Source organism: Magnolia sinica, chromosome 14 (genome assembly GCF_029962835.1).
Source record: "Magnolia sinica isolate HGM2019 chromosome 14, MsV1, whole genome shotgun sequence".
Taxonomy (NCBI): domain Eukaryota; kingdom Viridiplantae; phylum Streptophyta; class Magnoliopsida; order Magnoliales; family Magnoliaceae; genus Magnolia; species Magnolia sinica.
The window spans coordinates 12,582,035-12,654,123 of NC_080586.1; the positions used below are offsets into that span (position 1 = coordinate 12,582,035).

The following is a 72,089-nucleotide window of genomic DNA, read 5'->3' on the forward strand; positions in this document are numbered from 1 at the left end:
TCCCTCTTGTTCCAGTTTGAGTTCATGTAATAGACATGACTGCATCACCACAGCAAGAAAAATCCCATATTGGAAGCCGACTCAAACACAAAACCAATCATGATCTCAGGGATCTTCCCAAATGGGACTCTAAGCATTGGATGGTATAGAAGATCAGGAGGTTACTTCACCTAGAACAAGCAATGAGTTGCAATACGCACGCAAAGGTAAGAGCGGTCATGTTAAATGCCAGCACCAGGTTTCCCAGTTTCTTTCCAGCAACAATACTGATCACCTCATGATACTGAGTGCAACAAATACAGAAAAGGAGAATAAGCAGGAGAGCATTCACTAGAATAACAGCAAAACAAAACCATTGTTAGAGAAGATATTAGACAAATATCATTTAGTGATGAATCCTAAGGTGCACAAGAGAATTGGGTTTTGATCATTCAGTTCAGAAGAGAAAATAACCAAATGAGGTTTCCTAGTGATCATCAAATTGAGGCGGATCTGTAAAATTCCGGTTAGATTATGTTCAAGTCAGACTTGAAAACCATGAAATTTGCAACTCGGAGCCCAATCTCCTGAAAATTAATGCTAAGAAAGGTGGTTTATAACTCAGACATTTCACTTTATTATGCAAATTATTGCAATTCACTTCAATGGTGCATCAGTATTGAATAGAGAAAAAAAAACAGAGAATCCTTGGTGATGGTATTGAAAAGTGTCCAAAACAACATGGTTAACATTTTAAGTCTATATAGGGACAACCATATAGGTTTCTGTATTTGACATCATAAAAAGAGGGACCGATCATAGGGTTACATTCAATTATCAATACAAAAGTTACAAAAATCAGTGGAAGTATTATAAGAAAAACAAAAACACAAATCATTCTGAATTTCTTGTTGGCATTCTCTTGGCCTGCCTTTCACAAAACCCTATACTCTTTAGTCGAAAAGAAAAGAAAGGAAATCAAGTTCCAGATTGATATATAGGTGGGAGTTTTATAAATACGACAAACTATCTACGAGCCAGTGCCACATGTAGGAATTCTTCCATGCTCCAATAGACAAAAATCCAAAGTAGTATATTTAGACGTGATTGAGATACAGAGCTCCATGACTAAAAAAAGAGGTCTTCATGAATACAAACTCTTTATTCGATGGGGAGATCACCTCTGCATACACTAAACTCGCTGAGAAATCCAACCTCAAATTTCCAAAAGAGAATTTCCTAGACATATTCTCTCTTAGTCTTTACTTTGAATTCCAAAACCTACAGGTCTAGTTACAACCCAAATAAAGAGATAGAAATTCAATATTACCCAACTAAACTGCCTGCTCCTGAGATGAGCTGGTAGAGATTGTGTACTGTGTGTGAGTGAGTGTTGCCTTTCAAAAAAAAACTGCCTGCCCAAAATGTTACGAGCTAAAAGTACATTCACCAAGTAAACTTAACAAAGCCAAGTTTGGAATGTATGAGTTAATTAGGGTGTGTTTGGATGGTCAACAAAATCGAATTGTGAACATTCAGTTCAATTAAGGAGTAACAATGAAATTGTAGTGATGAGAAAGCAAACCTCAAATTACAGTTACCTTCCTTTCAAATACTATGGGATCCAATGATAGACTGTGGGTCCCACAGCCTTTTTCTGGGTGTACACAACTGTAAAGTATTATGGGTTTGTGTACAATCTGTACAGCTTTAAGAAGCTATACTTGTATATAGGCGGTATTTTTTATATATAGTATTTGAAGTCTTTTATAGATTAGTTTCTTAATTTACTCTCTTTCCCTTCTTTTATTACAACTTACCCTAAGCTAGTTATTAGTAAAGTTAGGAAGTTTGAGTTGGGGGCCAACGGGATCTAATAGTTACTTTTCATTTGGGAGTTCTTGTACAAAGAAGGCTATATATCGTCTTCATATAGTTGGTATCCTTGTGGGGAAGACTCCCCAAAACTATCATGTTCTCTATCTTCTTTGCCTCTTGCTTCTATATTGCTTTCATGTGTGGGTTGGATGAAACTCCAAGATTTCAAAGTGAAGAGGTAACTCATTCATGCTTTTAGAATTTGGGAATTTATCAAAAGGTGTGTTCTTTATGCTACTCTTGCAATGGAATTGAAGCTAGATTTATTCATAGTTTCCATCCCCATCATAATACTTGTAGATGTTTCTTGCATAGGGATTACAAAAAACAACATAACTACTCAAAACCCTCGACAAAAGGATTTCGATCCAATATGAAAGGACCAGATGCTCTATTCCCCTCTTTTTTCTTGTTTTTATTGTCGCTTTTATTTTTCCCAATTTATCATTCGCAAACTCAGACATGCGTTACAAGCAACGTTATCAAATGGCATAAGTGATCGCCTGTGACCCAAGGGGTTGTGCGCATATGCGATTGCACAGCCCCCAAAAATTTTCTTTTTGGGAAAAAAATCAGAGTAATAAAGGAAAAATGAAAAAAAAAGAAAAAGAAAAAGGAGAGAGAGAGAGAGAGAGAGAGAGAGAGAGAGAGAGAGAGAGAGAGAAAATGTAATAAAATAAGAAAAATGTTGGGCAAAAAGGGAGAGAATGAACCAAAAAAAAGGTCTAATGGTAAGAAATCTGACCATTTGGACATTATACGATCGCATACCAAGTATGCTATGGCATAGTCGCATAATTGTGGTTTATGCAGTAGCATACTTCTTCATGTGACTGCATAATGTCAAACGGTACTAAAACTGCATACGTCATTATGGCAAAATCGCATAATTGTGGTTTATGCAGTTCCTATGAAGAGTGAGCCCTGATGAGCTGTCTTGAAGACTCAAATTCCTAAGACAACTGAATATGGACCAAGGTTTCAAAACTTGGTTTTGGAGGGTGACTCATTCAGTGATGGAAATCACCATGACATGTTTGCATCACATAAAGGAATTGAAAAGTGAAAGTATGATCTGAACACTGTCTGAAACAGAACTGCTACTAGTGTGGATGATCCCCCAAATCTGGGGGTAACAGGAGAACTATCAGCTGCCCCACCTGCTCAAATCTAGCAACGACCCTCAGAAAGCTTGTCTGCGAGTTGTGAAATGGGTATCTGAGGAACTATTTATAGCTGTGTTTGGATTCACTATCAGAATGAATCACAAATTCATTACTGTCTTCAGTGTTCATAAGAGGAATTATCCCAAAATAGCAGTTGAATTCCTTTCGAGTCCAACATGGAATAGCATAATTACATTTCCAAACCTAGTCGAAGGTAAATGCATTTTGGTCATTGCTTTATTGAACTTATTATTGCAATTCAATTCACTAGTGCATCCAAACACAGAGTAAACAGAGGATTTGACGTCTGGTAGGATTATATGTATTTGGGTTAAATGGAATATCATTTGAAACCACTTAGCATCTGAAACCAGATTATAAGCAATTATTAGTCAAGTTGTACCTAACATCCACAAAAGAGGAGAAAAATAAAACATTACCTTCATGATAATCCGACATGGGAAAAAAGAGAGGGGGCGAATTCATGAATGAAACCAACCTGGAGAACGTGTCTTTCATGAATAGTGCCAGTGGCTCTTGTCCTTTGAGAAGCCTCTGCATGAAAAAGGCTGAGAAGATAGACTGTCCAGCAACCAAAGGCACCATAGAGAAACTGTGAACCCACTCCAAACCAATATCCCATTTGAGCGAATGTATATGGCAGGGTGAGGATCAAAGAGCCAACCTGATCATGGACAATCAATGCAGAGAATCTGTTATTATGAAGCATTCTTCATCATTATCAAGAGGTAGTATATGATGCTTGGTCGAGTTACAATGGCCAAGCAAACCAACGTTTTTTTTTTTTGACCTAACAACTGTATAGTGGGTGGTGCATTTTGGCAATCAAGATCACTCATCTGGTCAACCTAATCAACAATGAGCAATGTCATAATGCAGGGGTATTTTCACACCAGGCTTGAGTGGAGTCACCTATGGGATGCAGCGGCACATTCGGGGCAGGCGGTCTGTGTGATGTGGGTGGCTTGTGTGAGGTAGGCCCCACCCTTGTGAGGCAGGTGGCTCGTGTGAAGCAGGCCCATATGAAGTAGGGCCCATGAGGAGGGTTCAGCCGACATCCTAACCCATGAGACGTGGGGCTTGGGTTATGAGATAAAGGGATTGATTTGCCACTCTTTATTAGTTCGTTCTTTTTAGAGCAAGTGGCTAATTGCCCTGCATAAAAGTGGTAATGATGAGCAAGTGGTTAATTGTCCTGAATCATGCCAGTGATCCACATGCAACCAGAGGAACAATGGCCTATCAAATGGCTGTATTTATTAATGGGGAAGAAATTTGACACATGAACAATCCATGATGAGGCTCACCAGATGAATGGTACGGATCACAGAATGGTGAGTAGTGGGCTGTGGGCTCTACCTTTAAAGTTGATGATCAAGCAACCTGGTGGCCAACATGCACGGGAGAAAGTTGCCGATCATCTCTAAATTTTTTAATGGTGGAGAATTTTGGGATGTGACCCCCTTATGGCATGGCCCACTAGATGAACAGTACAGATCACCAGATTGTAGGCTGTACCTGTAGTGTCATTTTGATGGGCTGAACATTCTGCATTTTCTCCAGCATCGAAGATTCTAAACAACCCAATAAAATAACAAAAGCTCATTCCCCGATTTCCTTCTTATTTCTTTAAATTTGACCATCTCCCAACCCATTAAAAATATAAATAAATAGAAAAGAAAAAAGAAAAGAAAAAAAGACCCATCTGAACAAAAAGCTAATTCCCAACACAACAGACTAAAAAAAAAAAAACACATAAGATAATCAAAACCCCCAAAAGATCATAATCCAACATTTAAAAAAAAAAAAAAGAAAAGAAAAGAAAAGAAAAGAAGAACATTCTTCTTAATACCAAAACACTCAAACAAAGCTACTGAAACCAAGAAATGAGGGGGAAAAGAAAGAAAGAAAGAAATTGAGAAAGAAAACAAAATAAAAAGAAATACCTGAGCAGCAACTGCATTCAACCACGCATCAAAAACAGACCCACCATGCCATACCAAAGCATTCCATACATCCCTCGCCGACGATGTCGTCTTTTCCTCAACCTTTCCTTCATTTCTTGCATTCACAACACCCAAATTCCCCTTCTCTGCATTTCCATCCTCCATTTCCTCTCCTGCAATTGCTCCCAAGAACTATATTAGAATATACAACACCCAAGAAACTTTAAAAAAAATAAAAATAAAAATAAAACCAAGAAAAGATTCAAAAAATACCCAGAAAAGAACAGGACCTCTCCTTGCTTTTGAGAGAGAGAGAGAGAGAGAGAGAGAGAGAGAAGAACAGTTCTCCTGGCTTTTGAGAGAGAGTGAACAGTTCTCCTTGCTTTTGAGAGAGAGTGAGACGACAGAGAGTCACCGCCTTGAGATGAAGAAACTACTACCAGAAGTAGTAATACTGCTCCAGGAGGGGCATTTTCGGTAACAGCACTTTTCTTCTTGCAGGCTGCAGCTCAGAGAGAGAGAGAGAGAGTTGCTTGATGTAGATACGATGTTGGACAGAAACGGTAAATATTAACAAGAAAGGAGGGTAATCGTTTTCCATATATGACGAGGGAATGCAAAGATGGCGGCCTCTTCCCCAGCCCGAAGACTTGGAACGCAGGAGGAGGTGTGCACCACGCTTGCCCGATGTGCGTTTGTCACATGTTAACTTTTCGTGGTGCAGTACCATCTTTCCCGCCAACCTCCAACTTATGTAGAGCATCCATACCGTTAAAACGGTAGACCACAACATGAGTATCATCCATCATAAAAATAGACCTTCTGTCCTCATCCTATGGTCCACACAGTTGAATCAATGGACCACCTACATTGTGACTTAATGTACAGTTGTGGCCCATTTACTAAGTTGATCAGCACTGTTCTTTAGCAGAGATATCTAGATGGTGCGTCCTACCTTTTTGTTGGTACTGATTTTTTGTAGAGATGGCATTCTAGCGGTAAAGATGGTATGGCGCGACGAGATTGTGGTGCTATTGCCTGTACGTGAATGAATACGGATCCTCTGTTTCCGTCAAGCACGAAAATTGTGTTGTTGCAATCTAATTGGACGGTGTGACTGTGGAATGCTTTGAATTTGCGGGAGGGGATTGCGTACTGAGTAACTCAGTACGCTGCGTACTGAGTAATCTCTGTGGGGCCCACCGTCATTCATGCATTGTATCAACTCCGTCCATCTGTTTTATCATATGAATTTATTGATTTAAGACAAAGATTAGGCATATCCAAATCTCAAGTAGACCACACTACCCGAAATGGCTTGAATTTAAGTCTACCGTTGAAAAGTTGTTGGGGGCCATAGAAGTTTTACATCAAGCTGATATTTGTGATTTCCCTTCATCCATGTCCGTATGATCTTATGATAAGTTTGGATTCACCCATGTCCGTTTGATCTTATGATAAGTTTGAATGAAAAAAAGATTTCAACGGTGGAAATCAATACTTTTATTATTTCCTGTGTTAGGGCCTACTTGAGCTTTTTTTATAATTTAATTTTGAGTTTAACCCTAAAAATGATATGGAAAAACGGATGGACGGCGTGGATAAACCACGTAAATTGACAGTGGGCCTAACAGAGTTTACTCAGTACGATAAGAGCGTACTAAGTAGCTCATACGTAATCCGATTTCTGAATTTGCGTCGCTGACTGAGACGGACCAATCACTATGCAGCGAACGAGGATAAAAGCAGGAAAGCCGTGACAGTCGTGGCTGGACGCGGATTTCCTGCGAAAGGAAGTTCCTGCGCAAGTATGCTGGGTGGGGCCCACTGCAATATATGATAGAAATTCATTCCGTCCATCGGTTTTGAGAGCTCATTTTAAGACGTGGGACCAAAAATTAGGTGGATAAAAAACTCATGTGGGTCACACCAGAGGGAAAATTGGGGAAAGAAATTCCCACCGTTGAAACCTTCTTGGACTCCATCTTAATGTTTATACACTATCCAAACCGTTTATAATGTCATTTCGAATGAGATGAAGTGAAAACACCAAAATTATAGCCTTATATAGAACTTTTATGGCCAAAGGAATGATTCAACGATTTTCACTGAAGACCCCATGTTTCCCCTCGTGTGGCCCATATAAGTGTTATATACACCCATTATTTGGTTTCACGTCTAAATTGAGCTCTGAAAACGTATGGACGGGGTGGATTTTACACAAACATCTCGGTGGGTCCCACCCATAATTCTTGCGCAGGAACTTCCTGCGAAAGGCTTTTCGCAGGAAATCCGCGTCCGTCGTGGCTTTGGCAAACAGTGGATCCGGACTCATTAGGTGTAGAGCTGGGCATCGGACCGAGTCGGATCGGATTCGGTCCAACCCGACCCTAATCGAAGTCTGCCTAGCTTGACCCGAACTCGAACAGATCCGGTACCGGATTTGAGTCATCTAACTCAAACAGATCCGAATCCCCAGTAGTCTGAACCAATCCGATTCCGACTCGGTCAGAAAAACTGAGTCGGATCCGATTGGGCGAGGTTCGATCGTCCATTTTTTCAATGGTGTGGAAATTTAGCGTCAACCACTCAAATGATCTGAAAAAACTGATGGACGGTGTGGATAAACTAAAAAAAGATTTAAAACGGTCCCACGTAGTTTACCAAATGGAATAAAAAATCTCACCGCAAAAGCTTCCTGAAGAAGCTTTACTTCATGACGGCAAGCAGATTGCCTAGTCTGTACAGTAAGCGTACTGAGTAAACTCAGTGGGCCCTAGTGACATTCATGCATTGTATCCACTCCGTCTATCTCTTTTGAAACGTAATTTGAGGGCATTATCCCAAAGTACAAACCTCAAATGGACCACACCACCAGAAACAGTGTGAATTGAACATCGACCATTGAAAAATTCTTGGGGACAATATAGGGTTTAGATCAAGCTGATATATGTGTTTTCCCTTCATCCATGTCTTTGTGATCTTATGAACAGGTCGGATGACAAATAAACATCATTGAGGGCCTTAAAAAATTTCCAACGGTTGAAATCAATACTTCCACTTTTTCTAGTGGTATGGTCCACTTGAGCTTTGTATATACATCAATTTTGGGTTGAACCCATAAAATAATCTGGAAAAACGAATGGACGGCGTGGATGAACTACATGCATTCGCGGTGGGCCCAACCGAGTTTACTCAGTACGATAAGAGCGTACGAGTAACTCAGTACGCAAGTACTGCCTATGTTCTTAGCTCACGCCAGCTATATAATAGCTTTGGGTACGTGTTGTGCGAAGACGAGCACTGATGGTCATTGAGCTCCGTGTTGTACGAACGGTTCAAAGGAGATCAAAGTTACATGGCCCCACAGTGATGTATTTATTATATCTATACCGTTCATCTATTTTTAGAGATCATTTTAGGGCATTATCCAAAAAAATGAATCAGATCCAAAGATCATCTGGACCACACCATAAATAGCAGCAGAGATGATGATTTTCACCGTTAAACAATTTGTAGGCCCACCATAATATTTATTTTCCATCCAATCTATTCATAAGGTCACAAAGACCTGAATGAAGTGGAAAAACAAATTTCATGTTGATCCAGAACTTATGTGAACCCAACAAGGGTTTCAGTGGTAGACGTTCAAACCCCTGCGGCTTTCCGTAGTGTGGTCCACTTAATAGTTCATCTATCTTATTTTTGTCTTAAGCCTTAATAAAATATTGCCAAATGGATGGACGGTTTGGATATAACACATACCTCGTGATTAGACCCACAGAACTCGTCTCTGAATCTGACCGTCACGCTTATAAACACCGTATGCAAATCTTCTTCTTCTTCGACCAATCCCTGCTGCGTCGTTCTTTCTCTCTCTCTTCCGTAAACAACTATCCACCGTATAGCAGTGTATATCTCTTCGACAGAGAATTCTCTGAAACTCAACTGCAGAAAAAAAGGTATTTAATCTACCGTAGGATATGTAAGTAGTTTTTTTCTTGCCTTAATCTTCAACAGAAAGGGAGAGAGAGAGATAAACAGAGATAAAGCGAGATAGAGAAAGATAGAGTTTGGGGGTCAAGTGTATATTGAGCGGGTTTTTTTTGGCGCCAAATGAAAAGCCAAAGATACGGAGATATTTTGTAAAATAGAGGGCTATTGACATTCCGGGTCGGGTCGGATCATTTCGGTCCGGATTTTCGGATCGGTTCTGTCCGGATACACCACTATCCGAATTCGACCCGAAAAATGATCGGATCTGGATGGACATACTCGATCAGGGCCGATCTAGGCCGTCGGTTCTGTTCGGAACGGTACCGAGTCGGGTCGGATTGGGTCGGATCCACCGGATCGGGTCCAATATGCCCACCTCTAATTAGGTGAATGGAAACGGATTGGCTACTCCCCCTGCCACCGGCCCCGTGGCTGATGGTCGGTGCTTGTGGGCCCCAAAATGATGTATGTATTTCATCCATTCCATTCATACATTTTTATAGATCATTTTAGGGGTTCATAAAAAAAATTAGATGGATATAAATCTCAGGTAGACCACACCACAGGAAAACAATAGTGATTGGATATCCACCATTAAAATCCTCCTAATGCCCACTGTACTGTTTATTTGACATCCAATCTGTTGATTAGGTTATACAGGCCCAAATGAAGGGAAAAAAACAAATATCAGCTTGATCCAAAACTTTTATGGCCCCTAAAAGATTTTTAATCGCCGACACTCATTCAACACTGTTTCATGTAATGTGGTCCACTTGAGATTTGGATATTTCTAGTTTTTGGTCTCAAATAATAAAATGATATGGAAAAAAAATATGGACGGCATGGATGAAATACATACATCACGGTGGGGCCGACAGAGCACCGACCACCAGCCATTGGCTGGTGGCAGGGGGAGTAGCCAATCCGTTTCCTAGGGAAATAGTCTGACGTCACACTTCAAGAGCGGATTGTGAGTAAACTCTGTGGGGCCCACATGGATGAATTTGTTACTATCCACACCGTCCATAAGTTTTTAAATATCATTTTATAGCATGATACCAAAATCTAAGCATATATAAATCTTAAGTGGACCACACCACATGAAACAGTAAAGATAATGACTTCTATCAAACTTTCTTAGGGCTCACAGTGATGATGATTTGTCATCCAACCTATTCGGGTCACACAGACATGGATGAAATAAAAACAAATATCATCTTCACCCAAAACTTCTGCAGCACCCAAGAAGTATTCAACGGTGGGCATTCAATTCACACTGTTTCCTGTGGTGTGGTCCACTTGATCTTTGGATATGCTATAATTTTGTGATCTTGCCCTAAAATGATATGATAAAATGGATGGACGACGTGGATAAGACACACACATAACTAAAGTGGGCCCACACAGTTTACTATAGTGTTCTGAGTTCGTAGGCAATCCGCTTCCAAAGTACACGTACAGCGAAGGCATCGATCCAATCCGCACCATTGAAATCGTGGTCGTCATGGGTGATGGATTATAGAAAGAAAGCTACACTTATTAGGGATTATATTGACTGTCCGATTGGAGGACATTATTAAATGGACGGTAAGAAAGAAAGTTATCTACAAGACAAGTTCTGCATGGAAAGAAACGGATCTTTTAAATTTCCTATCTGGATTTGCTAAAACAGGAATGTGAGAGCTAACCCAAGTACTGGGACACGGCTATGATGATGATTCTACGGTGGGCCTCTCGATTTTGAAGGCTTGATCTGGGCCATGTGTATACTCCCCCTGACACCAGCCAGGTGGCTGATGGTCGGTGCCCTGTGGGCCCCATCATGATGTTTGTGTTTCATCCATTCCGTTCATACATTTTTAAAGATCATTTTAGGATTACCTCTAAATATGAGATGGATATAAATCTCAGGTGGACCACACCATAGGAAAACAATAGTGACTGGATATCCACCATTAAAATCCTCTTAAGGCCCACTGTACTTTTTATTTGACATCCAATCTGTTGATTAGGTCATATATACCCAGATGAAGGGAAAAAACAAAGATCAGCTTGATCCAAAACTTTTATGGCCCCCAAAATTTTTTTAATGGTCAACGTTCATTCAACATTGTTTCCTGTAATGTGGTCCAATATAGATTTTTATATAACTCATTTTGGTCTCATCCTATAAAAAGATCTAGAAAAATAGATAGACGGCATGGATGAAGTACATACATCTTGGTGGGGGCCCACAGAGCACCGACCATCAGCCATTGGCTGGTGGCAGGGGGAGTAGCCAATCCGTTTCCGCGTAGTGTAGTACGCAGCACCGACGGTAATACAGTGTGCTAATGGAAAAGCTGTGTGGACCCTACCATGATGAATGTATTTCATCCATGCCATCCATCAATTTTTTCTGATCATTTTAGGGCATGATTCCCAAAATGAGGAAGATCAAACCGCAGGAAGCGGTGGTAATTGAACTCCCACCATTAAAAACTTGGTGGGGCCTGCTGCAATGTTTATTTTCCATCCAATCTGTTCATTAGGTTAAAAAGACTTGGATGAAAAGAAATCACTATTATCAGGTTAATTTAAAACTTTTGTAGGGCCCAAGAAGTTTTTAATGGTGGGCGTGTAATCACCACTATTTCATATGGTGTGGCCCATTTAGGATTTAGATCTGCCTCATTTTTTGGATCAAGGCCTAAAATGATCTGGAAAAATGGATGGACGGTGTTGATGAAACAAATATATCATGATGAGACCCACAGAGCTTTTCCAGTAGTAGGCAGACCGCGACCTACATTTCAACTTCATCCCCTCCTCACCAGGAGTCGGAATTCAAAAATTAGACCTCCGTTTACGGTTTATTAGTGAAACTATCCGGAAGACTGTCAGTCATAGTGCTCCTAGTTGCATTGGTATAGATGGAAAGTAGGATCGGCCCATCTGATCCGTCCATTAGATGAAGAACATATATAATAATATATATTTTAAAAATTAAATCAATCAGATAATTCAATTCATTTGGATGATGGAAAAATAATTAATAGTCATGATCACTTATAAAAACTTAGTTGTAATTAATAATGTGCGGGGCACATATTCTATTAAAGCTTACTGTAGATTGCTTTTATTCCCAAAGAGTGACTTCCGTTAAATCAGGATAAATATCCATCCTTGCCTTGAAAAATGGAGGGCTATAAAAGAATAGTCAAAGAACAGGTGGAAAGTTGGAGTCAGATCAATGATTTTTTTTTGCTGGTTTGGATATCACATGAGTAGTAAATTTTTATAAATTTTTTAAAAGTACCTAATTAATATAAAATTGACATTCCAAGACATTCTTCAAAATGATTTTTAAAAAGTCACTTCATCATTTATATAAAGTTGACTTTTGGGCCATTGGCCTAACTTAAGATGATTTGACGTACTTTAGATAAGTACAAAATAAAAATCATGGTGGGCCCACCCCAGTCACCTACCCATTTGCGTGATGGAAAGTAGTGGAACGATGAAAAGTAGTGGAACGATGATTATTTTGACTAGTGAGGCAGCTTCTAGAAAATCTTCTTTCAGAATGTGGAAAATGTAAATTTCATGATAGTTAGGCAGTTTTTGTAAAATTACTTTTGATCTTTGAGTTCGAGACTGCGCCGAACGTTTATCTCTCTATCCATGCTAAAAGTTTAGCTAGGGTACATCTCAAAGTATTAGCATACGGTACATCGTGACTTTATCTATAAGTTTGGGCCATCTTCCAATAATCCAGACCGTTTATATGATGGATATTACTTTGTATGGTGGATAACAACAAAATAAATAATCTTAATTGGATCATTTAAAGCGTTTGGTTATATGGTTCTTTAGCTTTGAATATAGACGGCTAATATCAATTTGGTTCTTTAGCTTCGAATATAGACGGCTAATATCACCTTCTCATAATCAAGTGATTAAGACATTCAATCTGAGATTTTGTCACCCACATAAAAGGGGGAGCAGTATCAGATAAACGGTCGGAGTCATTGAAAAGGGCCCAAAACCAGAACTCCTACGTTAGTTTTGGGCCATTTAGAAAATGATGGTTACTCATTTCCCTTAACACGTGGCACTGATATACAGAAATTACGTGTCCCACCGTCGAAACACTGATAAAATCGTATCCATCCAATTAATTACTATTAAATGGATGGTGAGCAGTAAAATCCAAATTCATATGGTTAATATTATATTTTCAGTAGAATTTTTAGGTTACCTCCATCCACATTTCATTAGAAATTTGGACGGTATGGATTGCTATACAACCATCCTAAGTGTATGTATGATGAGTCACAACCATTTTTCAAATGGTGGACAACTAACATAGGAGTCTCACCGAGCAACGTACAACGCTCGGGCTGTCAGCGGTTTTCTGTTTGTATAGTGGGTCTATAGTTCAATGATCAAAACCGTTGATATGATGGACCTCGACCTCGATTATGCAATCAAAAGCCCCCAGCTTAGAAGATCCTATGTATAGAAAATTTGGCTTCATTGATTTAATGTGAACCATATCTTTATTTTCTTTCTTAAATTCTATTTATTGGGCCACCTAAAAGGTTAGGATTTTCCATCCGTGAGAGTTTTATTCTTTGGACCACCCTTAGTGGGGCCCAATAATCCTAGCGGTTTGGATTACTAAACAATGGGTCTACTTGTACCAAACTTTCATCCGAGCATTGTACAATAACCCTCATCAGTGCACTTCGAGCTGGGCACGAGATGAGTCGACTAGTCGTCAGACTCGCCTCAACTTGAATCGATTGGCTGAGTCAATCCAAACTGCCTAAACTACAATAAATCCGGACTCAAACCAAGTCAAATCCGAGTTACCAGTAACTTAATTCGACTTGACCCAAAATCTGACTTGTTCGTACTCGACTCGACATGAAACCCAACTTGACTCAGATTTGGCTATATATATATATATATATATATATATATATAAAGAGAGAGAGAGAGTAATGCTCACACACTAGTTGGACATTGCATTTTCGTTCAACCAACCTAACCGTGCATTTAATGAAAAAAATTTCACTGACCATAAGGTATGCCACCCCAAGTTAGATGGTCTCAAATTTTATTATCATCGTTAGTTCAGGTGGACCACATGATTGGAAACAGTGTACATGGAAAGGTTCACTCTCTAAACTATTTCTCTTAGTGTGGCTCACTTGAATGATATATGGTTCAAATTAGCTCATGAAAAGAGTAGGTTGTTAATAAAACAGTTGAACGGTCCAGGTTTACCATGCATATGTGCTCGTAGTTTCTTAGTTTTGGCACATGACTTCTCCTTAATAAGTCTTAACTGATGAATGGCTTAGATTTTTGACATGTGTGCCACTTTACATAACTATGACAGGCATTCTAAAATCCCTTGGTGTAATTGTATGTAGTGTATAAAAGATGAAAATATCTCATTAAGTGCATAGCTAGTTGGTGGAAAATGTAATGTCCAACTAGTTGTGTGTGTGGTATATATGTGTGTGTGTGTGTGTGTGTGTTGGGGGGGACATCAACACACACAGTGATGTGTGTGGGACATCAACACCCTGCCTTTGATGGGTACTCTTTAGGTTATTGGATATCGCAAAAATGGGCCATACTATCTAAAAACATATGAAGACATGCCTAAAACATATAAAAGCACTTGATGGAGCCCACTGGAGTTTTGGATGTGTCTGAAACTTGGTCTGACCCCTCATCCAAGTGGGACACACACAATGGAATGTACAATGAACATAAGAAGGCTCACCTACGAAATGGATGTCAAATCGTCTTCATATATTCCATATATACCATGACCCGATATGATCACAACCATTCAATTAAGGGCCTGCAAAACAGACGGTGAGACTAATTTTATTCCTAATGTCTAGTTTCCATAACCTCACTTATATATGGCTGGGATAATCTAGCCATGGTTAATTTTTGAGTTATGTACAGTTTAGATGGCACGATAACATGGGTTGCGACAGGTTAGGTCAGCACGAGGGTCAACTGGCTCAAACTAAGGTCGGTCTCGAGAAAGAAAAATTGACCCATTTGAGTAAATGAGTCGGGTAGGGGTTGACCCGCCCATATAGGTTATCAATGGGTTGGGCTAAATGATGCGACCTGACCTGACCCAAAAGATAAAACAAAGTGAAGATTAATTATTTCTGTGCCAAACCGTAGTTGTAATATTCCATTGTCAAACATGAGTTGGTCAACTCAAATACAATTAAATGGGTTGGGTTGAGCATGGGAAATAATGAATTTTAAGTGGGTCAGGTTTGAACTACAATCTTGGCCCGTTTAGAAAATGGGTTGGCTTGGACTGACCGTGAACTGGTCCAACCCGATCCATTGCCACATGCACATGATAGCCTCACATCCAATATTAACTGTTAATCATATGTGGGCCCACTTGGGTCCCATAATTTAAATGTTAATGAGGTAGGGATCATGGCCCCACTTTCGAACATAAAAGAAAATCTATTTACTTCCAGGAAATATTAGCGTTATAAAATAAATAAAACATCCAGTGAGAGGTTGTCTCACCTATTTCCATTACTCTATTTATTTATTTATTATTATTTTTGAGGATGTCTCACCTATTTCCGTATTCACATTCTTTTAAATGGGAAGCCCCCAGAACTTGTTCAAATTTTCAACTTGAATACTACTCTTACAGCTTTGATTTCCGCACTTCCAGCTTCGCTATGGTTCCTAGATGAACCTCATCAGGGCCATCAGCGATCCTCAGGGTCCGTGCCGTGGCCCAGAGGTGTGCTAGAACAGTGTCGGATGATAAACCGGCAGCACCATGGACTTGCATTGCTCTATCAAGCACTCTCAATGCCATGTTTGGAGCTGCAACCTGCAGGGGTAATGCAACATTACAGCCTAATCTGCTCACAAGTCATTTTTTAAACTAGAATTATAGCATCCTGATGCATAAGTGCATGGTTTTTTTACACACCCAGTCCATACAAATGGGTCCCACCATTTGATGGTTCAAAGCACTAATATAATGGGCTCCGCTGTGTATGAGGATGCCCCAAAATCTTTCAGATCAGATGATCTTACCCTTCCATCCCATGACCTTTTTCTCAAAGCATTGCTTTATACTTTTCTTAACCGTCTATTTGTAGGCCACAGATCTTCCAATGAGGAGATTTTGCAGCATTCATGGAGGGGTCCATTAAAACAACTGGTCTCCACCAAACCATGGACCCAGCTTGTATGGACTGAGGGTGCATCATGACATAACATGCCAACATATCAGACAGCATAAACGAAGAGAAAATTCCATGCTTGCCCAACTTTCAGAATTTCCAACAGTCAGTTTACCTTGGCCATTGCGATGGTTCCCCGGGCTTTCTTATTTCCAAGCCGATCGAGCTGGTCTGCTGCTTCAAGGACTAACAGCCTCGTCATCTCCAATTCCACTCGACACTGAAAAACATATAATTAAAGCCGTTGCTGTACATTCAATATGATCAGGTCTTGAAATTGATGGCCATTGGACACTGTTTAACTGTTTTTCGGTTTTGAGACTATCAAAATACAAAGAGAGCATCATATAAAAGCAAATGCATGTTTTCATCATTTGTTCTTGTGAAATGAATAATGATAGAGCCTATTTTCCCCTTTGAAAATAACTTGGTTTTTCTTCCTCAGACATTATATATATGGATTATTAATGAGGACATCACGTCACGTACACCCTTACCTACGTATCAGAAGCTCTATGGCTAGCGAGTACCCGTGATCGTGCTGAAGACCCCATGTGCATGTGCAGGTATCTGAAAGACCTAACACTAGGAAGATGCACATAGGGTGCTTTATGGAGTGATCCAGACCGTTGGATCAGAGGAACGCGACGATCGGGCCATTGATCGTTGATCGTCCACATCATTTTTAGACTTTTTCATATTTTAGGATTTAGTTTTTAATTATTTTATATTTGGACACATTATGAGTGTTTTAGTTGATTTTATTTATACTATGGCTACCTTTGTTAAAGTTCACAAGAGGGGTATTTTTGTAATTTTTGAAACTTCTTAGATCTATAAAAAGAGAGGGGCATGTGACCTTTCTCCCATTGAATTTTTGTGATTAAAAAAAAAAAAAAAAAAATCTTGCTGTCTTCTCCCATCTTCATGCGATTTGAAGATACTTTCATGTGATTTAGAAGGAAAATTGATGTGAAGCTAATCTTCATCAACGGAGGTGCGTGGTATCCATCTATCCCCACACCATCTTATCTTTTTTTCCCCATCCAGGTATTTTATTCAGATTCTTAATTCTCTCATCCCAAATCTTCGTCTTCTCATAAACCCAACTTTCCCATACCCATCTACAATTCAAATCCTAATCGACCTAAACCCATCCTCTCACACCACACATGTGCCCGTATGGCCACACGTGTGAATCCCACCTACATCTTTTGATTTCCCACCATCATTATATTAAAACCTCTTTCTTCCTTCCCTAAAACCAAACCCTAAACCTAAATTTCCTAATTTTCTTACTTTCCCAAATTACCCAAATCTCAATTTTCACTCTAGGTTGTATTAGGTTTCCTATTTTAAAATAGACTATACCCTATGCTAATTAGATGTCCCTATATCCATTAGATCTTAGTTATTTATTTATTTAATAATCTTGTATCACGATGTTGGTAGCTTAGGTCAGGATTATGCATGATTTTTTTCTGATTTTCATGATATTTGTGATGCATATAGCAACATTTGTGTTTTTTTGTTAAATATCTTAATTCGGTCATTTGATCTCACATGTTACTTAGTTCATGCATCGGTCCTACATCAATTATGTTTCTCAACTACATTTCAATTCATTCTAATGTGTTCAAGATACATTTCTAGAATGTCATACGAGGGCCCAATTTGGATCAGCATGTGTTCTTGTTCTTCCGGTATTTGTATATAATAAGATTCCTGGGAATCAAATTGTACAACCAATTCACTGGCTAAGGAGAGGGTCCATAGATGTTCTCTCTATATAGGGTTCTCCTTTCCACTACCTTGATAGGTCCCATCGACGTTTCCCCTTTTGGGTTTTTCAGCAAAAATCATTGTTCCCTGATTGGAAAAACGAACATGAAAGGATGATCCCTTGAATGAGAGTCTCAGATCTTGAAAATTGAACTTAAACCCGGATGATACCACAAGCTACTATAATTAGAGGCTGAGTTCCTTGTTTTGATGCAAACAGGGAACTGCCATGTTAGTCACCTAAATTGTACATGTGGGGGTCATGGTTGATTTATCCAAACCATTGATCTGATGGATCCCATCACGGATAAACCATGCCCAGAAAATCTCTTTATTTGATCAACTCTTTAAAATTTCCATTGTTAGCAGGTAAATTCACAATTAAGAAGAAATGCACAAAAAGTCCACATTCAAAAGAGAAAGACAATTTTGATGGTTAGGATCTTCCAATTTGGGATTTTCTTTTTGTCATGGTTCATCCATGATGGGGGACATCAAATCAATGGCTTGGATAAACCAATTGTGGGCCCCACATGTACAGGTTAGGTACCAAACAGGGAAGTCCCCTGTTTGTTCCTAGGCAACTTGGATTCATATCATATGATAAAGGAGTTTATATATATAAATTAAAAAACCCTTGTTGTTTTGCTATACAACGAAAACACCCTGAACGTACCCCTACTTTCTGCATATTTGTGCAAACTTCCCCATGTGGTTAAATTCCATCAATGGATAGCATCACAACTAGTAAAAGAAGTTACTTTTTTTTTTTTTTTTAAATTACTATAAATGACAATTTTTTCCTTTACTTTAAAAAAAAAAAAAAACTATAAATGACTTTTTTCCCCACTAGTCATTTAACATGCGTTAAATTATACATGATTTGTTAATCATTTGAAATGACCATTTTGCCAACTTTGGTAGATCCAATAGGTGCACATGAGATCTAATCACTCATGTGATGGGCCACACTTCATCTAGTGGGCCCCACTTTATAGTTTGTATCTTCTACAATGGATTCAGCCATCCAATCTTCATATTCTTTACAGTTGAATTTAGATGGTAGGAGTTCCCATGGCCCATCCACAGTGGGTGTATCAGTTTGACGGTCTAGATCACTAAGATAAGGGGTCCACAGAGTGGAATAAGCAAACCTCTTATTTTAAAGTAGGGGTAGCATTGACTTCTTACATACAACCCAACCAAGGTTAATAAAAAACCTAATGGTAAGGAACGTTACAAAAGGTTGGGGTTTAAAAAAAAAAAAAAATCAAACAAATAAATATGTACATATTTACTTATGCATGTACTGTTATTATATGCACCAAGGTTAGTAAAAAACCTAATGGTAAGGAACGTTACAAAAGGTAGCGGGTTATTATTAAAAAAAAAAAAAAAAAAAAAAAACTCAAACAAATAAATATGCACGTATGTACTCATGCATGTACTGATATTATATGCATTCCATTAGTATGCCCATAATTGCATGAAGCGTTAAGCGAAGCAGCAATAAATTTGGGTAGCAAAGAGGGGAATTGTCTATTTCAAAATGTTAATAAATGCAAGAAAACCAGGAAATGAGAGCAGGAGTTCGAGTCCGAAGCACAATTCGAAGCGGAGGTACCACCTGGTTAGAGGGACTGTTGATGCGGACATTAGTGGTGCACCCTTTAGAGTATACCCAAGGAGGCGTCATCGACAGAGTATCGGAGCGGAGTTGATGTGGATGGACGTTAGATCCATCGGACCCATTTTCTGAAGCGCGACGAGTGCAGGAGCGGCATGACCGCACCCTGACCATAGATTCATGAGTCAGATTTCATACCCTATCACACGGGTGTTTTAGTTTTAGACTTTTTTGTTTTTTGTTCTTGTTTCGGGGGCTTTATTGTACTTTATTTTTTCCGTCTTTTTGTTATTTTTCTTGTTTTAAGGGGCTTTAGTACACTTTTAATTTTTCCATAGCTGATATATACATTATGAGAAACCTAATTTGGATTATTATTGAATGAATAGAAATTTGTATTTTTTCCTTCTTCTTTATTCAAGAGATTAGGGTTTCAGAATTGGCCCTTGAGGATTCCACCCCGATTTCAGGTTTCGTTCTTTTTAGATCTTTGATATGCAAGAAAAGGTAAGAATCATCCTCCTTTTCTTTTGACAAGAAAAGGACCTGTACTTTCTTCATCTCGAACCCTTCATTCTTCACCCATTTCGTTCCTCTTTGAATATCCCTTCTATAGTTTGAACAGAAAAGAGGGATGGTTAGTCAGTAGAATCAGATCTAACCTTGACCGTGGACTGACTTATGCTAGATCTGGGATATCCTCATATCCCTAGGTTCTCCTTTTTTATTGTTTACGCGATTTTATACTAAAGGGCATGATCCTGACAGTATGACTTCATATTTATGTTGAAATTTACCTAATCCCTTTGATTGAAAACGGTTAGTTGATTTGTGTATTTATTTGAACATTCTTTAACCTGATTATACATGCATCTAAGATTAGGTCATCATATGTCCCTGCATCAATTGTGCAACTATTTCATATAATATTGTAGATGCTAAAATGAAAGTCCATAGGATTCCAGTTCTTGTGCAAATATACACAAGGTAAGGATCCAATAAGCTGAATTACAAAACATGATAATTATTGGAGGGTGGGTGTTATCTTGGGAGCAGTGTTATGGCATTCATTAAATGGTCTAGCAAATGGGACCCTCATTTACTGCCTTGCTTAATGGAATGGTCCCAACAAGGGGTGACGCTGCATGTCCAGCAATTTCACATTTCGACTTTTCAATATTAAACACACAAATGACTCAACCAACTGATTATGAACTCCATTATAAAAGAAAAAAATAAAAATAAAAAATCCTAGAACACAATGCCACACATACCTTCGCAAGATCAGATAAAAACGATCCTTGCTCTGCAATCAACTTTCCAAACACTTTCCTACTAAGAGCCCTCTGCACCATCATCTGCATGCCACGTTCTGCCGCACCAATCAGTCTCATGCAATGGTGTAACCGTCCAGGGCCCAGCCTTCCCTACACATTCAAATGGCAGGGTAAGAGGAAGTAAGAATGAGCTTTATCTATCTCTCTTTAACACATTGAATAAAGCTTGCCTGTGCAATTTCAAACCCACGGCCTTCTCCCAGCAAAATATTTTCCGCTGGCACACGCACATTTTCGAATGATACTTCCGCATGCCCATGAGGTGCATCATCAAAACCAAACACCAACAAAGGTCTCTTTATACATACACCAGGGGTTCTGACATCTACCAAAATCATGGATTGCTGCTTATGTATGGCAGCAGTGAAATCTGTTTTTCCCTGCATAGTAGTTCGTTCATCATTCCATAAATGAAGATAAAATAATAAATAAGTAAACAATGCATCATTTCCATTGTTTTAAAGTCCCATATATGTCCATAGAACTCACCATGACTATCAAAAGTCTGCACCTGGGATCCATTGCTCCACTCGTCCACCACTTGTTTCCGTTGATGATATATGAATCCCCTTGTCTGTATCAAATTTCCACAATAAAGCTACAATGAGTGCAAGCTTCGATTTAAGAGATATCAACTCTCAAGCTTATCTACCATATATTATGATCCAATGCGAAACTGTTGTTTTGAAAACCATTTCAGTTCCCTAAGATGTGCACGCATGGCTGCATGCATACCCACGAATGTACGTGCACATCAGGGCCGCAACTATGGCTGGTCTTGGGTTGGGCGGGGATGAGTTAGGTTTGCATTTGGTACATGCAGGATTGTTGTACACCGATCTAAATTCGGGTCAGTGTAAGGTTGAGTCGTAACCTGATCCAACCTACCCAACCAAGCTCTGGTCTATTTCGAGTTATGGGTCATCTATGGTGGGGATCTTCATATTGATGGTCTGGATCAAGTTTAATTACAAAATCTCAAAGTCAGGTTGGGACGTGTTTGGGTGGGCGATAAGACAATGGGTGAGGTTTGGGTTCAGAATCGGTTTGGGTAAAGCTCTGGTTTACAACAGAGCTTTTTGGGTCAGGTTTTGGTTCATCCAACCTGAGCCAAGCTGACCCAAGTTGCATCCCTAATGCACATGCATCTCAGAGGACACACATATGATGTGTCCTTCTAAATGAGGCCACGTGTATTAATGACTTGATATGCACATTGACTCACTGCATGCACTACCTTTTGATTGCACACTCTATATTGGTTGCATCAGAAGATGCAACTTTTGGTTCTGTCATTGCAAATCCAGACCGGGTCTTTCCCTCAAGCAAAGGAATGAGCCATTCCTTTTGTTGCTCCTTAGTTCCATACCGCAATAATACCTGCATTAAAAGCAAGAAGCTATTGACTCTGCCAGCCCAACTATTTTGAATCAAACTCAATGCATGAATGATGGAAGAATAGTTTTTTGATGGAATCACAAAGAAAGTGATGGATGTCAGCAGCAATAAATAAAATGATCGAACCATGGTAATCTTTCAATGACTTAAAGAACAAATGCACCTGCGCAATGTAGGATATATTAACTGAGAGGTTTGCTAAACACACGTGGGTATAATGCAGCCAGTCTACATGCAACTACATGTGTCGACATAGCACATAGGTAGAAGATCCAGGGCATCCATCTGCTGGGTCCCATCGCGTAAATTCTCTGCTCTCAAAATCAGACTGGTCCATTTGTTATGCAGGCAATATTGTTAGATAGCAATGGACAGTTGGAAGCACTTGCCAAGTTTTTCAGCCATCCATTTGTTTCATAAGCTGTAGCCTACCTGATCGATGGACTGTCCTGATTTTTTGGACAAGGGAATAAACATGCTGGAACCCAACTGACGGACAATATGGGTCTTGCACATGTGTTCCACATCAGCACACGTGGTGGCATGTACATTGGCTGCCATATAGATGTGCATAGACTTGTTAAACCTCATTAACTGATTAAGAAAATGAAAAAAAGGATGATTGATTGACCCTGGTACTGTATTTCAAAACATTTACATTGATCCGATCATCTATTTAGATATTCTAGTAATTTATTTCACCCAATGCAGTGCATATGCATTTCCAGAAGACAAACGTACAAAAAAGGATCTGCATTCTCATAAAAAATACTGTCAGAAAGTATCTAATCGACTTTGGGAACATAGAATACTATTTTCCAGCATGGACCAGGAAAACATACTACAAAACCTTGCAATTATCCATCATAGACCTGACCTTAGAGTATCAAAATTCTCACAAGCTACGTCGATGTCTGACTCTGTAAGGGTCCTCACTCTTAATGTAACAAATAATGCTAGCTTATATTTGGGAACTATAACTTGTCAGAGAGGTTAACTTATTAGATAAGAGTTGGCTCTCTAAAACCATAATTAGCAACTTGAGATAAACAGGAAACAGTGTCTTTAGGGGGCGTTTGGCGCATGGTATTAGATGGGATTAGGTGGGATGGAATTGCATTTGCTCCCGTGCCAATTCCACTCCATGTTTGGGAAGAATGGAAAAGCTTGGAATTAGATTAGATGGAATTGCACTGGGTCTCGTGCCAATGCCACTCAATGTTAGCAAGTTGTGTAGGTCCCACCATGATGTGTGGGCTATATCCACACCGTCCACCCATTTTTCGAGATCATTTTAGAGCATGGGCCAAAAAATCAGGTGGATCTAAAGCTCAAGTGGACCCCACCATAGAAAGCAGCGGGGATTGAATACCCACCATTGAAAACTTATTTAGGGCCACATAAGTTTTGGATATGCCTCATTTTTAGGCCCATGCCATAAAATGAGGTTACAAAACAGATGATCAGTTTGGATATAAGACATGTTATTCTCAATAGTTTCAAATGATGGTGAGTATATCCATTCAATGTACCACCGTGTTACAAATATAGCATGGAATTAAGCTTATCCCATGGTACCAAGGGACAACCCCTGCCATATGTAATAATTACGTTTTTTTAATTCCATCCCACCTAATCCTTCCCAATACCATGCGCCAAACACCCCCTAGGGATTTTAGCATTCGTATTTAGATTAAATATGGATATAGGAGAATATGGAGAACAAAAGAGAGGAAGGTAGGGGGTGAGGCTATATGTACGACGTATAGTATCTGTTTTTATGAAGGATTTTTAAATACTTGTGCCGGGGAGTATTGCTCTAGCAACAGGAAAGTAATTCTCAAAAAGAGAGAGAGAGAGAGTCAGTGACACTCAATCGGTGACAGTGATGCTAACTGTACATGAGAGTACATATTGAAGATGTGCAAATTTAGGTAGATGTTTCTCTCGTTAGTGCTCACATCGGACCATAGCATTTTCTTGGAGTTGATGTGGGAGATTGGAACACGTAATACTTCTTCCTCAGTTCCTAATAAGTTTTCCACCAGATAGTTTGTAAGACAGCAACCTTACCTAAGTTCCATCATCATCCAAGATACAAGTCAAAGGATCTAAAAAAGGCACAGGGAAGGCCCAAAAGGACATGGATGGAGGCGGTAAGAAAAGACTCGATGACCTATGGTCTAACTGAAGTTATGGCGCTTGAAAGAGTGCAATGGCCTAACAGGATTCATGTAGCCGACCCCAGTTAGTTAGGATAAGGCTTAGATGATGATGATGAACTACGCCCAATATAGTTTGGTCATTGGGATATTCATATCAGCACAAGGTTCAATCCATTACAGCAAGTACTGGTGTAGATTGGAAAGAGAAATTTGATGTCAGAGGGACCGTCACAAGCTAGAGGGTTCAGTGGTTGTATGTAACTTGTAAGGTAATTATGAAAATTGAATCTAAGAATAAAGAATACTTTCTTTATCATTAGTAAATAAAAGATGGGCTTCATATTTGTTTAGAGTATAGAAGCTTTACAAGTTTCTTGAAATTAAAACTAGCATATACAGTGTAACCAAAAGTGGTCTAATTATACTTAAGTGGAAAAATTAATTATGAGTGCATAAAGTCAAATATATTAACAGTGGAAAAAAAGGAGACATCCATTAATCTCCTAGATGAGATTATTGAACACAACTGAAAGGACCACTCATGCTAAGGTTGTTTTGTGGTCTGGTTATTTTTGGAAGTGGGAGATCTAGCATTGAATGCAGCACACTGATTTTCTGATATGGTACACTACACTTAAATGGACATGTGGCACAATGCCCCAGACTTTTCATCAGGTGGGTCAATTGTGGATGGACCACTATCCATCACATTCACATGCACAGTTTGGAAGTCTGCTTGGTAAACCTTCTCATGTTCAGTGCTCACAGTTGCCGATATTCTTCCCTGCAGTATGCTTGCAGGTCACCAACTGGACAGTAAACGTCGACTCATAAGTGCTTTAAAAATAAAATAAAATAAAAATAACATAAAATTTATTGTGGCCAACCCACGGTGGAATTCACCGCGAATGGCTGGATCATGAACTGTTGTGCCATGTGCGCAGTTTGGGTTCAGTGCATCCTTGGCATTAAAAAAAGGTATGTAATGGCCGTAAAGACTGTTAGATAATGGTAACGGTGGGACCCTTACCCGGTTTGGAGCTGTAACTCCTGTTCTAAAAAAAAAAAGACCTGTAATCTCATACAGATCTGTAACGGTCCAATATAGAGGTGATACATTTTCTTTCTTTCAAAAAAATATAACTGTTACAGTATCATAACGGCCATAAGGCCAGCCATCATGGCGACCAGAACCATTATTGAATACCTTGAGTCAGATAAGGAAGTTGGCGAGTACTTCTCAGGTTTGGTGTCTCCTTTTGAGGCAATAAGAGAACCTTACTCCCACATGAAAAGCTCATACTATTTGTCTACCCTTAATGGTACGTACAATGAGAGTGATGAACATTTATGTTCGGGTACAAGGATTTATTTCCTTCGATCCTACCAGAAGATGCAAAAATTTTATATAAAATTAACACCAGCACATAAGAAAACTCTCATGAGATGTATTTGTAAATAAGAAAACCCAACAAAAATATCTGCAGGATGGGTGTTACATATGTGACGGGAAAATGTAAGAATACATCATGTTAGGATATATTGGCCTTGAATCAGGATATTCTTACCTAATGTTAAAAAGGAGAGGATATTCTTACCTCCATATTTCCAGTGTCGGGCGCACCACAGTTAAACACCTGCGGAGCCCAAACTGAGCGCCCCATAATCTCACAAAGATATCCATATTCAAGGTTTGAAAGACCTGCACCCAGTAAATTATTGTTCCCATTCCCATGAGAAGCATGGTCTGTCCTGTCAAAAAGTAGCTCTCTTGCTCTAGCAGCACTATCCAACTGCAAATTGAGCAATAACAGCACACATCATGTAGTTGATTTGCGGGAAAAAAAAAAAAGAAAAGAAAAAGAAAGAAAAGAAAAGGAAAGGAAAGGAAAAAAGAAAGAAAAGAATCCAGAAAATACCAGAAAGTATGAAGCATTTAGAGTATGTTTGGGCATTCCTAGTTCGTAAGGCACTACCTGCTAAATCATGGCTGAGCAAGGAGTCTCCAATACTAATCTCAACCACAATTTGGGGCTGAAAAAGCAGGAAAATGTGGTCCACTTAATGTGAGCTCCATTTTTGGGACCCCCAAACACCAAGCGTATTAAGTACAATTCCAAAGCACGCCATGATAATTTGGTGGTGCCCAGAAGTTACCTTACTTTCTGAGGAAAAATTTAAGCATCCCCTATCCTATTTCAAGTGACTAGTGAGATTCATAAAGGATGACTGTCGTCTAGAAGGAAATTGCTTACAGGTATCCACAAGTTCCATAATCCTTCCTTCTTTGCCATTTCTTTTAACTTTTCCTCCTCTGGATGAACTGTCCAACGCATGCTGGATTGTGCTAGTTTGTAGAACTCATTTTCCATGGGGTATATGTGATCTTCCATGAACTTCAACAGTCTATTTCTCAATCCAAGAACCTGTGGACTAGGAACAAATTTTCCACTTTCTTTTTTAAGGGCTTGACTTTCCCTCTCCTTTTCAAATTGTTTTGGATAGTCTCCTGCAATCAAATGACCTGAACAGATTAAATTGAAAATAATTATTCTTTTTTGACGATGATTCATATCAGAATGCAGATACATGACTGGCAAAATTAAGTACAAAAGAAATTATTGTAATGTCATGAGTCTAGTATTTTTATTTTCCAGTAGGCATCATAGCCATCAAATTTCAAACATGTTTCTTCAATTCAAAAGACTCAAATTGCATAAAACAGTACTTTGTTGATTTTCTATTCCGCAAGGATTTTCATTTAAGAGTTTGATGTTGCTGAACATTCTTTTATAGAAATAACTGCAATTTATTAAGAACAATAAGGCAATAGCTTTACTGAAGGGAAAAGAAGGAACCAATTAAGAGTGACTGATGCGCCACTCCTTTCCTGGAAAGGGAATCAGCTACCTCATTTGCATCGATCAATATGTGAGGGGGAGAAAAACAATTCTCAACTGAGGTGACAAGGCTTTGATCGCTGAAATAAAAATCTAGCTTCCAATGACCCATCTCCGTGGAAGATATATGATGGCATTGTGGCCCCTCCAATAATAGTGGCCCCCAAAAACTGGTTTGATACAATGAGAAGGCCCTCCCTGCATGTGACAGCCTCCACAACATTAGAACAACATTCTCCACAAGGTCCGGAAAATGTGATCAAAATGCTACCTCTATTCTGTCTAATTTTTTTCCATTCTGGATGGATCAAGATTTCCGATAGAGCACCCTCAAAGTTGAGTTTCAACCACCCAGCAGGAGGGGGCTTCTGCCTCTCTTCAGTTAGGATCTTCTTTGCCCAACCACTAATCGTGACCCTCCAGTCTTGAAAGAAGTCAGACATGGAGACTGCTCTGAACTCAGGTCTCATGAAAGCCCGATCAGTAACCATTGCCACAATTTCTTTTGATAGCTTCCACCATTGAAAATTGTTTTCAAAAGTCCTATTTGTTTCTTTCCACAAACCCAAAATAAATAAAGGTAAATGGCACTATTTTCCATAAGTTTTCCTGTGTCTGGGAAAGGCCTAGCTGACCAACCTCTAATCTAATCAATCAGGATCCACCAAGGTTCATTTAACTCCAAAAAAGCTCAAAGAAGTGATTCCACACTTTCTAGTCAAGCAACTATGGATGAAGAAATGATCAAAACTTTCTCTTTTTGAGGATTATGATAAAAACTTTCTTCATCTTCCCATCATAAGAAGCCAATTTTCATATATATTGGATTAAATCATAGGCAGTTTAGGAAAACCATAACCACTACATCATCAGGACTCAGTACCAAGTCTCCCCTCTGGTAGGGGAACTAATGAGCTGGATGCCCCAACATATGAAGCCAATCTTAAGAAAAGCATGATGCCATTTCTGCAATTTATCAAGAGTGAAGATCTTGTTAGCCATATAGCCATAGCATCTTTTTAGTCAAGACTCTAACCAGTACATCATCAGGACCTGAAACTGAGTATCCCCTCTTTAACAGGAACACACTAACCATCTCATGTAATGAGCTGGATGTCTCATCATAAGAAACAACACTAAGAAACGTTTAAATCTCCCTCAAGTTATCAAGAGTCAAGATCTTGTTAGCCTTAGCCATCCACAAGGAAGCCCTGCTTAGAGGAACAAAGTTCCCCCAAATTATTTGCATAGGAAGCACCATCATCACTCGAAAAAAGAAAAAGGAAAAAAAAAAAACACTAAAAAAAAGCCATGGTTGGGAAATTACTGTTCAGATTCCACTTATATATTGCATCCTCCTTGCTATCATCAACACACACCTTGTTCAACAATCTCTTGAAAATCTATCTAATTAATAAGTAAACCAGATTAAGTTCATGATTTCCCCCCTTTTCCCACACCTCTGTCCTCCCACAAGAAGTTTTGTTGGATGCGCTAGATCTTCTTAGCTGCAAACTATCGGTATCTTGAAAAGGGAGGGGAAGTAAACCACAAGATTTGCCAAGGCCAATTTAATTATGATAAAGAAAAAAGGCTCCTTTTACGAGCTGTCAACCTTTTTCTCCATCTTAACAATTGATCCTAGAAAGAAGATGCCCTAGGATTATCTGCTAAAAGGGAGCCCAAGATAGTAACTGATAACACAACCCTTTTGCAACCAATCCACATCACTACACAAAGAATATACAACCCCACCAAACCACTTTTGTTCACGTTTACCCTGGGATTGGAAACTGCCACAAAACATCTTAATGCATTTTGAAGAAATTTGATTTGGGTTAAGGAGGCTTCACATGTAATAATGAACGTCATCCACAAGTTGTAGGTGTGAGATAAACACTTCCGGATTTCCAACCGGGAAAGCCATAAGAAGATTAAGATCCAACACCTGACTAAAGGCTAGGAATTTCTGGTACAATGGAGAAGCAAAATGGGGATACATGATCACCTTGTCTCAACCTTCTCGAACTTTTGAAAAAGCTTGTTGGAGGGCTATTTACATGGATGGAGACGGTCGAAATACACACCTTAATCCACTCTATCCATTTGTTTTTTTTAAACCACCCCTGAGAACCAGCTGACTAACTCTTTCGGAGTTTAAGATTCATTACCCAGCTAAGCAAAAGGCCAGGACTTTCGACTACAATAGAGAAGCAGAATGGGGTACACAATCACCTTGTCTCAACTCTCTCAAACTATTGAAGAAGCTTGTTCGAGAGCGATTCACAGGAATGGAGAAAGACTCCGTTCAAATACACTCCTTAATCCACCTTATCCATTTGTTCTTGAAGTCCATTCTAGACAAGGCATAAGAGAGGCATCCTCAATGCACATGATCATATGCTATTTCCATATCAACTTTGCAAATAGCAACATCCTTGTCATGCTTGATTCTCTTGCATATATGTTCTTGTTATCCAGAAAAATACCATCCAGAATTTGCATTCTTTGATAAATGTTGCTTGTAACAGAGAAATGATGCAACTCATAACCCTCCTTAATATGGGGAGAGAGTTTTGGCTGAAAGCTCGTACACCCCACTTGCCAAGCTGATAGGTGAAAGTCATTTCTTTCAATATCTCTTTCAATTTTCTGGGTTAAGGTCATAGAGGCGGTAATTAAACTTGTACTGAGCCTCAATATCTCATGGAAATTCCGCATAAAACTCACAACAGCCTCTTGAATGACCTCCCAACAACCTTGAAAGAAAGCCATAGTAAACCATCCCACTCGGAGTCTTATCCATCTCCATCTGCCCCACCTCCTGCAAACTTATTCCTCTGAAGAATCTTTCTAGTCACTGTGTCATCTTGACAGGAAGCCACCTAAACAAATTGTAGTACTAGCCATGCTTATACTATGAGAAGATGAAAAGGAAGGCATAATTGACTATTGAGAGCAGTGAACTGTTGCAAATCAGAAATCAAGAGCTTTGTCCTAAGACCTGACTAGAATTTCGGGTACACAATGGGCAGAGGACACTTTTCAAGCTGAAGGCACAGTAGTAAATGATGCTAGGATTCTAGTTTAATTAATGGGTTAAGCTAACCTGTGCACTGGGCACTAATTTCCTTGTCACATGTGCTGCACTCAAATTCAAAACAGCAGAGAGGTCCATGATCTGGATTGCTATTTGAGTGCATCTCACTGTGGATGGAATGCAATAAAAATCTCACCAAGTAGACAATCTTAACGACACAATCCGTGATCTGAAATGGAAATAGGAAAAAATACCTGCAGCATTTAGCAAAAATGTTCAATTGGACAGGTAGAATCATCCAATCTATGCAGGCAGTGGTCCCATCCATAGTGGGATCCATCTGATGAACAACTAAGATCATGGATTTTTGCCACATGCCCCCAGTTTGAGACTTTGAGTGCAGTGCACTATATAAAGAAATTGGTGCACTGTTCTATGGTTAGAGTTCCTTGATAAATAATTGCTAACTCCATGGATAGACACAGCTGCAGTTTTGGGTAAACTTTCGTAAAATCAAATGACCCATGTAGATAAACAAGAGCTTGGTTTTTGCGTATAAAAATAGCTGGCACAATGCTATGACAATGATGATGATGGTGGTGGTGGTGATGTTGAATTGTTAAGCATTGACCTCGCTATGGATATGCTATGTGCCCCCTTAGGAATCCTTATCAAGGTCTAAAGTATCATCCAAAACTGAAAGTACAAACCAGTTTTGTGCAAAAATGATATGGCTGCATTGGCCAGATATAGGTTGATAGAAATCGGTTTTGGTCTTAACCAATGAAGTACACTGAACTGATTTTCAATCTTTGATCCTAATTAAAGAGTGCGAAACAATTCCATTTTCCAGCATACAAGGAAAATATGTTTTCCTGATTCTTTGTGGTACAGTAAATGATATGGCACAGGAAGAGATGGTGTCATTTTCCATTTTGAGCTTTCGACACAATTTCTTCTTCAGAATGATATCAGCAACTTCATTATTCACATATCCAATTTCTTTCAAAGCTCAGCAAAAAACATCTCAAACAAACAAACAAAAATGATGATCTCTTAAAAAATATTTATTGAAGTCACCGTTTCAATGTACCAAATGGAGGCAGGACAGGAAGTACAGATGTTCGATTGACAAGTGCCCATGTTCCATTTCGAAAATTTTCTTCTTCAGAATGATGTCAGGGACGTCATTATTCACATATCCAATTTGTTTCAAAGCTCAACAGAAACATCTCAAACAAACAAATATATAAATAAATATATATATATATATCCTCCGAAAAATATTTATTAAAATCACCGTCATCAATGTACCAAAAGGAGGCTGGAAGGAAGTACAGATGTTCGATTGATAAATGCCCATGTTCCATTTCGACACAATTTCTTCTTCAGAAAGATGTCAGGGACTTCATTATTCACATATGTAATTCTTTCAAAGCTCAACAAAACCATCTATTTTTTTTTATAATATTTAAAAATTATTTATTAAAATTCACCATCATTAACGTACTGAATGGAGGCTGGTCAGGAAGTACAGATGTTCGATTGATAAATGCCCATGCTGAGTCTATCAAGACATTAGCCATCTTCCCTGTGTGCTGGGAACCTTTACCCCCTGAAGCATTGCCCTGAATTTTGGTGCAATAGAAATTAATGTCTAGACTGCTTATAGTAGTAATCTTATACAAATATTTAAAAAAGGGGGGGCATGCACAAACTCTCCATTTCCTCACATGAACACCAATGAATGACATACCATAGTCCATCTGTCATACACCCCTGCAAAAATAGATGCCCCACGAAAAATGGAAAAAGCAACATAGAACTTCCAATCTGCTACAGGCCATGGCTTTTCCTACATTTCAATGGTTCCACAAAAAGACAAGTCACTATAGATGTTTAGCAGACCATTAACAAAAACAATAATTGTAAAGGAGCTTATCAAAAGGATAAGGAATAAACATCCAATCAGACCCATCAAAATAATGCTTACCGCAGCAGAGCAGTAGTCCGCCAGGTATTCTGCTAGTGAAGGGATCCCTTCAGGAATGCCACTAAATTCCAATCCGTCAGATGCTTGAGCATCAACTAACTTCACATCCACAATGTACGGCTGCCAGCAAATGAAACAGCGATCAACTTTGATCCATTACTTCTTGATCGTTAGCTCTAGTAGCAAGTAGATAAAATAACAAAATGGATTGAGTTCCATTTCAAGCACTGAAATGTGATTTCAGAAGAACAGAAGCAAACAGGCAGCTAATATTGAAAGGTTAAACAGTACCATGCAGCTGTATGCAACATCACACATTTGGTTTCCAAGAGTTGACAACTCCCAATCAAGAATACCAATCACTCGATCCTGCAACAAGAAAGAGTAGCATTTTAGTTTTTGACATTCACAACTCCACATCACTAGTATCTGTTTTGACATGTATTATTTTTGTGATGCATTTCCTTCTTTCCTTTTCTTTTCTTTTATTTGGTAGGTAAACTGGGTTCCAACCCTAGACCTCAATGTTGTAGAGTTCCTTCCAGTGAACAACTCGCTCAAACCATTGTGCATTTTATATAGTACAAGTCATTTGAAGGGGAGCTATTTTCTTCTGCAACTTTTACATCATCCAGAATAATCAGACTTCATGCGGTTCATTCTCACACTCCCAAGAATTTAAAAGCACCATTTGAAAGATAGTGCGTCCCACCAAGCAACTGGTGTGATTAAACATATGCAGCATTCCAGTCATCACCGATATTATTGATAATATCTATATTGCCAGGCTGGCGACACAGATACCACTGGAAATGCCGATTTTTCGCTAATGTATCAATACCATGTCGAATTGTAAAAAAATCACCACTCGCTTTATAGAATCTCCCTTACATCGATTGTATCAATGATATTATCGGTAATACATCTCGGGAAGGGGGAAAAGTGCATAAATATTGTGAAAATCAGAAAAAAAAACTCAGAAAATAGGATTTATTTATTATTATTATTATTATTTATTGGTATTTGGTTGGGGAGTGAATTTTGACCACTTCTCTTCATTTTTTGTGAATTCCTTCATTTTGGGGAAAAGTTTAGGAAGGGGGAAAACATGCGTAAATACTACGAAATTTATTTTTATTTTTTTTAAAAAAGGAAACTTTTTTTATGAAATTTTTTTTGGGGCTGTTGTTTTGTTTGTGGAGCCACCTCGGCACCTTTTTAAATGAAAGTTCCTGTCAAATAATAATTTTAAATAGGTTTATTTTATTTTAGTTTTTTTTTAAAAAAATTCTTTTGAGGATCTAGTTGGGTGGATTTCGTCCTCCTATTCAATTTCGTGAATCAAATTCTCCATTACGGGGAAAATCACGAAGGGAAAACATGCATAAATACTGTGAAATAAAAAGAAATGTAAATTTATTTTGAGTGGATTTTGACTGCTCTTCAATTTTTGGAATTTTTTTTTAATTATTTAAAATTTCAAAAATGCAAGAGAGAGAGAGAGAGAGAGAGAGAGAGAGAGAGAGAGAGAGAGAACTGTCTTAAAAAAATGACACTCTTTCAAAAAAATTAAAAAAAAAAACTTATTAATTTTTCTATTCATGGATGAACATTGATGAGTAATGAGTTGCATTTTTAATAAAAAGTTATTTCGGAATTTTAAAAATTATAAAAATAAATACATCTGTTTACTTTGCAATAATATTTAAGTTATTTCATAATTATGTATGCATGTGGATGGATGTATGATATATGTATGTATGGATTGGTGCACTAATGGATGGATGAGGATGTGTTATCGATGGATGGATGGATGGATGTATAATGCATGTATGGAAGTATCATGCATGAATGAATTGATAGGTGTTTATGAATGCATGCAAGTATATATGTATGTGTGCATGGATGGATGGATGATGGATGACGTATGTATATATTTATGGATAATTTTTTGTTACTATTGCACTGGTTTTTTTTTTTTTAAAAAAAAAAAAAAATATGACAGCACATGGTTTAAGCCCCTTTTAAATAGAAATTATGTATGATTCTTTTTTGCATTTTTATTCCTAAATATGTAAACACGTGTCTTTTAGCATCTCCTGAAGTTTCACTAAAAAATTCCACTTTTCTCCCCATGCTTACCCAATGTTTCCCTTGGTCAGCGATACATTTCCAGGTATCGGCAATATCAATACATGTTTCTGTATCCCCAGTTGACAATACATGTAACTATACCAATACTAAGAACAATGAACATAAGGTCTTTTCTTTTTTTTCTTTTTTTCTTTTTTGCTTTTTGTGAAGAGGCAAAATAGATGGAAGCATGGAGAGGTTGATCATGAACTTCTGAAATGCAGAAAAACTTCTCTCATTTAAACCCTGAAACTTATAAGCTAGTCTATTTTATAAAATAATGGATCATTTTGACCTTACACATTTAAGAAAATATCATCATCATCATAGCCATGTCCCAGATATTCGGGGTCGGATTTACAAATCCTGTTTCCAATTATTTGGCAAAAGATCAACCCTCCTCAAAGTGGGCTGGGAACTGGCAGGTGGATTTGAGAAAATATAAACATATGAAAAATAAAAAGGATGGGCACATCTTAATGTTGGAAAAAAAAAAAAAAAAGAACAAGAAAAAAATATTCTTTTGGATGATTAAACTAATTATTTACTGATGAGCTACATGCAGTTGCAATGGTTAAAAACGATATCTGAAGTACCATACCTCAAAGGGATGGAAAACAAGATTATCAAGCCGATAGTCACCATGAACAAGACCAGTTCCAGAAAGCCCTGGAGAATCTCCAAGAGGAACATGTTGCCTTAGCCAGTCAGCCAAATCTAGCATCCTTGGATTCCGCTCAGGCTTACCCTCACCAGTTGATGCTAGATATTGTTTTGCCCACCTCTCTACCTAACAGAGACAAGATTCACTATCAGTTTCTTTTAAAAAGCTTTGCCATCAGCAAATGTCCTCCATTCCTCATTCATAGGCATAAAATTCACCAATTCTCAAAGAATAGGACCTGATGAGTGTCAGGAAGAAAGAAACAATCAGTTTGTCTCAGCAGAAAAGATGACATGAGTAATATAAAGAACAGAATGCATCCGGACAGCTATGATACCAAGATACTTTAAAAAATGGTCTCCTTAATTGAGCTGTATCCTGGTACCATCACCAGCTGGAGACTCCTGATTGAACTGTTCGTCTCCAATGGACTGGGGGATATAGCTGTAATAGAAGAGTTGATACTAGTCCTCAAACCTTTGACCTTTGACCTTTGGCCTTTGCAGTCAACAATGCATGATGGCACCGCTAAGACAAAGTGAGAGGCAGTGTTCGAATCATCTCTGATAGTATCGAAATTATCTTTATCTCCAGCTCAGTGATACCGATAACACTGGTAGCGATACCGATAACGCTGGTAGTATCAGAAATTCCAGGTTTTAGCAATGTATCACCAACCTATCAATATCACTAATGTAATCGTCAATATTTTCAACTACGTAAATTCTAGGCGTCGCTTGTATTGCCAATGCATCAATATCGCCAATAATTTTTACTATGTAAATTCTAGGCAATACTTGTATCATAAGTGTATCGACAATATTTCAATAATATCGCCAACGTATTGATATCATAAAATAATAATAATAATAATAATAATTCATGGGCACATGGTTGTATGTAGTGTTCAATTTGTCATTGATAATATTGATAATATCTCGATATTATCGATATCGCAACATGCGAGATATTGAGACAACAATCTTTCATTTCCTTTCCAATTGTTGATGGTTTCTTGGTGAAATATCATGTGTTGTTGATATTTTGCAATATCGATAGATGTTTGGATGGAAAGTTGGATGGTTAAATAAGCCGGAGGGGATGGTTAGACTGATTTCTTACAACAGCACATGCTTTTAAGGCCCTATTAAATGGAAACTTGTTATGTATGCATTCTTTTTGTAATTTTTTTATTTATAAATATGCTAATATGTACATTTTAACATCTCCTGAAGTTTCGCTGAAAATTCCACTGTTTTTCCTATGTTTCCCCGCATTTTCGGTTATCGGCGATATTATCGGCAATATCGATATTGTTTCCATATCCCTAGCCAGCGAAACTTGTAGCGATACCAATACTTCGAACATTGGTGAGAGGTTGGTAAACCTCAATGAATTCTGAACTATTATTAAGTTCAATAAATGAACTCCCAGAACTGATTATCATAAACTGAAAATCTTCTAGAAATATCTATCAAAATTTGTGTGCCCCTTGATAATAATCAAACTATCATCATGTCAAAACTAAACAAATTTCTAGAGAGGGAAATAAATACTGATCTAACATGACAGCTGATCACCACACAAACAAAAGCATGTGACAGATAAAAGGACACATGCACAAGATAACATTTACGCTGACATAAAATGCTGATCTGTTAGTGATAGATGGCTGTACACAAGATATGCACAAGGTACTGGGCATGCTGAGTTATAGAGAACAGAAGATTCAAGTACATAAACACAGGTGAAGAGAGTTACACGCTAAGAGAAATATAATTCTGTTCATATCAATCAAACTATCATGTTATGTTGTATACTATTCCCATCAGAAACTTGTTAGTTATAAAGAATACCAAATATTATTATCAATTATGGCATTATTGACTAAAAGGGAATACTAGAGAAAAAGAAGAAAAGGAAAAGAAACATTAAAATATAACATAGGTTACTCAATGGGGTGTTGATTACCCACAACTAATGAAAGCTATCAACTCCATCCTTAGCCAAATTATGCACCAGCAGGCAATTTAATAAGAGCTTAACCCTGAAGGAACTGAGAAAATTTACTCACCTGCCTCTTGCAGTAGTTGCCGCGCCTCCCAAATTTCCCTAACCCAATTGAGTCCACATCAACGCTATGTAAAGACGCTAATGTTTTGGCAGTTGCATAATATATAGACTTCCTTTGGTTAGGATTCATTCCCTGCTCACGTAAACATGACAGGTACTGCTAAGATTAGGATGACACAAATTGAAGAAATGTGCAATCAGAATAATCGCATCTGCTATAAGCTAAAAGGATAACCACATCATCATCATAGCCTTCTCCCAGCTATTTGGGGCCAACTTTCACGAATGATTGGCAGAAATTCAGCAACTGGCTGGCTGCCTGATAATAGGATCCCTATTGATACCTTAAAACTATTGATGATGAAATCAAAGCTAAACCAAACATTAGGAAAATATGATCCCTATCACAACTTACTTAAAATTAAACTTTTCTCCTATCAGAGCAACATAACATTACCGCACGAGTGAAAGTACAAGCAACGTACATGATGCCCTTTTACAGTGAAAAATGATAACTAAGAAGCTCCTCAGCTTAAAGATCGCTACACCAAACTAGTCAAGTGAGACATCTTACTGGCAGCTCGGGATCTAAAAATATCCGTCCGTCCAAATACTCCATGATGTAAAATGCAGTTCCAATCACATTGACGTCGGTACACAGGCAAAAAACCTTAGGAACAGGAACCTGCGTATGAACGCCCAAGGCCTTGAGAACCTGTGATATCAAAATGTTCAAAACTCTTAGAAAAAAATGGCAGCTTCCAAGCTCAGTTTGACAAACAAAACAGGCTAAAAGGTAACTGAGAGAACAAAAATTCGATTACTGATGTGCATGCAGATTAAAAAATCATTTAGTAATTTACAGGCGAATACTGATCTTGTGAAGACATGCAAGATGCATTTGAATGCACAAGTGAACTGAATTGTGAACAATCAGTTTAATCAAGAGGATATGAAAAGAGTTTCAACACGAGGTCACAGGTTCGAGCATCCCTTATGGTGCGAGTGTGTGGGGCGTGAGTGCTTGTGTGTGTTTGAAAATTAAAAAAATAATAATAATTTTAAATTAAAAAAAAAAAAAAAAGAAAAAGAAAAAAAAGAGAGAGGATATGACAAGATTTAATGAGCCCTCATATTGCGATTACATTTCTTTAAAGTACAACTAGGAAGTAACACAATTTCAATTTGGAGCCCAGATCCTCATTATGGATGCTAAGGAAGGAAATTGCAATCTGATTATTGTTGTCATCAAGGAAATTTGGCCAGCCCAAGATAGTGCGACTGAAAATCCAGCAGCATATTCTTTTGGAATTTGCGAGAAGTTCGGCCAGTCTAAGGTGCTCTTGCTCGGGTGGTAGACTCTCGGGAGTTTCAACACCCGGTCAAGGGTTCGAGTATCCATAGGTGGTGAAAGCCCACTACGTCGTGAGTGTGTGGGGGTGTGTTATAAAAAATAAAAATAAATAAATAAATAAAAAGTTCGGCTAGCCGAAGTGTTAGTTGGCTAGCCCAAGCTTTGCCTAGGCCAACCAAAGGTTACGCAGTTTGTGCGCGGACTGCATAAATTTGAGACGGTTTCTGGACTATTCCAAGTCGGTGCGAAAGTAAGATTTCCTAATTTATAAATAGGAGTTCCTAGGGCCATTCTAAAATAGGTTAAGGCTTTCTAAAGGTATTCTAAGAGTTTCTAGAAGGGGTTCTAGGGTTTCAAAGGGTGTAGCAAGGGTGAGATTCGAGGTTGTTCGAATCGGTAAGTCCTTTCTCTTTGTAATTTATGCTTTCATAGTGGATTTTTGCCCCTTTGTGCCGTGGTTTTTTCTCGAAAGGGTTTTCCACGTTAAATCTTTGTGTTCTCTTGTGTTTGCTTGGTGCTATTAGATTGCTATCCTAGATCCATATCTGTGTGATTCCGCAGTGTAAATCCCAACAAGTGGTATCAAAGCAATCGTTGGGGCACAGATCTGAATCTAAGGGATAAGCAATAATGGTAAGCACTAGGTATGATATTGAGAAGTACTCAGGGAAAAATAACTTTTAGTTATGGAAGATCAAGATGATCAGTTCCTTAATCAAGCAAGGCGAAGATAGTGCTCTTGAGGAGTGAAAGTCTACTATGACTGATGATGATTGGAATACTTTTGATAAGAAAGCCCTATCCTCGATCCGTTTATGTCTCACAGATAAGGTTCTCTATAATGTCATGAGGGAGAAAACTGCAGCTAAGTTATGGGCGAAGTTAGAGGATGTCTACGCGAAAAAATCTTCTGAAAATCGCCTACACTTAAAGCGTCAGTGATATAACTTCAAAATAACAGAGGGTAGAGATTTGGAGGCTCACATCAGCAACTTTAATAAATTGGTTTGCAAATTGTTGGATATGGAAGAAGTGATGAAAGATGAAGAATAAGCATGTATGTTGTTGAATTCTCTTCCGGTGTTATATAAGTCATTTAAGGACACAATGTGCACCACAAATAAAACCCTGAGTGTCGATACCGTTATCTTAGCCCTTCAAGGAAAGACCATGAGAAAGCTTAACGACGACATGGGGACATCTTCTGATGCACTGTTTATGAGGGACAAAAATTCTTAACAAGGTACAAGATCTTCAAGTTCTAAATCCAAATCCAAGGGCAAGGGCAAAGGTAAGATAAAGTGCTGAAACTGTGGGATGAAAGGACATGTGAAGAAGGATTGTACAAATCCTAAATCTAAGAGAGAAGAATCTGAGGCTTCGTACAGGGAGGCCAACGCTGCCACGTCAGATGAATCGAGTGGATGTGATGGTGATGTTTTGTCTGTGTCTACGATCAGATATTTTTACGATGATCATAAGGACGAGTGGATGCTAGACACAGGGGCTTCTTTTCACATGACTCCTCATCGGAGTTGGTTCACTAGTTACAGAGAGTGCGATGGTAGACAGGTGTTTATGGGCAATGACATTGCCTGTAATGTTGTAATTGTTGATACGGTGCGCATCAAGATGTTTGATGGGACAGAGTGTACCCTGACTGATGTAAGGCACATTCCTGATTTGAAGAAGAATCTGATTTCTCTTGGTGTACTTGTGGCAATAGGCTACAAGTTCACAGGTATTAATGGTGCTTTTAAAGTATCTAAGGGGGTACGGGAAATCATGAAAGCGCAATGACTTGGTAATTGTTACAGGTTGATTGGGAGCACTTCAAAAGGTGGAGCTGCAGTGGCTGTAGTGGATTCCACCTCTGCACGTGTGGCATGCTGGGCATGGCCACATGAGCGGGCAGGGCATGAAGGTTGTGATGCGCAGACAGAGATACGGAGCAGGTGAAGCAATCACCTGTGAGAAAAATCATATAGCATGATCGCAAGATATCGGTGAGGTACATGGACAACTCCAATATCGCATATGCTCTCGCTGCAGATGAGGGGGATCTGTCTTCTATTCAGATGGCTCTAGGTGAGTCTGGTGCTGAGAAGTAGAAGGTGACTATGGACGATGTGATGGATTCGTTGTACCAGATCGACACATGGGAGTTGGTGGAGCTTCCAGTGGGCTAGATAGTGGTTGAATGCAGGTGAATCTTCAGGAGGATACAACATAAATACAGAACGAGGTTGGTAGTGAAGGGTTATGCTTGGAGAAAAGGGATTTGCTTCTCAGAGATATTCGTGCCGATGGTATAACAAGTGTCTATTAGATCCGTGATTGGCATTGGTTAGCCAATGCGATCTCGAGCTGGAAAGGATGGATATGGAGTCTGCACTTCTATATGGGAAATTGGAAAAACAGATTTACATGAAGCAACCAGAGCGGTTCGAAGTCAAAGGAGCTGAGAAAAAGAGTTTGCAGGAGGTCATGGTACGACTTGTCGCCGAGACAGTGGTATAAAATTTGATTCCTTCATGGTGAGTCAGGAATTGTATGTTGATGACATGTACATCGCCAATCATGACATGTCTGAAATCAATATACTAAAGACTTGGTTAAGTGGGACATTCAAGATGAAGGATCGGGGGGCTGCAAAGAAGGTTCTTGGCGATGATATTTATAGAGACTGGAAGAGAAGCAGGTTTTGGTAATCACATGTAGAATACCTTGTGTAGGTATTGATCAAGTATGTGATGGACCAGGCAAAGCCGGTGAGCGTTCCATATGCGTCTCTCCTCAAATATTCCTCAGGACATGTCCCAAAACAGATGAGGAAAAGCAGGATATGTCTCATGAGCCTTATTCGAATGCAGTTGGCAATGCATGCCATGGTCTGTATTAGACTAGTTATTTCATAGGCTATTGGTGTTGTGAGCAAATACCCCAGCAAGCAATATTGGGTGACAGTGAGATGGTAAGAAGACTACGTCTTATCTTTTGAAGAAGACAGGAACAAAGTTGGAAGGGTATGTGGATTCAGATTACGCAGGCAGTGTGGATTCCAGGAAGTCGACTTCAGATTACTCGTTTGTACTAGCAGGTGAAGCAATTAGTTGGATGTCCATGTTATTTGATAGGTGCAAGAGGAAGGAGGCGTAACATTGGAGAAGATTCACACCAGCGTGAATCCGGAAGATATGATCATCAAGGTCGTTCCAACAGAGAAGTTCAAGTTCTGTGCGACTTCTCTAAGCTTGGCGATGATGTAAAAGGAAGACGAAGTGTGCATCAGAAGCATTGATAGAGTTATGATGCAAGACATAGATAAGAGAATGGGTTAAGAAGCTACACGTTTGAAGATTGAAAACATAGTGGAGGTTGTTGTTGATAGATGTCTTAAATCTGTCAAAAAAGCTTAATGTCATCAAGGAAATTCGGCCAGCCCAAGATAGTTCGACTAAAAATCCATCAGCATATTCTTTTGAAATTTGCGGGAAGTTTGGCCAGCCTACGGTCAAGTTCGGCTAGCCGAAGTGTCGGTCGGCTAGCCCAAGCTCTGCTTAGGCCAGCTGAAAGTTACACAGTTTGTGCGCGGATTGCTTAAATTTGAAGCAGTTTCCGGATTATTTCAAGTCGGTGCAAAAGTAAGATTTCCTTATCTATAAATAGGAGTTCCTAGGGCCATTCTAAAACAGGTTAAGGCTTTCTAAAGGTATTCTAAGGGTTTCTAGAAGGGGTTCTAGGGTTTCAAAGGGTGTAGCAAGGGTGAGATTCGAGGTTGTTCGAATTGGGTAAGTCCTTTCTCTTTGTAATTTATGCTTTCATAGTGGATTTCTGTCGCTTTGTGCCGTGGTTTTTTCCCGAAAGGGTTTTCCACGTTAAATCTTTGTGTTCTCTTGTGTTTGCTTGTTGCTATTGGATTGTTATCCTAAATCCATATCTGTGTGATTCCGCAGTGCAAATCCCAACAATTATTTCCACATTATGAGAGCTAGTAATCACAATTCATTTTGATAGTGCATCCAAACATACCCTCAATTACACTTCTGACTGCAAAACTATTTTTCACCTATTGAACGAAAAATGTTGAAAAAATATTTTGATCACGTGATACCAAGTTTAGGGCCCATGAACAAAAATCAAGTTTTTGAGTATTGGTATCAGCTTCCAGGCTGATACATACAGCCTTTGTAATGGCTGGACTTCTTCCTTGGTCAGAAAAAAATCGCCAAAAGAAGAAAAAAAATCAATTAAAAGAAAGGGAGTAGACCAAATATGTAGTTATTTTTGGTTTTTGACATGTATTTGATGGTGTAACGGGCCATTCGTTGGTAAGATGTTGTTTGTCAGGCTACCTGTTTAAAGTAGAGTACCAACCAGTCGACTGACACTAAAATTCTAATTTGTAATGTTCTAACATCAATACATAGTAATTCCAGAAATGAATCATGATGACACAAACCACAATAACAACTCACAAGCATAATATATGATAAACAGATAAATTAAACGGCCCAAACTTTGTGAAATCTGTGGGTTTCATCCCATTAATGCTAATGATATATCTAATTTACATGAAACAAATTCCCTGAAGAAATCATAAGAAAAATAAAAAACTGGACAAGAAGTGCCAGCCTGATTTGGGTACTTGAATGAATGAAAAAGTGCCCAAAATTTGTGGAATCCTTGGGTTTCATCCCACTGGTGCATATCTCTATTTTATATGCACCATTTCCCTCAAGAAGCTTTAAGAAAGAATTAAAAATTTTGGATGAAAAGTGACAGCCAGAAAATGACCTAAAATTTGTTAAATCCGTGTGATTCACCCCACAATTTCTTTTTTTTATGCTAGATCAACAATTTCTCTCAACAAATTAGAGGGGAAAAAAAATCTGATGAATGGTAACATAGGTTACGATTCATCTCCCTAAGAGCCTTGATTTGTGAAAATCAAGTAAATAGGTCCCAATCGAACACAAATCAAGCATGATTTGGTTGATTGGGCCCAATTACATTTGAATTTAACAAAAAAAAAAAAGGAAAATGATTTTAAAAAATCTAAGGAAAAATGTGGTGGTTTAACGAATTTTCAATTTTCCCCAAAACGGGGTGAAAATGCTTCAAGCCTTCAATTCACAATCAAATCCTCACTTTCAAGATCTAAATAGGCAGCAAGGTGGTTGAATCTAACACCCAACAACTCACTTTTTATTTTTTATTTTTTTGTGTTGAGAAAAGAGGTGATAAGTGGAAAAGATGAGAAGAAATGGGGTCTTATCATGCTATTTATGAACAGTAATGGTGGCCATGATGGAAAGCCTCATGGTTGTTATGTCAGGGATGTAAAGGCCGTTATGGCCCTGTAATGGTTGAAATTCTTTTGAAGAAAAAAAGATTTTTTATTATTTATTATTATTATTATTTTTAAAAAAAAAAAAAAAAAAGGTATCGGCCCATAACTTCCATATGGCTGTTAGAGGCCAATTACAGACCATCTTTTTTTTTTCTTTTTTTTTCAAATTGGGTGTTACGGCCCTGTATCCTGTAACAGTTGCCACCATTACCATTATGCAACAGCTGTTGCAGTCAAACGTAACCGTTTTTTAATAGCATAGGTATTATAAGCATAATGTTGACACATTGTTACGCACTGAGCATAAAGATATCGATACACCAGATACAGGCTGTTACGGCCCTTTTTTTAACACCCACCGGTTCAACCCCCATAACATGTAATGGGAGTGACCTATATGGTTAGGTAACAGTGGATACAGCTGTAACATAATTGATTTTCCAAACCTTGCCAAAAATTGAGACGCAAACAGGGGAAGATATTTTCCAGTGTTCTCTGATTGGCCCTGTACAGTGTATCCCACAGAAAATAAATCCACATGGCCATTGCCCTTTCACTTGCTTCAGAGTAGGCCCCACTGCACAGGATCAATCAGCACCCAATCAGGACTCTTTTGATTGGGTGTTGTTGCCTGCAGAGTGATCCATCTGATGGAGGGCTGGTCATCTCATGCTTGGGGCAATCCCACTCGTTGGATGTGGAAGATGGTGGGCCCCACAACTTTGTGGTCCTTTGGGAGAAGCATACAAAGAGAAGCTCAAATTGGATTGATGTTGAAATACATATTCAGAGTCGCTGTCAGTTGGGCCAAGGTACATGTCAGTTTCAGGGGTATATCCGATACCATCCCAACACAAATTGGGAGGACGTGATTAACTTGCAGAATAGTGTTGCTACGAATTGGATCAGATGGAAACCTCCCCCAGGTGGTTTCTTCAAAACAAAATATCGACTGGAATGGTTTGATGTTAGTTTCATTTTCTAGCCCAATCGGAAGATGGGATTCCAATAACACAGCGGCTGTGACCTTACTTCAAGCAGTAAAAAAAAAAAAAAAAGTGAGTGCATTGAATTTAGTCCCAGCAATAGTATAGAGAGACTCCAAAAATGCGAACATGTGGAACAAGTCTGGAAACTGGCCGTGGAGAGAGTAGTAGACCTGGTGGACGAGATGGATTTGCAGAAACAAAATATCAAGTTTGCCCATGTCAAGAGAGAAGCTAATGAGATAGTGGATGAGGGGGTCAAATTAGGTGCTTATCAAGATGCATCCTAATTATTATTTTTTTGAAAGATAACGGTTCTATTTTAGATGAGAAAGGATTACAAAAGCAGGGAGAGTCAGCCCGCTGAGGTAGCAGGAGGACTACTTGCCTGAAAAAGAAAAATTACACCCCTTAAGAAAAACACCATTAGAGGCCCATTCTACTATCAGATAAATCACCCTCTTAAGAAGGGACTCCGCCGAGTTAGAGGTATCCCTGAAGCACCTCCCATTCCTTTCTTCCCATTCGGACCACCAGACAGCTAGAAGAGCCATTCTCCAAATCTCTTTTCTGTTGTTGCCTACTTCAGCACCTTGCCAGGCATTGAGCGGCCGATCAATAGATTCTGGAAAGGACCAATACAAGCCAAAAGGGACAGAATTGCTGACCAGATATGATTGACGAGCGGGCAATGAATGAACAGGTGGTCTACAGATTCTTCGTTTGCCGTACAGCACAGGCAGACATTTGAGATTGGCATACCCCTTTTTCTCAAGTTGTCAACTGTCAGGACCTTCTTCATACCAATCCGAAGGCCGCAATCTTTGGAGGAACTTTAGTTTTCCACAATCACTCTTTTAAGTTCTCAAAGTTGGTGGAGGATTCGCTGCCAATAGAAGAGTATAAGGACGTTACCGAAAACGTGTTGGATTTGTCTAGTTTCCATACTAGGGTGTCCTCGCTATTCTGATCTGGCTGGCAAATATTTACGCGGCTAAGGAGAGCCAAATATTCTTCAATCTCCCAGTCCTGGAGGTCTCTTCTGCACATAAGATTCCAAATGATTTCATCCCCCTCAACTGAATAACAGTCCGCAACTTTGATGGATCGCTAAGGACATGCATCCTAATTATTGACAGGAAATCAGAGTAAAGGTCCCTACTGACCAATGGCTGCCTGCTTGGCTAGTTTTATTGGTGTGTCATGTGTTTCTACTATCGAATCCAGTGATTTGTGTTTTATTGTTCAGGACTAGAGCTTTGCTCCTTTGGACTTTTTTGTTTTATTTTTTTTTTTTTCATTTTTATCAATAATATATCAAAATGTGTCCATCGATTTTATTTTTTTTCTTACACATAACTCCCTTCATGATTCCCATATAGACACTTTGAAAACAATACATTCACAGAAAAAATGCTAAATCACATACAAATCTCAAAGAGGATCAATGGAGATATATAGCATATAAGCATGGTGCCTGGACTGTTCAAAGTTCAACTGGTGGCCCAGCAACACGGATGGGCCACGCTAAAAATCAAACCTTTAAATTATCATTACCATTCAATTAGAGTTCTAAGGAGGAAAGGATGGTTCCAAAGCTCGCATTCAATGGGAAGCTATGATTGCCCAATACTCATGAGCTTTGTACCAATGTTTTAAAACTGGACAGGGGGTCAACTTGTTTTAAATTTAGTCTGGTCCAAACTGGTCAAACTACCAGTCAGACCTGGTCGACCAATGATGCCATGTCAATTGAGCTAGACTCCTACATCATGTTTGCACCATTTACAAAATATTAGTGATTTTACAACAACACACATGGCATAGTTGTAGAGCAATTCGGACCATCCGAATTGTTATGCACAACCCAAAAAAATTCACGAAGAAGATATCAACCAACTGATTCTTCTCTTTGAATTTGAACAACTGACTATTTTATTTTTAACCATGCATTTGAAGCCATTAATTGGATGGTTAGCATTTTTTTACCAGTGTGATTTAGAAATACGCTCAATCTACAATGGGGCCTATGAGTTGGATAGTATGGTTAGCAGTACATTAATGCCACATGTGAGGAGATGAGTCACTGCCATTTCTAAAATGGTGCCAGACAAACATACGAGTCTAGCCAATTTATGGTATCTCACGCAAGGTCCCTTCTTCTACATTCACTGTAGATGATACAGAAGAGCCAGAAAAATGGGAGTATCAGTCAGGACTGTTCATCTATCTGGACATTGCATATGTTAAATGATTAAATATACATGCAAATCAAGTGATCTATCCCCCTTGAAAAGTCGCCTTCAAAGCAATGGTAGTGAAAAAACTGTTAAAAATGGTCAATATTAAATGACTTACAGAGAAGAAAAGTGACTTCCTGATCTTTAGATTGGTGCGATAATCGAAATATGGACCATCCATGATGAGTCTGATGCAGACATCAGTGGTGCACCCTTTAGAGTGTACCAAAGGAAGAGGCATCACCGACAGAGTACCGGAGCGGAGGAGTTGATGTGGATGGACGTTGGGTTCATCGAACCCATTTTCTAACGCGTTATGAGTGCAAGAGCAGCATAACCACAACCTGACTATAGATCTACGAGACGGATTTCACACCCTATCACACGGGTGTTTTAGTTTTAGGAGTTTTTGTTCTATTTTCTTGTTTCATGGGCTTTATTGCATTTTCTTTATTTTTTCATCTTTTTGTTATTTTTATTGCTTTCAGGGGTTTTAGTGCACTTTTTACTTTTTCCATAGTTTATATATACATTGTGAGAAACCTTATTTTCATTATTATTGAATGAATAGAAATTCGTATCTTTCTTCCTCTTTATTCAAGAGATTAGCGTTTCAGGATTGGCCCTTGGGTGTTGAGGATTTTACCCCAATTTCAGGTTTCCTTCTTTATAGATCTTCGGGGTGCAGGAAGAGGTAAAAATCATCCTCCTTTTCTTTTGACGACAAAAGGACCTGTACTTTCTTCATCTCGAACATTTCATTCTTCACCCCTTTCGTTTCTCTTTGGATACCCCATTTCTAGTTTGAACGGAAAAGAGGGATGATTAGTCAGTATAATCAGATCCAAACTTGATCGTGGATTGACTTATGCTAGATCTGGGATATCCTCATATCCCTAAGTCCTTCATTTTTACTATTTATGTGATTTTATGCTAAGGGGCACGATCTTGACAGAATGACCTCATCTTTGTGTTGAGATTTACCTAATCCCTTTGATTGGAAAGGGATAATTAATTGGTGTATTTATTTGAACATTCTTTAACCTGATTATACATGCATCTAGGGTTAGGTCATCACATGTCCCTACATCAAATTTGGTATTAGAAAAGGTTTAGCGTAGGTCAGTCTATTGTCAATCTGTCTTTGTAGTGAAAATTTTCTGTAGAAACCCTTTACCCAAAATTTTAAAAATCGTTTAGGTTTCAGGCGCTCCGCCCCGAACCTCGGGCAGGGGCGTGCCGCCCCGTGCACCCTTGGCGAGTTAACCATGCAGCTCGACCCGCGTGACTGGCTCTGCAAAGGGGACATATTTTATTGAGTTTAGTTAGCCCATTTTCCTAGGTTTTGTTGAGTCCCCATATAGATCTAGGCTATATAGGGTAGTTTTATTGCATTGGTTTCATCATTTTTATCCTTTCTCGCACATAGATATAGGACCATTCACTTGTCATTCCTGGTGTATGCCTACGCTCACTGGTCGTGGATTCGGTCTCCATTACACCATGGACTCCGATCAATTTGCCAAGGTTATGGAGGGCCTAACTAAGAGAATGGATCAACAATTTCGAACCTTGAGGGATGGTATCGCACAGTAGTTTGTGCATCAGGATGGTAAGTTCACGCGTCTAAAGGAGAGAGTTGTTCGTCCAGAGGCTGGAATTCCGACCGCCATTGTAGGTGGAGCCCAGGCGACCCCCAACACCGGGATTGTCGATCAATCCCAAGTTATGGGCCCTGATCCGCCTAGAGATGGTTTAGGGAAATGTGGAGCGTCGCCGTGAGCGATATAGAGAGGGGTCAGTTCTCTTTTGGATTGAGATGAAAGAGTCGTTGTGAGAGAAGTATGTTTCCCCTTCTTATAGGGAGAGGCTGTTGGATTAATGACACATTTTGCACCAAGGATCTATGACGGTAACAGAATACATCACCAAGTTCGATGAATATATGATGAGGTGCAATGTAAATGAGAACCCTGTTATGATTCTCTCCCGTTTCCGTATAGGCTTCAGGACTGAGCTTCAGCGGGAGCTCACGCTTCACGTGGTCACCAATTTGAAACATGCTTACCAGGTGGTGCAGGAACTGGAGCACTGTGTGCACAAATCCAATGTGAGGGGGATTGATTTTCGACCTACTATGCCTAGAGTAGCTCCGCAGGGTGCGAGACCCCAGGTCGGAATTCAACCCAGAGCTTAACTTGGTATTCAGACAGTCAATGGAAATCGAAGTAATAATATGACCGGACCAAGTACTAGGCCCATGATGCCAAGGCAGTGCTACCGCTGTGGTGGCATGCGTCACATCACTGCCAAGTGTTCAAATAAGTGTGGACGTATTGTCTTTGTTTCCGAACACCCCCACAGAAGAAGAAGTGGCAGATAAAGTTGATGGTGACCAGAATGATGAGGAGATCATTATCCCCTCCCTTAACCCGGTTAGTGATGCAGAGGACGATACCGTGGAGACTATCCCACTTGCAGTGGTGAGGTGTGCCTTAACCCAGATGAAGGAAAGAGAAGATTGGCGCAGAACCACCATTTCCACACTTACACCACGTGCGGAGAAAAGAGTTGCAAAGTGATCATAGACAGTGGGAGCTGTGAGAATATAGCTTCCCCAGTTACTTTGAGTCGCATGGGGTTGAAGCCAGTCCCTCACCCCAACCCATACAGAGTTTCTTAGGTGAATGCAACATCCCTCCCTGTGACCCAGCGATGCCTTGTTCCGATTGAGTTTGGACCATACAAGGATAAGTTGTAGTGTGATGTGGTCACGATGGACGTTGGTCATATCATCTTGGGAAGGCCATGGCTATATGACAAAGATGTCACAATATTCGGGAGTACGAATAATTGTGTATTTAAGCATGAAGGAAATAAGCTTGTCTTGAGCCCGCTCCTTCCCAAATCGTCAACAAGAGCGAAAGATGTTGCGTCCCTAGGCAGTCCTAAGAGTCAAAGGGCGCCTTAGTCGAAGTCTCTCCACATCATAGATGTTAAGGAGTTTAAGAGAGAGACCAAGGCGGGGACTATGGTGTACAGCCTACTGGCTAGGAAAAGTACACCTGAGGTTGCTATAGGGATAACCCAGGAGGCTTGTCCAGTTCTACAGGAGTTTCGGGATGTCTTCCTTGAGGACCTTCCAGACGAGCTTCCATCGATGCGAGACATTCAGCATATGATAGATCTCATCCCAGTGGCAACCCTACCAAACCTCCCTCACTACAAAATAAACCCCACCGAGCATGATGAGTTGAAGAGGCAAGTGGATGAATTGCTTTAAAAGGGATTCATTCGTGAGAGTCTGAGCCCGTGCGCCGTGCCCGCGCTTCTTATGCCCAAGAAAGATGGCACATGAGGCATGTACGTGGATAGTAGAGCCATAAACAACATCACCGTCAAGTATCGGTTTCCCATCCCGAGGCTTGATGACATGCTTGACATAATGGCCACCTCTACTATCTTTTCAAAAATTGACCTCAAGAGTACTTATCACCAAATTCGTGTTCTCCTGAGAGATGAATGGAAAACTGCCTTCAAGACGAAGGACGGGTTGTACGAGTGGCTAGTTATACCCTTTGGGTTAACCAATGCCCCAAGTACGTTTATGAGGGTGATGACCCAGGGGCTTCGACCCTTTATGGGCAAGTTTTTAGTTGTGTACTTCGATGATATCCTCATTTATAGTACGTCCCCTAGCCAGCACATTGAACACTTGAGGCAGGTCTGTAACACCTTACGCACAAAAAAGCTCTATGCGAACCTCAAGAAGTGTTCCTTCTTGACCTCCCATGTTATCTTCCTAGGGTTCGTGGTATTGTCAGAGGGTATGTCTGCAGACCTTGAGAAAGTCAAGACCATTGTCAATTGGCCTGAGCCGCGTATTATACACGACGTGCGAAGCTTTCACGGCTTAGCTGTGTTCTATCGGCGGTTCATTCGTAGATTTAGCTCAATTATGGCTCCCATCACAGATTGCATACGAAAAGGGGGGTTTCAATGGACTAAAGCCGCGGCACGGGCTTTTTCAGAAATTAAGAAGAAGATAACGGAACTGTCAGTCATGCGTCTACTTGACTATACCAAAGCATTTGAGGTAGTATGTGATGCGTCAGGAATTGCCATAGGCGGAGTGTTAAGCCAAGAGGAACATCCTGTGGCCTTTTTCAGTGAGAAGCTGAACGAGGCTAAACAACGCTACTCCACTTATGACAAGGAGTTCTATGCGGTTGTGCAATCATTGTGCCATTGTCGGCATTATTTATTACCGCAAGAATTCGTCTTGTTCTGTGATCATGAAGCCTTGAAATATTTGAGCTCTCAAAAGAAGTTGAGCCATAGGCATGCCAAGTGGGCACAATTTTTTCAAGAGTACACGTTTGTACTTAAGCACAAGGCCGGAAAAGAGAATAAGGTTGCTGACGTGCTTAGCCGTCGAATCATGACGTTGTAGTCTATGAGTATTGAAGTTACAGGCTTTGAGCAACTCAAGGGTGAGTACTCAAACTGTCTTGATTTTGGAATCATTAATGCATCATTGTCTAGTGACCCGCCCTCGAGGAGTGTCGATTTCGTCCTTACAGATGGATATCTTTTTAGAGGGGACAAGATCTGTATCTCATGCACATTCCTCCGTGATTTTCTAGTTTGGGAGCTGCATGCTGGAGGGATGGCAGGTCACTTTAGTCGAGATAAAACAGTTGCCCTTGTGTCTGATCATTTCTATTGGCTTAATCTCTAGCGAGATGTGGCTAAAATTGTAGGGCAGTGTCGAACATGTTAACTGGCGAAGCAAAAGAAGCAAATTATAGGTTTATATACTCATTTGACAGCTCCACATGCCCCATGGCAAGATGTCAGTATGGACTTCGTGCTTGGGCTTCCCAAGACTATTCATAAGCATGACTCCATACTCGTGGTTGTTGATCGATTTTCTAATATGGCCCATTTCCTACCCTGTTATAAGACCTCAGATGCCTCCCACGTTACTAAGTTATTCTTTCAAGAGGTTATGCGACTCCATGGAGTACCTAGATCCATCGTATTTGACAGAGATACTAGGTCCACTAGTTATTTTTGGAAAACTCTCTGGCATCTTTTGGGTACAAGGCTCCAGTTTTCTTCAGCATCTCATCCCCAGTCAGATGGTCAAACAGAGGTAGTGAACTGTAGCCTAGGGAATTTGTTAAGTTGTCGGGAATTTGTTAAGTTGTCTGGTCAGAGACTACCACAGGACCTGGGATATTGTTCTTCCCACAGCAGAGTTCACGTATAATTCTTCGGTGAACAGGTCCACAGGAATGAGCCCGTTTGAAATTATTTCAGGTCTTAGACTCCGAGCCCCCATAGATTTGATCCCCATGGCTACCCTACAATCTCCTTTAGAGTTAGGAGAGTTATTCGCCCAGCATATACATGCATTGCATAGTGAGATCAAAAGGAAGATTAATTTAAGTAATGAACATTATAAACTTTCTGCTAACACCCATAAGAGATTTAGAGAATTTCAACTTGGAGATGACGTCATGGTTCGTATTAGGTCTGATCGATTTCTACCTAGATCCGTGAAGAAGCTTCATGCCCGTAGCATAGGCCCACATAAAATTGTAAAAAGGTTGGGGTCTAATGCTTACATTGTTGATATCCTTGCTACCATGGGCATCGGTTCCACATTTAATATAGAAGATCTAGTTCCCTTTCACGAGCCATTACCTCTATCAACCGGTTCCCTTGTTTCTTCCCAGACCCCTCCTATATATGGACCTTGGCCACAGCCTGATTTTCCTGTACCCATCTTACCTTCTCTTCCACCTGCACCAAGAAGAGACTAGATAGAGGAAAATTTGGACTCCGAGGCGGTTTCCACTCGCTCCAGGGGTTTCTAGAAATTCCTAGTCAAATAGAGGAACAGGCCCATTACAGATAACTCTTGGATCACAGAGGCAGAGCTGCAGCGCATCGACTCCAATTTGCTCGAGAGATATAGGAGTTCACTTTCACTAGTGGCAAATTCTTCCAACCCGGGGAGAATTGATGCGGACATCAATGGTGCACCCTTTAGAGTGTACCAGAGTAGGAGGTGTCGTCGACAGAATACCGGAGCGAATGAGTTGATGTGGATGGACGTTGGGTCCATCGGACCCATTTTCTAACGCGCTATAAGTGCAAGAGCGACATGACTGCACCCTGACCATAGATCCATGAGTCGGATTTCACACCCTACCACGTGGGTGTTTTAGTTTTAGGCATTTTTGTTCTTTTTTTTTTGTTTCAAGAGCTTTATTGTACTTTCTTTATTTTTGCATCGTTTTTGTTATTTTTCTTGTTTTCAGGAGCTTTAGTGCACTTTTTACTTTTTCCATGGCTTATATATACGTTGTAAGAAACCCTGTTTTCATTATTATTGAATGAATAAATTTTGTATCTTTCTTCCTCTTTATTGAAGATATTAAGGTTTCAGGATTGGCCCTTGGGTGTTGAGGATTCTACCTCAATTTCAGGTTTCCTTCTTTCTAGATCTTCGAGGTGTAGGAAAAGGTAAGAATCATCCTCCTTTTCTTTTGACGATAAAAGGACCTGCACTTTCTTCATCTCGTACCCTTTATTCTTCATCCCTTTCGTTCCTCTCTGGATACCTGATTTCTAGTTTGAATGGAAAAGAGGGATGATTAGTCAGTATAATCAGATCCAAACTTGATCGTGGATTGACTTATGCTAAATCTGGGATATCCTCATATCCCTAAGTCCTCCATTTTTACTATTTATGTGATTTTATGCTAAAGGGCACGATCTTGACAGAATGACCCCATCTTTGTGTTGAGATTTACCTAATCCATTTGATTGGAAACAGTTAGTTAATTGGTGTATTTATTTGAACATTCTTTAACCTGATTATACATGCATCTAGGGTTAGGTCATCACATGTGCCTGCATCAGAGTCCCCTTAGATGGACTATCCCAATTGAAGTGTTGTCTGTAACAGCCCTAAATTTCGGTACACTCTAAAATCATAATTAATGGTTATAAATTTAATTTTTTGAATGCGAAAAAATAAGTCACTTGGTTGGTAGAAACACTATTAGTTGAGAGAGAAAACGAGGGATTGACTCATGCTGCCGAAGGATGTATCTGGAAAGGGCTTTCTCTTTAAAAGCATTTGGGATAGAACTCTCTCTTGTAGAAAACCCAAAAGAGAGAAAACCCTAGAGAGAGAGAGAGAGAGAGAGTTTTGGGAGTTTAGATATAGTAGGTCCCTAATTTTTGTTTTTTAATTTTTTTATTATATTACTTTTATTTTTACCCGATCTATGCGATGGATGGTGTGGATAGACCACATGGTCATTGCATTGGTCCATAGAGAAATCTTAGGAAGAGATTACTTGGAATCCAGGTTTGGGTTGCAGTCATTTCTTGTAGAAATCGGTATGGTCTTATTTAAGGGCCTTAAATTTGATTTATACGGAACATTTAATCCTGAGGGCCAAACGATACAATGTTCCTAATTTCTAGATCAATCTGACCATAGGTTGGATTCCATCAATCAAATCTAACTGTAGATATTATTTTACACCTTCAATTTTAAGATGATGATTGAAAGGATCGGATTTGATCCTCACCATGCATGCATAATCTGAGACAGATTTAACTTAATATTTAGAAAGTGTGGGTGGATCTAACCATTTGATGGGCCATCGTACATAACATGCTTAGATCTAAAAGTTAAGATCATGGATGGTTTGGATCTAAACAATCTATGGACCCATCCCTAATACGGGATTTTAGGAGTCAATGTATGGTTCAGATTTTTCCCCTATGATCAATGGATCATTTAAAACAAGAAAAATAAGGAAACACAAAGTTGTGAGATTCAGATCGTCCAGACTATGTCCAGCGGTGTCTGATCGATCGATTGAAGGTGGCCCAAAAGTATCCAACAACCAAAGTCTGAAATCCGAATAGATATCGACCGATCGACAGGGTAGTTCGATCGATCGAAGGGGATAAAAAGTGTACAGAGAGTTGAGTTGAAAATTCAAATTAATCTCTATCGATCGAAGTGGATTTCGATTGAACCTCAATCGATCGATGACAACGTCGATCGACCTTGATTAACCGACAGTTCGCTGGAAATTTTTATTTAAATTGGAAATTTGATATTTCAATTATAACATATGAAATGATCATAATCCTTAATTATCTTGAGACATTGGAATGGTCAGAGCACTTTAGTAAATCAAGTAGACCTCACATGGAAAGATAACTATCTACATATATTGTGGGTGAGATCTTAAGAGATTTCAAATCTTACGGTTGGATTCTCTGTGTGTGCGGCCTTGAGTTAGGATTTGATCTACCCAAGGTGAATTGATCGTAAAGGTCTAGATAAATGTAAACAATGAACTAATTGAGCTATGTAATTAGATAGTTGTCAATTGATGGAAAATGGGGTGACATCTCAAAATTCACATAACCAAGATTGAGGTGAGTGATCCCAACATGTTTCCTCTCTAAGTGTGGATGGTGGATGTTAATGAGAATCTAGATTAGAGATGGTACTATGCCTCTAATCAAACCAGAGGACTCACTGATTTAAGTACACTCCGTGTGCGAGTCATGTGCCGTAACTCAGGTCTAAGGGTGCACACTCTATATCCGCATTTTGGGGCATGACACTGTTCGTTCATTTCAATACTCAATTCATTTTTAAAAACATATACAACTCTGCAGTGACAAACACCAAGGCTGCATTTGGATACGCAAGCGAGTTGCATTGTGAGTATTCTTCTCCTTAGTCAAGAGGACATTGTGAAGAGAAAATCAACTATCCAAACGTCTCCCGTTCATAACGAGAAAGCAGCCCTTAAATTGCAGTTACATTCCGTCCAGCTCGGACCTGAAAATACCCAAATAGCAATTTGGAGCTCAGAAAGCTAACGAAGTAGCAATTCAGCCACTTTCACTTCCTCATACTAACAATTGCAATCCAATCGAATAATGCATCCAAACGCACCCTTATAGCACATAAATTGCAATCCCAACACTACATAGAAATTGCATCAAAATCCACTCCACCTGAAATTCCCTTTCGACGGCGTGCGCGGATTCTAACAACTTCCCGGAAGGCTTCTTCCTCAAGACGTAGCGGCTGACGGACGCGCCTTCGGAATCACCGACTTCGATTAGAAACGTTGGATTCGATTGCCCATGCCCGAACTGAATATATTATTATTTTTACATTATAAAAGAAGAGATATCTGGAATTACAAAACAAAAAAAAAGAAGGGAGGATTGAACTGAAGGAATCTGACCTGAGAGACTGTGAATTTGGAAGGAGAGGAAGGGAATCCTTCGACGTTTGCTCGTGCATAGCGGATCAGAGACCCCTCATCGAATTGGCGTGAGGGTTGTACGGATGACAGAAGATCGGATGTACGGATCGCCATGGAGAGAGAGAGAGAGAGAGAGAAGGTCCAACTGGTTATACGATATCTTCGGACGGCAAATATATTTGGGGAGTTGTGTGAGGGGACGCGGATTGGGGACTACCCCAGCCTGTCCCGAGCACGGTACAGGGCCCACCGTGATGTATGGGTTTATCCACACTGTCCATCATTTTTATATAATTCCGAAATTACGCAGATCCAACTCTCCAGTGGACAACACTTCAAGAAGCACTTGTGATCATGACACCCAAAGTTGAAACCTTTTTGGGGCCCACCGTGATATTTATTTGCCATCCAACCTGTTTATCAGGTCACGAAGACTTAGATGGAGGAAAACACAAATTTCAACTTAATCCAAAACTTCTGTGTACCCTGGGAAGTTTTCAAACGGTAGGAGTTTAATCCCCACTGCTTTTGTTTTCTCTTGTGTGGTGCAGATGAGCTTTGTATCATCCTCAAAATTTGTCTCATTCCTTCAAAATACATCAAAAAATGGATGGACGGTGTGGATATAATAAATACATCATGATGGGCCCACAAAACTTTGCCACGTAAGCACCTCCTATTGCCGTACCTCGCAGCTATTTTGGAGTACAGAGATTTGGCAGCTCAGCTCTAGGATTAATATTACGATGTGAATTCTTCTAGCCACGTCAACAAGCCAAACAGTACCTAACTCATATTAAACTGATTCGTAGACCATTGGATTCTTTCATTCTTAACCGTTTAATCAAATCTCCACCAATCTAATGGTTAGATAATCAAATAACCTTAGTTTTTGGTTCATGATATATCTAAAGGGACTCATGATTTGGACAGTTAAATATGCCACCAATGCAATTTTTAATAAATTTGGTAGTGCCTGCGTACCCTGCCAGATTGTTACACTTCTTCTCATGTACTTTATGAGGCACGGCACATGTTTGTACCATACACGTGTAGGAATATGCGTCTGATGATCCGGACCCGGCATCTCGTAGCCTCCGCCGTTGATATGCACATTAACCAAAGTTTCTTTGATAATATCATAGCCATCTAATAATTAACATTTCTCCCTCAATGTGAGCCGTTGATACATTTTGTCGTTAAGTGTAAAATTTTGCACTACCGATTCAACGGTTACGATCTTTTAACTGTGTCAATTTTTTGGACTATGGCCCAGGGCATGAGGAAGGAGCGGTTTAGATCTTGTACACGTATTCTAAGATGGCACCAACCTCGCAGAACCTCAAAGGCACGGGATACTTTCGTACGGTCCAAAGCGGATAAACTCAAGTGGATGTCTGGGGAGAGCGGCTTAGGTGCGCCACCGGCCTCACCCAAGATGGTACGGCCCTTACCATGAGCCCACCTTGATATATATATTTTATATCCATACCGGTTATCTGCTTTTATAAATCATTTTACAGCATGGAGTCAAACGTAAAGAAGATCTAAATCTCCGGTGGATAATACTATAGAAAACAGTGGTGATTGAATGCGCTACCATTAAAAAAGGCAAACGTAAGATTTCTTAAATTTTTTAATTACCATCCAATCCGTTGATAAAGTCACGTGAACCAGGACAAGGAATAAAAGGAATAAGAGCTTGATCCAAAACTTTTATAGCTTATTAATGGTTAATCATTACTGCATTTTGTGGTCCACCTTAAAATTGGATTTGCTTAATTTTTGGGCCACGTAGTAAAATAATCCTGAAAAAAAAAAAGAAAAAGATAGACGGCATGGATATAAAATAAATACATCAAGGTGGGCCCCATAGTAATGGTGCACCATCTTGGGTGACGCCCGGACCGTACCTAATTCGCTACCGGATCTTCGCCTCGAGAAGTGCGAAGCGGATTGCCTGGGTGTCCTATCCGATAGAGATGGACGCGGATAGCGTCTTACACGGAAGCGGATTGGCTGGTGTAACTCACACTAGATATATAGCTGCACTATTTACGTCAGTAGGTTCCGTGGGTGTGATCATGAGGTATATATTATATCCAAACCGTCCATACATTTGGCGACCTCATATTAAGGCTTGAGACAAAAAATAAGATAGATCTAACTATCAAGTGGACCACACTGCAAAAAGCAGTGGGGATTGAACGCTTACCATTGAAGCTCTTTTTAGGATCATAAAAGTTTTGGATCAACATAAAATTTGTTTTTCCTCTTCATTCAGGTCTTTGTGACCTTAAAAACAGATTGGATGGAAAATAAACATTATGGTGGGCCCTACGAATTGTTTAATGGTGAAAATCATTGTATGTGTTTCTATTTGTAGTGTGTTCCTTACGAATTGTTTAACCGTGAAAATCATTGTCTGTGTTTCTGGGGTGTCCCAGATGATTTTTCGATATGATTTATTTTTTGAATAATACTCTAAAATGATCTCTAAAAATAGATCAAAGGTGTAAATATAATAAATACATCACTGTAGGGCTATGTACCTTTGAAATCCTTCGAACCGTTGTACAACTCGGAGCTCGAGGAGGGTTCGTGCTCATCTTTGCCAGACACGCATCTACAGCAGCGGTATAGCTGGTGTGCGGTACACTAGCCAATCCGCTTCCGTCTTACCCCGCCTGGCTCTAGCCTCGAACAGGCGGTACCATACGTGTGATTTATCTGTTTATTCGGGCTGTCCCTCCCTTCCCTCCTGTTATCAAAGGAGGGGAGTGCTTGGCAATATGGAATTAGATGGTATTAAGTCGGATGGAATCCTTTTTTTTTTCTTCTACCAAATGCGTTTGTCAATAGATTGCCTATTAATGCCATGGGAATGACCTATTCACTAGAGTGTTTGGATAATGTATGATGTAGGGCTTAAATACATGTTTTGATTCAACTAGCATTTGGTTGTACATGAAAAACAACTACCAATCTCGAAAATCATGTTTGAAATTTTATAGTGAGAAGGTGGGGCCCACCTTGATATTTGTGAGTAATTCACTCCGTCCATCAATTTTGTGAGATCATTTTAAAACGTGCTACCAAAAATCAAACATATCCAAAACTCAAGTGGGTCGTACGAGAGGAAAGAGTGGGGAAAGAATACCGTCGAAACCTTCCTGAGCTCCACCTTGATGTTTATATATCATCCCAACCGTTTATAAGTTCATTCTTGCCGAGATGAACTGACAACAAAGAAAACTTTATCTTGATACAAAACTTCTGTGGCCATATGAAAGTTTTAATGGTGGTCACTCAACCCCCACTGTTTTCTTGTCTAACCCACTTGTGTTTTAAATCTACCTCATTTTTGGTCACTTATCTTAAAATGATCTCGTAAAACAGATGGATGGGATGGATTCCTCACAAATATCAAGGTGGGTCCCACCTCCATTCCCAGTGTAAGAACTTCCTAACTCATACTTTTAGAAGGAAATTCATGTAGTAAATCCTAATTGAATTGTGAAAAGCCCTTCCTAACCCTCCCTACTCCATGCACAGGATCACGTGATTGGAAACTTATGATGAATCAAACAAGATGATTTTTCAAACTAAGAGATTTAAAGTTTCATCCCACTTAATACCATCTAACTCCATGCACCAAACACCCCCTAAGTCTATAAAAATGGGGTAAATTTAAAGCTCAAATAGACCACACCAAATAATAAGTTTCAGATACATTAGATGCAGGGAGTCATCCGTGATGTGGCACACTTTTTAGTGTTTGATCTATTTCATTCTTATGCTCATGTCTTAAAATGATTCGAGAAAAGGTATAGATGGCGTGGATATATATATATATATATATATATATATATATATATATATATATATATATATATATATATATATATATATATATATATAAGGGAAAAGGTACTATATGCTCGACCTTACTGTAGCATTCTGTAAGGTCGAGCGCTGTCAGCGTGCTGGGTGTTGGATGTGGATTTTTGAAACCAATGGTTAAGATATGAGCGTGGATTGAAGGAAGAAAACCGATTTTCCCAGTTATTGAGAAGTTGAGAACATACACAACTGTTTAAAAAGGTGTTTTATCCTAGCCGTCCAGCCTTTTTCTTTCCATAAACTTCTTGTAACACCCCGGGTTTTCAGGGGCCATGTCGGAACTCGGCTCCCGAATTCCCAGGTGTCATGGGTGCCCTAATGAGCTTCAGATTTTAATTACATTTAGATGATCTCATAAACAATGGAGAGTTTAGCAAGGCATGAAGCATAAGTAAACCATAAAGCAGTATTAAGTGCTATTAAATACAAAAATATCTGAACTATAAATCCAAAATCATCTAAATAAGGAACTAGTCCCACTCATACATGACCCAAAGTGACTAGAGCCCTAGCCCATGCTCCGTGGTAGCCCGAACTCAAACTAGAAGGATCCGCCGATAGTCTGGGAGTAGGGAAGTTTTTCTTCTCTATCCATGCTCACCTCGCTCGGCTCGTCGAGCACCGCCTCACTTGCATCTAGAAAATGATCTGGTTGGTGTTTTAAAACACCGTCCCAGTGTGGGAGTGAGCAGCTAATTCAGTGGTTACTATTAACTTTAAGTTACAACAAACATCAATTATATATTGAATTTAATGAAAGACATACATTCACAAATCCCTAACTAGTCTTGTTAATGCATATGCGTGTATTATGATATAATGTATGCCCTCACAACAACACTCACTGGAGTGACTTCGTCTAACGATTGCGCACGACCTTAACCTGAGTTTTGAATGCGGCTGAAACTTGGTCTGAACCCTCATCCAAGTGGGACACACATAATGGATGGGCTGGATTTGCAAACCACATCTCGATGGGCCCAAAAAATGATTATGAATGTTTTAATGGTGTACGACCCCTCTCAACTTCTGTATGTGGTGTGGCCCACACAAGTCACGGATTGACTTGATTTTTGAGACATAGGCCCACGATGGAATGATGCATTTGACTGATGGGGTAGATTTTCGACACGCATCACGATGGGGCCCACACAACTCAACCTCATAGGACATTATCATGAGCTCGAGCGCATAGTATCTTTTCCCATATATATATATATATCTCGGTGGGGGAAATGTCCGTTAATGACTAAATCCGCGATCCATAGATATATCCCTGGAGACCGGAAAGCAAGCTTGAAAGGAGGCGTATTGCCTATTCATCAGGTTTCCCATATATAGTATTAGAATGTCAATCTAAAAATGAAACAGATTCAAAACTTAAGTGTGATGCACAACAGAGCAATAGGAGGATTGGACGTCCACCATTGAAACATTCATGAAACTAAATGTATTTTGAATCAGGCTAACATTTTTACATCACGGTGGGCCCTAGAGAGAGGTTTCAACTGGGGAGCGGATTGCTTGTGACCATGACAGGAGCTTTGTGGGGCCATAGAGATGTCTGTGACAAATTTACTCTGTACAGTTGCTATGAAAGACAATGGTACGACAGGATTCTAAAAACCAGGCAGATCCAAAACTCATGTGGGTCATATCACCCAAACAGTGGGGATTGAACCCCGGGCTGTGAGAGAAGTCTTGTAGCGGGATGATATTTGTTCCTACAGTTTACTTGAATAGTAATAATTCTATGAATGGTTTAGATGGCATTAAAACTCATGGTCAGCTTTAGGAAGATTTCAACGGTGGATGTTACTGTTCTCACTGTTTTGTTGGTGTGGCCCAACTGAGTTTTGAATCAGCCTGATTTTCAAAATCACATCCTTTTGTGATCTTTCAAAGCAAATGGACCGAGTGGATTTGTCATGGACATGTCTATGAACACCACACAGCTGGGGCACTGTGCTGAAGGATGGCCTCACACACAAACCTATATTCTGTAACCCATCCCAAACGTTCATGTGGTGTGGCCCATTGTGGCGCTAGCTGAGCCTTTTTTTTTCCCTTAGCACCTAATCGAGGATAGAAGCTGATGAGCAGAGTGGATTTTGCAATACGTGGGCCTGGTGTTTCACACGAACAGGTGTTGCAGAGCGCACGTGGGGGTGAGGTTGCTTCAAAACATCCCTACGTATTGCAAGAAGATACGCTGGTCTTTCTCAGCGATCCAAATCGTTTACGTGATGGAATCTCATTGCAGAGGAGATGTAGTGTAATAGGACACCTACTCACTCTTGCCATTGGATTTATGTCTTTTAAGGGCCCATTGTTGATGAGAGATAATTAAGAAAGCTTTCTTTAAAGGTTAGGAGCTGTTTCTTTTCCTAGAAATGCTTGTAAATATATATAAAAGGACATAAATGAGTAATTATTGTAAATGCTAGCTGTTTGATAAAAGCCATAAATTAATGATACTTTCGTTCTTGCAAAAGTCATTCGGAAAGGATCAGCGTTCATTCATAAGCCTTACTACGATGTCTGTAACATATCTACCATGCATCTATTTTACCAAACATTTTAGGACATGAGCTAAAAAAATGAGCTAAATCTTTAGCTCAAGTGGCCCACACTATAGGAAATCGTGGTTGTAAAAGGTTTTTAATGGTAGGCGTTCAATCCACTATTTCATGTGGCGTGTCCTCTTGATCTTTGGATCTACCTCAATTTTCTACAAAACCGATGGACAGCGCCTGGATAAGCCACATACATCACAATGAGCTCCAAATGATATTCACACATTTCTCAATTTTAACGTTAAAAAAAGGTAATTCAGTATGTGGCAATATAAAAAAGTGCGTGGCAATTACCATATATGGTAAGTAATTATTATACTCATGTACCAAAACTAGAAAATAAACTCAACAGGAAAAAAGCTAAATGATAAAGTATCAAAATTTTCTAACATGATAGATTTTAACTTTTGGATGTAAACCATCAAAGGTGAGGCTTGTCATTTAAGCTGTTTGGATCATTGAAAGATGAACCAAGATACAATAACCTCTCTTTGGGTAACCCCCACATTTTTTTTTTCTTGGCCCCAAACTCCATGGCCCACCGTTGGTTATAAGGATGAGAACAAAAAGATTGATTTTGATCATTCAGGCCGGGCCGGGCGGGCCGCACTAGGCCAGATGATGATGGGAGGCCCAGTTTGAGGGCCTACAAGTCAGCATGAGTCCGGCTCCAACTAGGTTGTGCTCACAGCCAAGGTTAGCCAGGTCCAGTAGCAACCTGGTGGGTCTGATCTGTTCAATTTTATATCTGATTGGTGGCCTTCAATCATACATTGGGATATCAGTCAACAGTTGAAATTCAGTGCTGTAAATGTGGAAGATTGACCGTTAGGATCCTTCTGCTGTCAACGCCACAGGCATTCGGTCCAATTCACTCTCCTGCCACATGTCTGTAAGGCAATCTCACCAAACATGCAAACTACAATATTGGGCCATGGATCAATCGCAGCATGAGTAACACTGGTGGGCCGCATCAGAAAACTGCACCAAATGAATAACCTGGCCATCCGGTGGCCCGAAAATGAAGGACGCTGATTACGTGAAGCACGGCTTATATATATATATATATGGGTTTCAAGTAATCCATCTCCATCTAAAATATACTCAAATCAGAGTGCAAGGAGCCTGAATTAAAATTTCTACATTCTATGACAACCAGTAGGGAATTTAGTTTTGGGTCTTTTACGTTCATTATTCTACACTCTAACAAATAGGAAAATCCTAAATGTCATGTTTCTAATTTCAAGGGTTTATCAGTTATAAAATTGAGTGGGGTACATAATCTACCGGTTACTCTAGATTTTAGAAAAAGTCTTTCTCTTATACTATTCTGTCACGCACTGAAATTCGAATAGAACACTAAAAGAAATCTCACCTTTAGTGATGTAAATTTTCACCGCTAAAGGCTAAATTTTCGCAGCTAAAAAGTTTTAGCGACGAAAATTTTCGTCGCTAAAAGTCCGAGGCTAACGGTGAAATGGAACCTTTTTAGAGACGAAAATTTTCGTCGCAAAAAAACTTATACAAAACTTTTAACGACGAATATTTTTGTCACTAAAAAGTGAATGTTAAGCTTTTAGCTACGAAAATTTCGTCGCTAAAAATATTTTGCAAAGCTTTTAGCTACGAAACTTTTCATTGCTAAAAATATTTTGCAAAACTTCTAACTACGAAAATGGAAAATGTTCGTCGCAAAAGCTACGAAAATGGAAAATGTTCGTCGCAAAAGCTACAAAAATGTTCGTCGCTAAAAATATTTTGCATAACTTTTAGCTAGGAAAATTTTCGTCACTAAAAATATTTTACAAAACTTTTAGTTGCGAAAATTTTCGTCGCTAAAAGTCTCTTTCAAAAAAGAAAAAAATTCCAGCACAAAATTCCGCACAAAATTCCTGATATACACCTGTTACAATATATTCATCATATTCATCCTGATATACAACTGTTATATAATATATTTCATCATATTCACATTCACGTCCATCTAAACCCAAACAAGTAAATCTATCCAAACATAAACTACATTCATCCAAAAATAAACAATCGTATCCACATCACATTCATTTACGTATAAATACATATAAGCTTAACATCATAAACAAAAATACCCTAAACCTAAACCTTAACCTAAACCTAAAACCTATAACCTAAACCTAAAACTTAAACCTTAACCTAAACCTAACCTATAACCTATAAGTTTATGTTTAGGAAATCGGGTTCGGGTTCGTGATCGAGTTTAGGTTTGAGTTTTCAAGTTTAGGTTTAGGTTTAGGTTAGGGAGTTGAGATTAGGATTAGGTGTAGGTTTAGGTTTAGGGATTTGAGAATATGTTAAGGTTTAGGCTTAGGAAATCGGATTTGGGTTATAGGTTTAGGTTAGGTTATAAGTTAAGGTTTAGGAAATTGAGTTTAGGTTATAGGTTTAGGTTATAAGTTAAGGTTATAGGTTAAGGTTTATGTTATAGGTTAAGTTTTAAGTTTAGGTTAAGGTTATATAGGTTTAGGTTTAGGTTATAGGTTTTGAGATTTGAGAATAGGTTTAGGTTAAGGTTATAAGTTTAGGTTTAAGAAATCGGGTTCAGGTTCGGGATCGGGTTTAGGTTTGGGTTTTCAAGTTTAGGTTAAGGTTAGGGAGTTGAGATTAGGATTAGGTGTAGGTTTAGGTTTAGGGATTTGAGAATACATTAAGGTTTAGGTTTAGAAAATCGGGTTCGGGTTATAAGTTTAGGTTTAGGTTAGGTTATAGGTTAAGGTTTAGGAAATTAAGTTTAGGTTATAGGTTAAGGTTTAAGTTTAGGTTAAGGATTAGGTTTACGTTATAGGTTTTGGGATTTGAGAATAGGTTTAGATCAAGGTTATAAGTTTAGGTTTAGGAAATCGGGTTCGGGTTCGGGATTGGGTTTAGGTTTGGGTTTTCAAGTTTAGGTTTAAGTTTAGGTTAGGGAATTGAGATTAGGATTAGGTGTAGGTTTAAGTTTAGGGATTTGAGAATACGTTAAGGTTTAGGTTTAGGTTATAGGTTAATTTTTAGGTTTGGTTAAGGTTATATAGGTTTAGGTTTAGGTTATAGGTTTTGGGATTTGAGAATAGGTTCAAGTTAAGGTTTTAAGTTTAGGTTCAGGAAATCGGGTTCGGGTTCGGGATCGGGTTTAGGTTTGGGTTTTCAAGTTTAGGTTTAAGTTTAGATTGGGAGTTGAGATTAGGATTAAGTGTATGTTTAGGTTTAGGAATTTGAGAAAACATTAAGGTTTAGGTTTAGGAAATCGGGTTCGGGTTATAGGTTTAGGTTTAGGTTAGGTTATAGGTCAAGGTTTAGAAAATTGAGTTTAGGTTATAGGTTAAGGTTTAGGTTTAGGTTTAGGTTTAAGTTATAGGTTTTGGGATTTGAGAATAGGTTTAGGTTAAGGTTATAAGTTTAGGTTTAGGAAATCGGGTTCGGGTTCGGGATTAGGTTTAGGTTTGGGTTTTCAAGTTTATGTTTAGGTTTAGGTTAGGGAGTAGAGATTAGGATTAGGTGTAGCTTTAGATTTAGGGATTTGAGAATATGTTAAGATTTAGGTTTAGGAAATCAGGTTCGAGTTATAGGTTTAGGTTTAGGTTAGGTTATAGGTTAAGGTTTAGGAAATTGAGTTTAGGTTATAGGTTTAGGTTATAAGTTAAGGTTATAGGTTAAGGTGTAGGTTATAGGCTAAGTTTTAAGTTTAGGTTAAGGTTATATAGGTTTAAGTTTAGGTTATAGGTTTTGAGATTTGAGAATAGGTTTACGTTAAGGTTATAAGTTTAGGTTTAGGAAATCGGGTTCGGGTTCAGGATCGGGTATAGGTTTGGGTTTTCAAGTTTAGGTTTAGGTTTATGTTAGGGAGTTGAGATTAGAATTAGGTGTAGGTTTAAGTTTAGGAATTTGAGAATACATTAAGGTTTAGGTTTAGGAAATCGGATTCGGGTTATAGGTTTAGGTTTAGGTTAAGGTTTAGGAAATTGAGTTTAGGTTATAGGTTATAGGTTATAGGTTAAGGTTTAGGTTTAGGTTTAGGTTATAGGTTTTGAGATTTGAGAATAGATTTAGGTTAAGGTTATAAGTTTACGTTTAGGAAATTGGGTTCGGGTTAGGTTTCGGGATTGGGTTTAGGTTTGGGTTTTCAAGTTTAGGTTTAGGTTTAGGTTAGGGAATTGAGATTAGGATTAGGTGTAGGTTTAGGTTTAGGGATTTGAGAATATGTTAAGGTTTAGGTTTAAGAAATCAGGTTTGAGTTATAAGTTTAGGTTTAGGTTAGGTTAGAGGTTAAGATTTAGGAAATTGAGTTTAAGTTATAGGTTTAGGTTATAAGTTAAGGTTATAGGTTAAGGTTTAGGTTATAGGTTAAGTTTTAAGTTCAGGTTAAGGTTATATAGGTTTAGGTTTAGGTTATAGGTTTTGAGATTTGAGAATAGGTTTAGGTTAAGTTATAACTTTAGGTTTAGGAAATCGGGTTCGAATTCGGGATCGGGTTTAGGTTTGGGTTTTCAAGTTTAGGTTTAGGTTTTGGTTAGGGAGTTGAGATTAGGATTAGGTGTAGGTTTAAGTTTAGGGATTTGAGAAAACGTTAAGGTTTAGGTTTAGGAAATCAGGTTCGAGTTATAGGTTTAGGTTTAGGTTAAGTTATAGGTTAAGGTTTAGGAAATTGAGTTTAAGTTATAGGTTTAGGTTATAAGTTAAGGTTATAGGTTAAGGTTTAGGTTATAAGTTAAGTTTTAAGTTTAGGTTAAGGTTATATAGGTTTAGGTTTAGGTTATAGGTTTTGAGATTTGAGAATAGGTTTAGGTTAAGGTTATAACTTTAGGTTTAGGAAATCGAGTTCGGGTTCGGGATCGGGTTTAGGTTTGGGTTTTCAAGTTTAGGTTTAGGTTTAGGTTAGGGAGTTGAGATTAGGATTAGGTGTAGGTCTAGATTTAGGGATTTGAGAAAACGTTAAGGTTTAGGTTTAGGAAATCGGGTTCGGGTTATAGGTTTAGGTTTAGGTTAGGTTAAGGTTTAGGAAATTGAGTTTAAGTTATAGGTTTAGGTTTAGGTTTAGGTTATAGGTTTTGGGATTTGAGAATAGGTTTAGGTTAAGGTTATGAGTTTAGGTTTAGGAAATCGGGTTTGGGTTCGAGATTGGTTTTAGATTTGGGTTTTCAAGTTTAGGTTTAGGTTTAGGTTAGGGAGTTGAGATTAGGACTAGGTGAAGTTTTAGGTTTTGGGATTTGAGAATATGTTAAGGTTTAGGCTTAGAAAATCAAGTTCGAGTTATAGGCTTAGATTTAGGTTAGGTTATAGGTTATAGGTTAAGGAAATTGAGTTTAAGTTATAGGTTTAAGTTATAAGTTAAGGTTATAGGTTAAGGCTTAGGTTATAGGTTAAGTTTTAAGTTTAGGTTAAGGTTATATAGGTTTAGGTTATAGGTTTTGAGATTTGAGAATAGGTTTAGGTCAAGGTTATAAGTTTAGGTTTAGGAAATCGGGTTCGGATTCGGGATCGGGTTTAGGTTTGAGTTTTCAAGTTTAGGTTTAGGTTTAGGTTAGGAAGTTGAGATTAGGATTAGGTGTAGGTTTATGTTTAGGAATTTGAGAAAACGTTAAGGTTTAGGTTTAGGAAATTGGGTTCGGGTTATAAGTTTAGGTTTAGGTTAGGTTATAGGTTAAGGTTTAGGAAATTGAGTTTAGGTTATAGTTTTAGGTTCATGGTTAAGGTTTAAGTTTAGGTTAAGGTTTAGGTTTAGGTTATAGGTTATAGGTTTTGGAATTTGAGAATAGGTTTAGGTTAAGGTTATAACTTTAGGTTTAGGAAATCAGTTTCGGGTTCGGGATTGGGTTTAAGTTTGGGTTTTCAAGTTTAAGTTTAAGTTTAGGTTTAGGTTAGGGAGTTGAGATTAGGATTAGGTGTAGGTTTGGGTTTAGGGATTTGAGAATACGTTAAGATTTAGGTTTAGGAAATCGTGTTCGGGTTCAAGATCGGGTTTACGTTTGGGTTTTAGGTTTAGGTTTAGGCTATAGGTTATAAGTGTAGGTTTAGGTTTAGGTTTAGGTTATAGGTTTAGGTTTAGGTTATAGGTTTTGGGATTTGAGAATCGGTTTAGGTTGTAAGAATAGGTTTAGGTTATAAGTATAGGTTTAGGTTTAGGTTTTTATGTTTAGGTTAAGGTTCTAGGTTTAGGTTTTAGGTTAGGTTATAGGTTAAGGTTTAGGGAATTGAGTTTAGGTTATAGGTTTAGGTTCAGGGATTTGAGAATAAGTTAAGGTTTAGGTTTAGGAAATCGGGTTTGGGTTCGAGATCGGGTTTACGTTTGGGTTTTAGGTTTATGTTTAGGTTATAGGTTATAAGTGTAGGTTTAGGTTTAGGTTTTAGGTTTAGGTTTTAGGTTATAACGTTAGGTTATAAGTTTAGGTTTAGGTTAAGGTTTAGGTTTATAGGTTTTGGGATCTGAGAATAGGTTTAGGTTAGGGTGTAGGTTAAAGTTTAGGAAATTGAGTTTAGGTTATAGGTTTAGGTAATAAGTTATAGGTTTTTGGTTAAGGTTTAGGTTATAATTATAGGTTTTGGGATTTGAGAATAGGTTTAGGTTAGGTTATAGGTTAAGGTTTAGGGAATTGAGTTTAGGTCATAGGTTCAGGTTATAGGTTATAGGTTTAGGTTAAGGTTTAGGCTTTAAGTTATAGGTTTTGGGATTTGGGAATAGGTTTAGGTTAGGGCGTAGGTTAAGGTTTAGGGAATTGAGTTTAGGTTATAGGTTATAGGATTTTGGTTAAAGTTTAGGTTATAGTTATATGTTTTGGGATTTGAGAATAGGTTTAGGTTATAAATATAGGTTTAGGTTAGGTTGTAGGTTAGAATTTAGGGAATTGAGTTTAGGTTATAGGTTTAGGTTATAGGTTATAAGTTTAGGTTAAGGTTTAGGTTGTAATTATAGGTTTTGGGATTTGAGAATAGGTTTAAGTTATAGGTTAAGGGTGTGGTCCCTGCAAATACAAATATAAACACGGCCTGCTCCAATTGGCTAGACCCTTCCAATGTTGTCCATAGGAAATGGACAGCTTCATCATGGTTATAACAGTGGCTCTCATATTTCAGGGACCCCCGCTCAACATCCGGATAGCTCCGACGCACATCCAGGTCTACTCCATCAATTTCGAGTAAATACATAAACATGGCCTGTCCAAATGGCCAGGCCACTCCAATGCTGTTTATAAGAAATGGACAGCTTCATCATGGTCATAACAGCGGTTCCCACTTTCCAGGGACCCCCACTCAACATCCGGATAGCTCCGATGCACATCCGGGTTTGCTCCATCAATTTCGAGCAAATACAAATATAAACACGGCCTGTCCAAATGGCCAGGCCACTCCAATACTGTCCATAGGAAATAGACAGCTTCATCATGGTCATAACAGCAGTTCCCACCTTCCAAGGAACCCCGCTCAACATCCGGATAGCTCCAACGTACATCCGGGTCTGCTCATTTAAATAAAATGGATTATCAAGATCATTTAAATAAAATCAGGTCCAATCAACAATCTGACCTGGAGGATTTTGTTAACATTGTTGACGGCATCTCGAATCTTGTTTTAGGGCCTAGAAATTCAAAATTAGATACAAGAATTAGAAAAACCAAAGAAATTTAAGAAAGATAGTCAAAGTCCATGTGAATGAGCATAAGTATGCACCTACATATGAATTTTGAAAAGCTATTACATACCACAAAAAAAAAAAAAAATAATAATAATAATAATAAATAAATAATCCTTGCATTTGGATATTCAACAAAATGGGTTAGAATGAATTCATTTGCCTAATTCATGGAAACCTTGCGTTTGGATATTCAACAAAATTGAATTGTAATAATTCAATTCAGTTCAATAAACTCAGATTTCTGAGAAGGATTTAATGGTTTTAAATCCATGGTTTTTTGGAAAAGGTCCATTTCCTGGACGTCAAATTCAACGGGGAAAGTAAGCTGGTTAATATTACTTTTCACAGTGCAAAATTTCAGTTGTCTCTTCTTTACCTTCCATTTTCTTTTTAACAAGAAAATTCATATTTACTAATATTCCTATTTTTCTATTTTTCAAAAGAATGAGTTCGGACTCTAAAAGCATCGGCTCCAGCACTCGTACTTTCAGCCCAAACCCTAACCAAGGACTCGAAAATTACCAGGTACTCATAAACATTCATAGCAAGCATTTTTTGTCTATGTGCATGACGACCATACTGTTAAGATCAATCCTCTTATTTTCATTTACAGAAACTAGTGGATGACAAATTATGTGTAACATATAGAGATGGTTCAGCCACTTGTGCAATTAGGGAAGGTTCAAAAGGACATACAAATTTGAAAGTTGGTCAAATCATAAACAGACATATTATGGACGGAGACATTGCTTTCATGAGTAGGCTACCTAGTACTCATAAAAATTCATTGCAAGCATTTTCTGTCTATGTGCATGACGACCATACTGTTAAGATTAATCCTCATATCTTCATTTACAGAAACTAGTGGATGACAAATTATGTGTAACATACAGAGCTGGTTCAACCACTTATGCAATTAGGGAAGGTTCAAAAGGGCCAGATTTCCACATCAAGCATCAGTTGCATACATATGATACAGAAGGACAAAAGTATCACCTTCAAAATTGGAAACCATATCAGGTAGGAGAGCTAAAATGGTTGGTTATGATTTTGGAATTCTAGATCATATTATGTAGAAGTAGGACTATCGAAGGACTGCATGAGGCAAAGTAAAATCAAAACTTTGAATAGGTCCAGCCTGAATAGTTCAAAATCAAGGCAGAAGCTGACTCTTGAAATCCATATCTGATTAGTTTAACATCATAAATAAAATACAAAAAATTATTCAAAAGTTGATTGGACAGTCCATTTTGTCCAACATAACTTGATATTTTGTTGGCTCTATTTTTTGTTTTCTTGAAAAAGAATGCTCCAAATGACAGATGAATCATGTTTAGAGCCCAGTGTAGATAATGTAT

At 38.9% G+C, this 72,089-nt stretch overlaps 2 protein-coding genes across 3 annotated transcripts in view; both read right to left on the reverse strand.

Moving 5' to 3' along the window:
- The window catches only part of LOC131225532 (auxin transporter-like protein 1), an 8,750-nt gene extending 3,152 nt beyond the window's left edge, over positions 1-5,598 (reverse strand). Inside the window, exons 1-6 of the mRNA XM_058221071.1 lie at positions 5,396-5,598; positions 5,264-5,365; positions 4,991-5,163; positions 3,523-3,708; positions 171-283; positions 1-39 (exon numbers count right to left, since the gene is read on the reverse strand). The exon at positions 1-39 is cut by the window's left edge and continues 145 nt beyond it. Coding sequence (XP_058077054.1) covers positions 1-39; positions 171-283; positions 3,523-3,708; positions 4,991-5,155 — 503 coding nt within the window. The 5' untranslated portion in view covers positions 5,156-5,163; positions 5,264-5,365; positions 5,396-5,598. The remainder of the gene's footprint in view (positions 40-170; positions 284-3,522; positions 3,709-4,990; positions 5,164-5,263; positions 5,366-5,395) is intronic.
- Positions 5,599-15,524: 9,926 nt separating this feature from the next.
- Positions 15,525-56,762, reverse strand: LOC131224781 (probable acyl-CoA dehydrogenase IBR3). 2 transcript variants are annotated; one of them, XM_058220147.1, is made up of 17 exons: positions 56,587-56,762; positions 56,351-56,491; positions 37,920-38,060; positions 37,347-37,478; positions 35,210-35,398; positions 32,767-32,844; positions 32,476-32,595; positions 32,239-32,337; positions 31,993-32,110; positions 26,798-27,051; positions 26,141-26,335; positions 22,217-22,359; positions 21,469-21,553; positions 21,150-21,359; positions 20,917-21,069; positions 16,349-16,453; positions 15,525-15,875 (listed from the first exon to the last, which is right to left on the reverse strand). In XM_058220147.1, the coding sequence occupies exons 1-17, from the start codon at positions 56,719-56,721 to the stop codon at positions 15,684-15,686; spliced, it is 2,490 nt and encodes an 829-aa protein (XP_058076130.1). In that variant the 5' UTR covers positions 56,722-56,762; the 3' UTR covers positions 15,525-15,683. The 2 variants fall into 2 exon arrangements, with proteins under 2 accessions (XP_058076130.1, XP_058076129.1); XM_058220146.1 differs by having other exon boundaries at positions 26,798-27,066; positions 56,587-56,761.
- Positions 56,763-72,089: the final 15,327 nt, after the last annotated feature.

Coding starts and splice junctions, on each gene's coding strand:
- LOC131224781 (XM_058220146.1), bottom strand. CDS start 56,721: ATGGCGATCCGTACATCCGATCTTCTGTCATCCGTACAACCCTCACGC. Junction 37,479..37,919: donor TTTTAGATCCCGAGCTGCCA/GTAAGATGTCTC, acceptor TTACGTGAGCAG/GGAATGAATCCTAACCAAAG. Junction 35,399..37,346: donor GCAACTACTGCAAGAGGCAG/GTGAGTAAATTT, acceptor TGTCTCTGTTAG/GTAGAGAGGTGGGCAAAACA.